The sequence below is a fragment of the Carassius carassius genome, chromosome 3 (genome assembly GCF_963082965.1).
Source record: "Carassius carassius chromosome 3, fCarCar2.1, whole genome shotgun sequence".
Taxonomy (NCBI): Eukaryota; Metazoa; Chordata; class Actinopteri; order Cypriniformes; family Cyprinidae; genus Carassius; species Carassius carassius.
Window position 1 is genome coordinate 9297135 of NC_081757.1, and position 72089 is coordinate 9369223.

The window sequence follows — 72089 nt, forward strand, 5'->3', positions numbered from 1 at the left end:
CTTTCCAGGCCAGGCAAAAATGATTGAGATAAGTGAATCATGTGTGTGTGTGTGTGCTGAGATGTTGAGCGATTCGGACAGCGTCTGGATGCGATTCCTTTGACATTCCAGAGTGTTCGGGTGGATTCTGGGAATTGGGGAGGACAAGGTTGGGTTTGTGAATAGGAATGCTTGGTGGTCTTAATGAATGGCAGAAAAGCCACATATGAGTGACGGATTGCTAGGGAGCGCTGGCGAGGGGAATGTGTGATGAGTTGTTGGGAGTGAGGGTATATTTGTGCAGGCGGGAACAAGGGCAGTCTGGGTGCTTAGTGTGTGTGTTTCTGACCGTGTGTGTGTGGCCACATCTAAAAGCGAGTAGACTGGTGTGTGGTCAATGCTGAGTTAGTCAAATGGTGTGTGGCCTGTGAGTGTGCTTTGTTTTTGTGATGGTGAGACATTAGGACCCCAAGCAGAAGTGAGAATGATGGTGACTCATAGCTGGTTGTCTGGAAGACTTATGAGAACAGAGAGCTGGGGAGTGATCTTACGCTTGGATCTGAGTATTCAATGGTGAATATGCTTCATACACAGGGGCGCAGTAGTCATTATCTGGCAATGTATTCTAAGAGCTTTGTTTATCTTGGCCTTAGTGTAAAGAATAAATTGTGGCTGCCCTTATAAAATGATAGAAATATTTAGCAATGATCAAATGGTAAAGTGGGTTAGTGAGGATCCTATTATAGTTTGTATCCACTTACCTGATTTTTAGCAAATAAGTTATGACTGCTTGGTGAGCATTATATAAGTAATATTCTTGAGACGTGCTGATAAGGTTTTATCGTGATCCCCAACTTTTCAGATCATGTCCTATTCATAAGTAAAATATATAAATGATTGTTTGTTTTTATTCTTTAATAATTGTTTGTTTCTGAGACACTCACTAAGAACATAGATTTATATATATACATTTTTTAAAAATGTTTTCTACTTTAATATATTTTCAAATGTCATGTATTCCTGTGATGGCAAAGCTGAATTTTTTCAGCAGCCATTACTCCAGCCTTCATATTTTTTTGTAATTGTCTTTACTGTCACTTTTGATCAATTAAATGCATCATTGCTTAAGTATTAAAATTAATTACTTTAAATAAAACCTGATATGTATGTATATTCAGATTTTATTTTATTTAAAAAATTTAAAAAAAAAAGAAAATAATAAAACAATAAAAAATGACTACTTAAAAGATTATAAGACAATAGGAGTCAGTGTGAAGTCCCTGCCATGACAGAAAAACAAATGCTTTTTGTGTTTTTGAACATGTCTTTTGTGTAAGAGCACCATGTGTGTTCGTGTGGGTGGGTTAGCTGTGGTATTGGGTGCACAAGTTTGGCAAAAGAAGGAAAAGAAATGCTGTGTAATTCATGATGGAAATTATTGGCATGGGCAAAAATGCACAAGCTAGCAATTAAATGATCAAACTATGAAGGCACTTTAATTGTTGGAAATTACACCTCAGACTTAAGCTTTAAGTACACAGGTCAGACATTGTAAAATTATACAGTAAAGAAGAAGAGTGTGTGAGATATCAGTACATTCTTACCAAGATGGAGACGCAACATTGGTAAACAGTGCATAGCATCTTTCTTTAAATGGAAAAACAGTCCCGCAGTTTGGTGGTCAGAGAATTTAACAATCCCAAAGAAAAAACAAAAACGCTCATTGGAAAAGGAAACACAATAGTCTTTTTGTTTCAGCTGACAGTTCATGTTGCTCACTGGATTTCACTGTGTTCTGCCCCGCTCAAGTTTTTCACAGCAGTCCCGTAAAATCTCGGCAAAGCTCTGAGATTTAAAGTATGCAAACCATCAAATCCATTGTTTCAAAAACCAGTCAAGCATTTAATTAAAAAACACTAACTCACGTATATACGCACCTAACATATATTTGTCATCTGTGTTCACATTGTGGTCCTTTGTGGTTCAGAGGGCAAGTCCTGCTGTAATCCGTCTAGATCTGTTGGAATTTAGACATATTTCTCTTTCCAGGCCACCCCTCACCCCACTACGACCCCCATGTTGTACAGATAGGTACATATTTCAACTTATATACACATGTGCACACTTAACACAAGACCGGAGGGCCGGAGCAGATTGACGGGGATAATGAGCTCGGACAGTGCGAATTGGTAGGATCATCCAGACTCCTTCAGGGAAAAGTTAACCCCCAAAGTGCAAATTCTGTCATTTCCTCACCCTCATTTCATTATAAACCTTATTTCCAGAGTCTGGTGTTGTTTTGGACCCCATTGACTTCACTGTTCACTGTGTAAACAAAAAAACTTCACTGAAATGTTTTTCAAAATGTTCCACAGAAGACAGAAAGTCATACAGGTTTAAAATTTCATTAGTGTGAGAAAATTAGAAAACGTTCATGTTTTCGCCAAGCGGGCGACGTATGAGTTTTCACTGGGCTGCCAAATGATGCGGTTAATGAAGTATAATTGATGAGATCATGTATGACTTCAACACTGATCTAAAACATACTTTGAACCTCCCTTAACATGGTGAAAGTTAAGAGTTTAGATTGGTGGTGGTGGTTTCAGATCAGTGCAAAACAACAACCCAAAGGCACTTTTACACATAAAACCTAGTGGTATCTGACATCACATTCCCTTAGACATAAAAAAGCACCCTGTACAAGGAAATTTTGGCATTATGACACAAGCATTAACCTGCTGAGGAATAACTTTTTTGTCTCCCCTTTCGGATTAAATCAACATACAAGTTTCTTAATCCAGACAAATTGCAGATAAGAGTCAGATGGAATGAAGTTTTGGAACATGTGGTATAACTAACATCATGTCCGTAGCTAAATTTCACAAAGAGTCATGGCTCCCTCGCTCTTGTTGTATAATGTGATTTAAGGCGCTGTCTTGGCAGGGGCCCTTTTAGCTCACTGACTTTATCAGTTAAAAACCGGGGCAGAGTCCAGAGAGAAGAAAACATGCTCGTGGTTTACAATGAAACCCAAGCGAGTGTTTGTGCTCGCTCTCAGAAACACCATTGTGACAGCACTTGATCATTTACAGTGGAAAGTAATCACCCCCACCCTCTCTTCCTTCGGAAAAAAACAGGCTTGTATTGAGCTTCACAGCGCCGTTTCATTTGGAGAACTTCACGGCGTTTACGTTTACAGCGGGAGGCTCATTTTGTGGGATTTTCATGAGAGAACATTACATTCATTTCCAAACCTACAATTATATACACAGGTTGAACCAACCAAGCACATAGAGAAAGAGATGGATGTACCATCTTCCATAGTGTTTTTGTAGGCACTTGGAGTGTGTTTTTGTATGTGTGTGCAGTAAAAACAAAGCATCATATAAGAGACACTTCAACAAACCGTGTAGCGTAGTGTTTATTTAACCTTTCATATGGCCAGCACCACGTGAGCCGGGAAGCACGTGTCTCCCTGACAGCACTTCCTCCTGCACCCCGGACCAGACAGCAGAGGGAGACTTGTAAAAATGATTTGTATCTGAGACTAAATGTATGTGTTTTATCTTATTGCTGTGTTTTGTATGCGTGGAAGCCATTAAATACTCAATAGAATGTGTTTCTTAAATGCAATCTATGCAGGAAGCTGAATTCTTCTGTGTTTATGTGAACTTTTTTAGGTCCTTTTCTTGTCCAGGCATGTTGCTCCGCTGGTCCGATGGGACGGGGAGAATTCCGCAGTCCTGCAACCTGCCAGGATGCTCCTTCGAGGCTGGTAGAGCTGCATACTTGCCCTGTCATCTTTCTTTCCTCCACATTCCCGCTGTCATCATTCTCTTCTCATATGTCTGTTTTTAAAACTGTTTTAGATCCGCTGCACACAAAAATATTCCCCTCCAGCGGATGAGCGCACAAATCAGACCCTATCCTCCATAGGCACAGATTCAGTTTGTGTGAGTTTTTCTCTCTCCTGTTTTGCTACCGTTTCAAAGATTCACATCTTTGATGTGATCTGTAAAAATATACATACATTCCTCTGTCTTTAAAAGAAACAACTGAAATGTCTCTCATTCACACATCCTTCACATATTCAAGAGTCTTAAAGAAAGGAAAGTTGAACGATGAAGTCTTTGGGTCACTGCCCCAAAATGATCCACCCAATGGGTGATGTAGTCCCGGTTTAGCTCCTCTGATATGTTCTTACAGGTCCAGACGGAACGCTCCGAAGTAGCTTGAAGAGTCCTCGCCGTACACCATTGTGGGAGATGAGACGGACACAAAGACCTCGTCGCCTGCTCGCAGCTCAAACAGGCCGCCCTGGTACACCGAGTGAAGGGCGTATTCTGCGTCTGGAGCCCAACATTTAGTCCCCACTCCCTTCAGCAGCTGAATAGGCCTCAGGTAGGAGGTTTTCTTATAGATGCATTGAACCAGCTGGTGGCTAACGCTGTTCTGATCGCCCTCGCTGGGAGAGGGGTAGCGGAAGTACACCTGGGAGTACAGGTAGTAGCGGCCATCCTGGGGTACGCGAAGGCGTCCGTTGGCCAGCGTCATGTTGTGCAGATGGGCGCCGAAGCTCTGGTTGGCCCAAGAACGTACAGGGTGGCGGCAGGACTGGTGCAGGTCTGGTTGAGGAGTGAAGTATTGAGTGCCACCTGAGAAAAAGGGAGAAGTTGGACTTTAGCTTAGAATGAACAGATACTAAAAGAAAAATTTAGGGCATGACTTTTATTCATTGCAAGTGGCTGGATTTTTAATTGATGACTTGCAAATGTTAATTATGACATACAACAATAAGCTGATAACCATTCATGTTTTAAATAATAAATTACTGATATTAAATTCAATAATATTTTGTATAAGTGAAACAAAAAAAGTCAGTAACACTTTACTTCAAGCCTTTATGTATAATGCATTATAAAGGGTTATTAAAGGGTATACAGCATTAGAATAATTCATAATGTGCATTGTAATACATTATACCTTGCTGTTAATAATTATAACTGATTTTAAAATGCATTGATAAGTGTTATAATGTATTAATTGTAGTTACAACTATTAATGATATGCATTATAAGGTGCATCACCATGCATAATGCATTAAATGAATTTTATAAAGGCAACCTGACTGTGGAAATGTGCAAATAATTCGACCCAAAAAATAAATCAATAAATAAATCAATCAATAGCAAAAAGGAAGAAAAAAGAAGAAAGGTTCCAAGACAAGGAGCAGGTGCTGATTAAGGCAAGGCACATAATTCACAAGGTAAAAGGGAGGAATGAAAGATTGGTGGATTGTCTTAAGAGTACAGGAGAGATCAGAACAGGAAGGTATGGCTGCACAGGAGAGGAAGTCACGGACAGAGTGAAAAATCGAAAGACTGGGGAGGAAGGGAGGTGTAGAACACATGGAGGAGCAGGCCGCATGTTCCTCAAACACAATGAGCCACATTCTTCAAAGAAGATCAATAACACGCTAGACCTGCTCTGTGATTTACTGCTTCAAAAAGTTTTAAAAGGGCCATTCTTCTGACAAAAGTTGATAAAGAGAGATACACACATGAGGTACAGATGCGTAGGAAAGCCCACCGCTATCACAGCAGTTAATATAGATGTTCTCATGGATTAAACAGTTTCAGCTTTTTGAAGTTAATGACGTGCAGTTTTCATAGTGTGTACATGTGATCCATCATCAAGTAGCAGGCAGACAGGTTAGTGAATAATGCATGCACGTGTAAAAGATAAAAACACTCCCTTGCAGTTTAGCGGTCAGACTTGCGACTTGTGCTCCAGAAACAAAGCTGGTTTGACTTGGTTTCATTTCCTTCTAGGATGCGTGTCTGAATAAATCTCTTTTTTTTTTCTGGCATGCATGTAGTAAATAGGTCTTTGATCCGAGAGGCTATATTAGAACTTCAAAGCAAAAGACAAGATTTGGGGATATTTAGTGAAATATTTCTACTGTAACTAAATAACTAAACAATTTCAAGCTGTTATATAGTCAGCTGCTTCTTCACAGCTGTGTGCCAGGCTTTTTTGAAATAGGGAAGCTCTGCTTCTGCCTGGCGGGAAGGAGGGATGGATGGATGGATGGAGAGGTCTTATACATGAAAAGCACATAAAGTATGTGCATGTGCGGTACTACTACAGTACTGGCTGGAATACAGTACATGACTTTTATTAAATCTGAAGAGATTTTAAAACACTAGACATCATACACTTGAAACTCTGTAAATGGTTATAGAGGAAAAACTGGGCATTGCATGCTAAATGACAGAAATCTGCAGACTGGCTCTGACTTTCAGCAACTAGAGTCGACTAGTCTAGACTGCAAATCAGGAAAAAATGTGGGCAAAAGTCATGTAGTGTATTGCAGGCTAAAATGTGTTTATTATGAGATGAAAGACTTTTTGTTCTAAAGCTTTGATCTAAATATTACATGAAAAACTTGGCCTTAGCAAATAACTGAAAATTGCTAAAACTGAAATAAATGAAATAGAAAAATAAAAAAACCCAGCATGAACACAAAACAACATTATTAAAACGTTATTAATTAAAACTGAAAATATGAAAATAAAACCTAATTCAAAATCATAATAAATGCTACAATAGTACATAGATACCAAAATAAAAATAACACTGAACACAAGAAAAATGCAGGGCATTTTTAAGAGCTTGAAGACTGATTTAAATGATTAAAAATAAGCTTTACGGTTATATGCTCAAGTTCACAAATTATTTTATAGATTACATTTAATTCATTATTTTTTTTTGTTTGTTTTTCATTTTTCGTTATTTTTTATTTATTTATTTATGCAAAATTTATCCGTGTTGATGACTCTAAAATGTGGGAAATAGTAAAAATAAAGAATAAATAGGTATGTCCAAAGTTTTAGCTGGTACTGTATACACACACACACACACACAGAAACTCACCTGGCATGCTGCTAAGGGTCAAGTGGGCTGATGGTCGCTGTGTCACTGTGGTCATAAACTTTGACCCTGTTGTATTATATGAATGGGGCATGGCTCTTGCTTCTGAGGGAGAGACAGACAGTAGACAATCAGCACATTCAAATACATCATAAAATATTTACTGGTGTTGCGCAAGACATTTTTGTCCTGCTCTTGGAACTGCACTGTGTTCTGGTACGGTCTATTTTTGTTATAGTTCCTGGTGTTTCTGTAGCACTGGGTCATTGTGATTGTGCCAATTACAGAATGACTGATTGTGTACTCACCGTGTAAAGCCTGTTTGGAGATTATACTGTCTGTAACCTGTGGCAAAAACAAAAAAAGTCCCATTAGAACAGTGACATGTGATGACTCTTCAAATCCTAGATTGTTAACAGGAATGTGAAACTAGATGATTCAGTTATATGAGCGCTTCTTTCCCCCTTTTTGGTTTTTGTTTCTTGTCACACAGACAGATAACTGCGGTTAAAGTTTACCTCATGTTACGAAACAGCAACATAAGTAAATTGTCCACTTTATTACAAAAACACTTGAATTTTTTTTATCCTTTGAAGATGGCAGTTTCTAAGCACAGAAATGGTCATGTTGTGTTGAGCTGGAACAGCTAAGAATAGTTTTTAAGGTGACCTTTCTCAAGGGCCGTTTTTCAGTAGTCTGTGACGGCCATATTTCAACCAGTCAAACCCCAGCATCCAGAATTCCAGATCATTAGTCCCACCGGCCGGGTCTTGAACTAAAAACACGCTGATTACTGGCTCATTTCCATCGCCTCAGGCCAGCCTCCGCTCTGGGATTAAGTACGTTCCAAACACCGTCTGATTTACCTAAATGAAATTAATTAAACTCTTGATGATTTGTAAAAAATGTAGTCAGGGACTGAATCGCTGCATTAAAACCATTCAGCAAAAAACACCACGTCAAATAACAGGGAATTTCATCAGCGGTGAAAAAAAAACTAAATCCATATAATCCACAAAGCTGTTCAGATTTAAAAAATCTACTAAGTAACAAGCCAAAGTTAACCCAACTCCCTCAGGCTGGGTTTGACCTCTTCACACATTTTCCTTCCACTCTCTTGAATACTTGTTGGATAACGGTCAAATGCCACTTAAACACCAGAGTTTCAAGAAATATAAAGTTTGGCATGTAAGATTTATAATATGTGTTAGTGTATACAATTTATGGTGTTTTGCCTTTCAGTGTTTCATGGTACATTACGATGTGTTCGGTTGTTGTGTATTACTGTCTGTGTTAAAATATGAACGGCTTTTTAAAGCAAACACTTTAATTTTAGCTTTCTGACATGACTGTGTTGATAAATCAACAAATGACTGTTTTTTCTTCTTCTTAAGGAATAATAGTTTATTCCCTTCTCTCTCTGTCTGTCCCCGCCTCCCCAGTCCCTCTCTGTCTGGCATCATCCAAGAGTGAGAGTGATGGAGGCTCTGTTGTTCTTGGCGCTCTCTCTCTCTCTCTCTCTCCATTCATCAGACAGCCGAGTGCCTGTAGCCTTTATAACGTGACATAATCTCACCCAGGCCACAGCAGAGATGGATTTCTGACCAAGGCTTATACTTTCACCATAACTTCTGGTAAATGATCCTGAAATCAATTCCACGTCTCACATATGGAGCAGATAAAGGGCTGTTTTACTAGCATGTTCTTGTACATGAAGCATGTCATACAAAAAAAGACAGAAGGAAAAAAGAGAGAAATAATTTACATTTTCTTTAAAATTAGTATACCTTTTCCTGCCATGCTGCTTTTTTTGTATTTACTCTTCTATGTAATATTCTACTATGGATGGATAGATAGATAGACAGATATATAGAGAACACAACATCCTATTGGACTGCAAGAATCAATTAAGAATCTAAAGCTTCTGTAGGAATTTTGGTTTATCGAGTAAGATCTTATGGGATTCTTAGTTGATACCATTAGGATTCTTTCAGAATGGTTCCCATTTATGACCGAAATTCCAATAAGAATCCATCACACAGGCTTTTTTCTGGCTAAGGACTCAGTGAGGCCTAGTTAGAGTGAGTGCGCAATCTGTTTTCTGGGAAACACAACATAGTTCAGAAGGTGGAGGGGAAGAGAACAGGCCCATACAAAGACCTCAACAATAACAATAAACACACCCAGTGTTAAACCTTTGGCCTCCTGCACCAGCGTGCCAGAAAAGGCGAAAGGCAAGGGAAAATTTTTCTTTCATTGAAGGAGCAGGAAGCTGGTGAGTGCATGCACACAGCGTGTGAAGAAATCCATTAGCGTCCTCTCTCCAGCTGAGCTCAGTCGAGATTGCAATCCAATACTTTAAAACAGTTTGCTCTGTCACTGAGATTCTGAAGTACAGCGCGTTCCCTTCCTCCAGGAGGATTATTAATAAATAACTGTTGCTTTCCTTGGGGCGTAAAGCACCATGAACAATAAATCTCAGAGCGCTAGACTTTGCTCAGTGTGACTCAGGTAAACGGCTAATAACCCACACAGTACTCATAGACACAAACACACACTGTACTTACTGTACACACACTCTCCACTGGATAAAATCAGTGCACGCCTGTTATGGGCCTTTAAATGAATGGGGTGTGTGTATGCTTACAAGTTGTTTCCTGCCATTCTTGGCTGCCGTCTGAGGTCGGCCCCATTCCTCTGTCCCCCGGCCCCCTTCACCATTCCACTACAGATCACAACTGTCTGACCTTAAACACTATAAGAATTCATCTTCAGCTCCAGCTGTGCGTAAGTTACAACTCAGCTTAGTCGAATCATAAATGAGAACTACATTACAACCACTAAAAATGTGATCACTGGACCATTACACTTAAATCAAAAGTAAGCCTTTGTATGAACTAAATATTTATGAAATCCTCTGACCAGGAGTATGTAATTCAGTTGGTCTGCAGGTAATATGACAGACTGATTTGATTATATCAGTAAGTGTGTAATTTATGTGACATATTGTTTTATAGTTTGGGGTCAGTGAGGATTTTTTAAAATGTTGTTTGAAAGACATCCCTAGTGCTCACAGAGGCTGAATTTATTTGATAAAAAAACACAGTAAAAAATAAATGAAAATAAAAAAACGTGAAATGTTATTACAATATATAGAATAAGTACATTGTGTTTTAATAAAGTAATTTATTCCTTTGAATTTTCAGTTTTCTTCAGAAATCATTTTAATATACGGATTTGGTGCATCAAAAACATTTCTTATTATTATCAGTGTTGAAAACGGTTGTGCTGCTTAATATTTTTTTGGAAACAGTGGCGTTTTTCTTGAATAAATAGAACATTTTAAAAAAGCATTTATTTAAATTTGAAATCTTTTTAAACATTGTTTTTACTATCATTTTTTATTTAATTTAATGCATACTTAACGAAGAAAATAAATTCAATTACTTTAAATCAATTAAATCAATTTATTAAACTGCACACTACTAATGTTGCATTGAAATTAAATTGAGAGTTGAGCTACTAGTGTGACCATTATGTCTGCATTTAGGACTTACAAGCGGCTGGTGCAACCCTACCCTGCATTTTAAAAAACAGCAGTCAGGATTAGTGTTGTTTGTGGCTGTCTTCTTCCTCTTTCTCTCTCTCTTGTCAGGGCTCTCTGCCACAGTGACACTTAATCGGGTGTTGAAGATGTGACGGGCTGTCTTCAGTCTCTCTTTTGGTGTGGAAAATGGGCTTGAAGGCTTCCGAGGCTTTAAACCTGAATCAATCTCTCTCTCTCTCTCTTTTTAGGCGGAAGGTCGTTGCGGAGCACTCGCTGAAATTCGACTCTAAGTAATACCAGCTTTGAGAGCTCGGCGCATATTTGGCAGGAGGCGAGCCATCGTGTAACTCCACGCAGTGCAACCTGAGAACACCGACAGGACCGGCTTTATTACTTTATTAACGTTTTTCTCTTTTTCTTTCTTTTCAACCTTTTTACCCCAGCAAATCCAGTGTTTGCTTGTTATCAAACCCAATCCGCATCCACAAGCTAGCCATTTCCCATAGATTTCTGAAACAAACAATACATTCATCCAGAGAAACCGCATGTATTAAAACCAACCACACCATCGAAAACACAGTCCTTGAGCTATGATCGTGCAGAAGATAAAGGTTAGAGGGCAGACAGAGATGGCCTTTGTGTTTGTTCTGAGGCTGGCAGAAAATCTTGCGGCTGGCAGAATGCCCCGAGTATGATCACTGCTTTCATCGTAAATCTGTTTCAGACGCCGGTGGTGATGCAGCGCTGCGGATGTGAGCCTGAAGACGAGATGCTTCCTCATCTAATGAGTCATTAGGAGAATCTGAGACAAGCGGAGGACGGGGACAAAAACCTATTTAGCTTTGTGGGAAACTGAGGAGGGATTTAGGGATATTGATAGGACTCAAGTGGCTGCTGCGGGGGTCCTGTTCAGGTGCAGGTGTAGCATATAATATTCCTTGGAATGCTGATATTATTTCTGGACTGGATCGAATCCATTCGGGCCGAGCTGTTGTAGTGTCTTTTGATTTGTTGACTTGCGTTAGGGTTTCTGCGTGTGTTTCTCTGTGGACGTGGCCATCTGTTTGGTGAATCAACTGAACTCATACAGTGCTCGACTCTTGTTAGCTGTGCAGTCATTCTGCATTACGTGTTACACCAAAGGCCAAAAAGAGCCACGGAAAGTCAGGGAGCTAGAATGGTCAGCGGTTAGTATACTGCATGTCCATATGCTGAGTCTGGCTAAAGTCGAGAATCTGGAGGACGTCAGACTTTTCTTTTTGCTTTTTTTTTTTTTTTTTAGCCCTTCATAATAACTACCAGGTGTTCTGGCATTCTCTGGATTCTGAAGGCCTTCGCTTCAGAAACATGCATTTCCCTCATCTCTCTTCTCTCACACATTCGCTGCGAACACTCTCTCGATCCTCCTTATCCCTCTTGTTCTTTTTCTGTGTGCTTTACCTCTGTGTTGACATGAAGCTGGAAAAGAGCCCGAAGCGTTGGCGTGTGCCTGTTCAGGCAGTTTCTTTCTCCATATCTTCCTTCTTTATCTAAATCTGAATCTCACCCTATTATTAGTATTGACGCATGAACATGCATGCAGACACATGCAACTATACGTTATTTTTGTGTTTTGAGACTCATGTACTCATCTACCCCTTACATTTTCTTTTTATTTGGCAAAACTCTCCATTATTTGTTTACTTTTTCCACTGACCGATCCCCTAGCATGATCAGGGAATTCTTTAATGCACCATAATTGCATCTCTCAGAAGTGGAGCATGTGTTTTTAATTATGAGGCAAATGCCTCTGTCTCTGAGTGCCAATAAATTGTTTGCAGCCTTACTCAATTAGTAGTGAAAGATTTGACGGTACACACGGGCTGTTGCGCATAGTGGTGGGAGGTAAAGGGGTAGGACTGGGTAGACATGCTTCGTAAAATCTGATAACATATTCCCGGAGCTGAGGGACTGGGGCTAAACAAAGGGGGTGCCATGGAAAATGAATAAAAAAATGGCACTTCCACCATAATGAAAAAAGCCTATAGTCAAAATGAACCCTGTTTACATTCTAAACAAATGTTTCCTGGTTTTATTGTGAATGATTTATTGGTTCGGGTCATTCCAAACAAAGAATTTCTTTCTCCTCTGAAACAACTTTTACTTTTCTGCTGATGCCACTTAGGCTATGTAGCCTATTGGAAAATGTTAACCAATAGCCAAATAGCTATTTATTCAGTCTGACACATATGGTTAAAATTAAGAAGGGATGCACAATATATCTGTAACATATCAGTCATTTTCTAATATTAAAGATTTTTTAATTCATTTAATAGGTGAATTATCATTGTGCATGTTTTAGTTTAACTTATTTCTGCCCTGTATCTGCCCTAACATATAATACTAGTCAAAAGTTTTTGGTCAGTTAAAAAAAAAATGAAATTCATATGTGTATAAAGTGAAGGAGTGACATTACAGACATTTACATTGATACAATTTATATTTTAAGTAAATACTGTTGTTTTGAACTTTGTTAGTCAAATTTTCCTCAAACATATTAAGCAGCACAACTGTTTTCAAGACTGGAGTAATCGCTGCTAAAAAGAATACTGCTTTGCCATCACAGAAATAAATTACATTTAAAAATACATTAAAACAGAAAAGACATTTTAAATTATTATAATATATTACAGTTTTACTTTTTATCCAATAAATGCAGCATTGCTGAGCATTTTGAGCTTCTATCAAAACGTTTAAAAAAGTGTGTATAATGTAAATAAATGCTTGGCTCTTCAAGTCTAATCACACCTTTAGAATGAGACTTATTCAAAAACCAAACCCTAGGCTTCCAAACATGTCAGTTTTATTAATGTAACCACCACTGGAAGGCTGTGGAGGGAAAAGCTGAACACTGAAGGCTAACCAGCCACGCCAGGGGAAAACCAAGCCATTTCCTTCAAATCTAAGCTCTGACTGCTAGACTGGTTCATGATCGGGACAACAGGGTGAGTCACCCTCTACAATGCTACATATAAAAGCATAGATGCTTGAAAAACTCTCCCATGACTCAACCATCCACTTTTCTTCCCTAAGGAGATTGTAATCACTTGCCTGGACACATTTATGGTAATAGCAAGTTGCTTCATGCTGTGAAGAACTTCACTTGAAACTGTTGTCTACAACTGTGCCCACGTATTGAAAAGGCAGATGATGTTTTCAATAGCTGTTATTAAGACACGGCTTGCCTCAACAGATATCCCAACAAATGAATGCAGAATGTTGTGCAACCAGCAGAATCAAAAACCGAACTTACCTTGGAAATATAGGCTTTGATACCCTCCGCTAGCTTGATGCAAGGTTCTCCAAACAGTTGGGCCAGGTCTTCGGGAATGTCCCGGTCTTTATCCAGGGCGTTGAGCAAGCCCAAGCACCGCAGCTCTTCTGTAACCCCCTGATTTTTAACCTGCCAATAGGATAAAAGTTAAATAACAAGCCCAAATCACATGCAATTGGAATCAGTACATTAAAATATGTTTTGAATGCAACGTCATCCCAAGGAAAAATTTAAACGGCACTTTGGTTTAGGAAGCAATCTGGGAAAAAATCAACAGGGAGTTGAAGGCATGGTCAATGAGGAAACAATCTGCTCAAGGCCGGAGCGTAGGCTGAAGATCAAAATGAGGGCATGTATCCCTCTTGACTCTTTCCAGGAAAGTAGATGAGAACATCTGCAATGGGGCTTTCTATGGAAAGCCAATGGGGTACAAGTTCAGCTCCAGACCTGGAGCCAGCTTGAGAGGTATGTCCTACATAATGAGGTACTTTCAAATGACCTTGCTCTGATACCCTTACTCCTTTCTTTCTCTCTCTCTGTCTCTCTCTTTCTGTTTAGAAACCCAGAGCTTCTCCAAGAAATATGTCACCAGTTAAGGATCTCTGTGTGCAATTTTGAAGCCTTGAGTCACGGTCCGCCAAAGTTCTTAATGAGTCTCCAGTCGCCGGTGGAGCGTGGCAGCAGAAGGTGTGTTTCGTTAATTCTCACCATGTTACAGTTTTCAAAGCGAGTCAGGCAGGTAATGTTGAGCAGGGCTGCGCACACAGGAACAGCTCAAGACTGATCCGAGACCAGTTTTGTGATTTCTTGTGTGACCATACAAATGAGGCTGATTCTAGTCCTGGAAGGACTAACGGTATTGGGGCCAGGCTCCTTCATATGTGTTGATCGACACCCCGTTTGTGGTTTTGTCTCATGGGTAACGCTTGGTCTGGTTCTGGATCAGCACATTAAAACGACTTTAGCATAAACAGAAAAATACATTAATAAGGAAGGCTAGTTTGGTAATAGTTTAATTTGTTGACATTATTAACATGTTCATTTTCAACACAATATATCACAAGTTACTGTTCTCTGGCCAGCGTGGATGAGGTTTCATCAAAATTGCAAAAATGATGTGTGATAGTTTTGAAAACATTAGTAAAAATGCATTAAAGCTACAAACCAATTAGTAATGACTTGGATTAAAGTTGCATATTTTCTTTTTTGTAAAGAAATAAAGCTTTAGTGAAAGAAATCTTTAAAGAGAAACATACACTACAGTTTTTTCTTAAGATATTCTTAAGATATTTGAATGTTTTTAAAAGATGTCACTTATGCTCACTATTGCTGTATTTATCTGATTAAGAATGTATTAAAAACAGGAATATTGTGAAATATTACCATTTTAAATAGCTGTTACATATTTTAATATATTTTTAAATGCAATTTATTATGTGATGGCAAAGCTGAGCATGGTCTTCAGTGTCACATGATCCTTCGGATATCATTTGCTGCATTTAACATTTCTTATTATTATCACAGTAGAAAACGTGGTGATGTGTGGTACATATTACTTTTTTTGTATACTGAGATACATTTTTTGTTTCAGAATTCTTTAAATAGAAAGTTCAAAAATAAAGCATTTATTTGTAATATTTTTTGTAGCAATGTAAAGTCTTTACTGTTGCTTTTGATAAATTTAATGCACTCTTCTGTAAAATGTCTTGCTGAGAGCAAACTTATAATAAAAATTATTGTGTTAGACCATCAGAAACCATCCTAATTGGTTATATGGAATAGTAAATGTTAAAATGAATAAATGCTCTAAAATAGTTCATAATGCATAATGTTTATGTTTCTGATGAAGGTTATAATTATCACCTGAGCTATATCTGAGTTTCTATTTTCACCTGGAAAATAAAAATGCCCTCTAACAAGCCACAGTTTGATTCTGAAAACCCTGTTTACCTGATGCGTCATATCTTGAGCTTGCATATACACGTTTGAAACCTTCTTAGCTGTAAACAACTACTTGTCGCGTCAGTGCCTACTTCCGTGTATTTCTCTCTTAGAAATGGGTAAGTCACACGTGCCCTGGATGGAATCTAAAGCACTGTCCAGGGTGTGGAAAAGTGTTAGCCAGAAATTGATCATTTGTCATCATGAGTTACACCAAATAAATTCAACAACTCTGGGTCAATGCTACTACACCCTAATACATGTAAACTCCGACAGTATTGCTATACGTAATGGTTCACACATGGGCCGACTCTGAAAAATCATGTAGCTAAATTAAGTAAGTCAACATAGATGGTGGTATTGAGTCACTAGTGATGCTCCGGAGGGTTTCTGATCCCAGAGAGGGCAGCAGGAAGTGGGGAACAATGCTTCAGTGTTAGCCCTCATTTTTGTAGCTGGGGAAAAGAAGCCACCACTGAACTTTCTGCTTCACTCCACATCCATTGCTTTTTTGGGAAAGGATTAAATAAGAGAAACCAGGCGTGTAACTAAAATCCATGCCAGGGGCTCTCTGTTTCCGTACCTCACTATAACGTCTCACCCGTCCTCTCGCTTCTCTATCTTGTTTCGGCTATTCCTCATCCATTTGTATGTTTTTTCTAGTTCCCCCCTGTTCTCTCAAAGAAAGGAAAGCAGCCTGAAAGTTGGTTGTGATCTAAATGATCTGCGAGGGCTGAAGCGCTGCAACTTCGTACGACTTCCCAGAGGGCAACAGGTTTGTCTAAGCAGCTCTTCAAAGGAAATTCCAGCCACATATTAAATTTGTGCATCTGGCAAAGAACAAACTCTGAGGAGATTGTTCTCTTTCTCTTTGCTTCTCCAGAAGACCACACAGAAGTCAAAATCTGCCTTGGCAATAGAAAGCAACGCTGTGGTGTTTTTATTTAGACTCAGACAATGAAAAGTATGCAAACACATTCAGTAGGTGCTTTCCTCACAATGAAGGGTTTCTCTAAAATTAGCGCATGACTTCAAGTAAACCTTGATGTAGGTGTGTGACACAAACAACAAGTTAAAGTCACTGATACAGTGCATACTCAGCATGCCATCGGGCCTCCAGTATGCACCTGTACGTACAAACATTCGACTTTACAATGACCGGTGCCATTGTGTGTGGCAAAAGCCTCAGTTGTCAAGGATAACAATCCTTTTTTCTTATAATCACCTTTGTCTTGGCTTCTCTCATTGGCTCATAAATCTCTGGTAAATGGCCAATGAAGACAGGCCTTATTAAGAGTCCATTGTGATGCGTTTTTATAGCCCTCTGGGTGTTCTATGAAGTCTCGGGCCATCGCCGTCCCGTTCTGCTCTGTCTGACTGAATGTTACACTTCCAGAATACTAACTATGTGCCTGTCAGTGGACCCCGGTTTCTCTTCCCGATCCAAATTGGGCCCCAACAGTGGTCTTGCCCTGCTAGAATATCTAAGTACTTCTGAGAAACAGTATTTGTTTTTGTTTTTTACCTCCACACGTAATTAATACAGAAATTAAACATGACATGGACAGATTGGAGTAATTATTAACTTATTTTAATTCAAGTTACTTAAATGAATAGCACATTTTAGTCTACTTTTGGGGCAAATCACGTCAGAAAAGTACTTTTTACATTCAATTTGATTATTTTCAAATAAAGGCTAATAAAATGCAACTACGTGGCAGTGGAACATTCAGTCCCCGGAGTTTAATGATGCTAAATGAGGGAGTTGCATTGTTTTTTAGCAGCCCTGTTGGTGTAAACCATGGCTTTGTTTGCCCTTTCAAACTCTGATAATGGGGTAAAATGGAGGTGTTTACTTGTCTTTTAGGACAGCACTGTGAGCATCCCATCTGGTCAGTGCACCTACAGTGATATTTATGTTAGTGCTGAAGAATGTTCATTAGGCAACAGCTGTGTGTGTGTGTGTGTGTGTGTGTGTGTGAAAGAGAGAGAAACCAGTGCATATGTGTATTTATTTTCAGCACATTCTCACTCAATATTTTACAATTCTTTTCTTCTTTTCTTGCTTTTTCAGCATGTCAGTGTGTTGAATTGATGACGGTCCCTTTGGAAAAAAAAATCTTTAATCCTTCAGCAAACACCACTGTGTTGTTTAATCCTTGAAAATATTTTCCTAAGGCTTTTTGTTCAGGTATGACTGAAACTTCATCATAACCAGGGCCTCCAGAATAGGCCAGGAGATATTTCAAACCCTTCTCAGATTTATTAGAAAACTCTGCGTCTTGTGCGTTACACAAGATTTACACAGAGAAGTGAATCATTGCTTGGCCTCGTTTCATTTATTGTGGAACGAGGAAAATAAAAAGCTACTCTGTGCTCCCTAATCAATATAATTGCAGGACAGCAAATTATAAAAAAAAGTCTTAAATATCTCAAAGTCACTTTATATTGGTGAAATTCATCCACAGCTTTGTCTCTTGTCAGTTTTGTATTTAAGGGTGAACCAGTCTGTGTAACACTGGAAACTATCCATGCCTTCTTTGGGCCTGGCAAACATAACGTAACTTGAATCCGCAAAGAATTATCAGAGAAAAGCAGCCACAATTAGCTATAATTATATGTTGTACATAAAAACCATAATATTACAGTGAAAACGAGAGGGTAAGAATAAAGGCTGAACATGAAGGAAAGAGGAAAACAAGAGTGTGAGAGACTGAGACGTTGTGGATCTTGGCAATGGAAAATGTCACAGGAGGTTTGCCATGGGGGGCCCGAGAGGAGACATACATTTGCTTGCAGGGTATTGCTTTACAGTGAATTTCTGGTATTGTTGATGAGCGGCCTGTGTAGAACCACATGTATACCCTGATGGTTCAAGGAAAAGGAGATTGGAGCTGGTCTGAACTGCAAACTGCTTTCCCAAAAGCAGACACCATTTAGTACCATGACCCTGCACCACCTTCCAGTTTCGTCCGATACCTAATCTAAATGGATTTTGTTAATCGTAATAATTTATAAATAGGTCAGCCATAACTCAGTTTAAATCCAATGGTGACCACTTGCGTGGGAACTTCTGCTGTTATCCTCCCTCTTGTGTTTATAGACTCACAGTGTGACTGTGAATTAACCTTACTTTCTTTTTCCTTTCAGAGGTAGAGCATTTATTTGAAACAGAACCTTTTATCAAGTGGTATCATTTTACAGGCTTTGCTGATCGAAGGGCAGTTTTATACGGAGAGTATTACAGCTCTGCTAGTAACTTCATATATATTTTCTTCATATTTTACTTCTTCAAAGTTTATTAATATTTAACCGTGTTTACAGAAGCCAACCTCCCTTCCTAGGTTTTTCAGCATGATTAGCTTTCATAGATATAGGTCAGAGTATGATTAAACGCACTATTTCTTCATAAAAAGACAGAGCATAATAGATATGCACAAACAGTGCTATGTATATTGGTCATTTTCAAAATGATACTTATCCAATAGTTTTAACATTGTGAAGATTATATGTTGTATTTCATGGTCCTGGTGTATTTCATAAGCACCTGTTGTTATCTGTTTATAATGCTGAATCATGACATCCAGACTAGGCAGCAAAGCATGCACTTTTGAAGTGTTTCCAACTTAATACAATGCTGCAAAACAGCAGGACTTCCTTGTCTCAGTCTTTCGGTTGAGTAATCGTGTTTTTTGTTGTGTGCAGTTTTGCTATATTAATTATTTCTGTTAATAATCTTATAGGCTACTTTCCACACTGTCTTTATTTTGGAAATATTTTAGACAATCGTTGTAAAGGACTTTTAATAATAATTTTAAGTGTTTTAAATTAAAAAAGTATACTGTTTTTAGAAAATTATCCACAAGATCATATTAAATGTGATTTGATTCTTCTAACAGTTTGATTGAATTATGATGCTGATATTTTGTGAAAGCCTTTAACGCGTCAATCCCCACAAAACAACAAAAGATCAAATTTAATGACAAGAATTCCCTATTTATCTTGGAATATAAACCGCTAGGCTACTGGATATGCAATATAGTAAACGTTTTCCTCTGCTGTAAACCTTGTCTCAAAATTTAGTCAGCTGCCTAAATTGACAGCCTTTTCCGTCATCAGGGGCACGAGATGAGAAACACAAGTAAACATGCTGTCTAGGCGGTGCGCTTGAACGCGCCTGTGATGCCCAAAAGTAATGGCACGAAGATCGCCAAGTTTAAAATCACGGCCCCTGCGACAAGAAAACAGCGCAACTTACAGAATATCAACTTACCTGCGATAAAGACATGTTTAAGTAGACAAAGAGTCCGGTGGTCGAAGCGATCTGCAGCACGACCACCACGATCACCACCATCGCGATCCATAACTTTGACGGCGAGTCTCGAACGCGGCTGTTCGCCGGAACCATCATGTATGTGGTGGACTCGTTGCTGACCGACCTGAAGTAATCCTGGTTGTTCTGAGTAGCCATGGCATTCCTAAGACTGAGTAGATACGCGGTTAGTGACCAACAAATAGAAATCAGCAACGGGACGGTGAATAAACTTATTCTTGTTGGCGCAGAGCGGCCGTGGGAGGGTAGAGTCTGTCCCACACTCGCATGCAGTCAGTCACTAAAGCTGGAGGACTAGGCTTGTGTGTGTGTGTGTGTGTGTGTTTGCTGAGGGGTTGAGTCACGAGAGTGTCTCAACGTACTGTAGGCTACACTTAAGTAATGAGTTCAATAACGCTTTTCCACATAGTACTACAAGATATGCACGGAGAACATCTGCAATATGAATAAATAATTATTTGTATTTATATAGTTTTATATGATCATTATTTTAAACTACCATAGCCATTTGTCACACTCCATGCTAAAGAAACCCGTTTAAACAAGTGGTTCCCATCATTTTTGAGTCAAGGCCCCTGGTTGCCGATTGCATTATTTAAGACCCTACGATCTTTTCAAGTTGTTTATGAATTAATGGATGAGAATTAAAGAAAGTTTTTTTCTTTTTAAATAGGCCTATTTCTTTACAATTTATTTCATTATTGCCTACAAGCTTTGCAAAATTCTAAATATGCAAGTTCTCAATTGAGCTATACGATTTGATTAATTTACATAGCTAACATTTCAAGGCTTCGAAATCACACTTTTTAAATTTGGCTACCTCATAGGCTACTGCCTATCAGTTTTTTTTTTCTTCTGAATCTTAGGAAATAAATTAAGATAAAAGCCTAATTAGCTATAAGAAGTTTTTAAGAATGTTCCTACAGTTCTGAAGTTCTTTGGGAGTTTTAGATATATTTTGTTAAAACACACCTTTTCCTAAGAAGAAAAAAGGCTTCAGTCTCATCTGATTTATGGCGGATCTCTATGAAGAATCTTCGATCTACTCACCTCGAAGAGAGTCCAACATATTACCGTAAAAACCACTGTAAAAGCGAACACGCACTTGTCGTCAGTTCTGTATGTATGTATGTATTTATTTATTTATTGCACTATGTACTGTGAGCTCTGCTAGTGAACGTGTCTCTCATACACTCCTAAAAATAAAGTGCTTCACTTGCATCTATGGTTTCATGAAGTAAAAGTGTTCTTCAGATTATTAATGAATGAATGAATTAGCCTATTCATGAATTCTGAACCCTTCTGCTCCAAATTTTTTTTTATAAAAAAAAAAAAAAATATATATATATATATATATTGTAATATATATATAATATATATATTGTTGTTGTGTCTTATTTTAAATCATTTTGAGTAGCCCCCTTGTAAGTTTGCTGGGGCCCCCTGGTGGACCTAGACCCCTGGTTAAGAATGCTTGGTTTTAATAAGCCTATGCTGGTGTGCTGTTCAAGCTATTTAATAAACCCCTCTATAACTATAAACCGTATCTGGTTTAAGATGTTATCGTGAAACAGGGCAAGTAAAGCTTTAGTGTATATTTATATAGAAGTTTTAATTTTTATTTACATAGTCTTAAAAATGAATGTTAAACCTGACTAAATTTCTGGTGGGCTATTTGTGTGACTGAGAGACAAGATAACAAATCTGCTTTGATGACCTTTACTTACTTAACAGAGACTTGTTTGTGTAAAGGTAAAATATATTAAGAAGAAAAATAAAAAAAACAAGAAAGATGACCTATAATGATCTATGTACATCTGACTTAAACAACCGAAGATGAATGAATTTGAGTACGTCTAATAAATTATATTTATCTTCTTCCGTTTTGAACATTCCAGTCATCTTGAGATAAACGGTCCACAGTAAAACTAAAGGGACACAAAACATCACTCCTCTCAACACACTGTAAATATATCTGCAGTCTTTCTGTCTGTTTTAGCCATAAACAGCAGGACACGAGCATCGTATGTGAGCTGGAGCATATGTTTGTCTATACTAGCATCTAGTGGAGATGGAAGACAGATGTCTGATGTCAAATGTTTGGTTGGTCGAGGCCCGTGGTCAGCCGGAGAAACCAACCAGACCTCGACCGGAGATTATTGCTGGTCTCTGCTATGGAAGTGCACTGAAAGGGGTGAGCAATAAATAGATACCGTATTTTCCGGACTATAAGTCGGACTTTTTTTCATAGTTTGGCTCGTCCTGCGACTTATAGTCAGGTGCGACTTATTTATCAAAATTAATTTGACATGAACCGAGAGAAATGAACCAAGAGAAAACATTACCGTCTACAGCCGCGAGAGGGCGCTCTAATGCTGCTCAGTGCTCCTGTAGTCTACCTCTGAGCAGCATAGAGCGCCCTCTCGCGGCTGTAGACGGTAATGTTTTCTCTTGGTTCTTGGTTCTAAATGAATGCGACTTATAGTCCAGTGCGACTTATATATGTTTATTTCCTCATCCTGACGTATTTTTGGACTGATGCAACTTATACTCAGGTGCGACTTATAGTCCGAAAAATACGGTATGTGAGACATCTCCTCAGGGCTGGGTCTCTCATGTCTGCTACTGATTGTCTGTCAAATGTTTTCTAGCAGTTGCATTTAGTGCTGTCAACAGGAAAAAAGACCTGGTGCTGGTTGAATTAACTGCTTTATGGTTTTAATATTTCCTCATTACATTTTTTCAAGACTGGTCTTGACTTTGTAAAGTCAGTTACATAAAAGGTAGACTGTTCTCATTTGAATCTGAAAAGTAAGACACATAGTGGTTAAAAACTATGCTATTAAAAATAATAAAAACATTATTAATATAGATAAGAATAAAGCAGAGTTTGGTGTAAGTGCTCAAGTGCATGAGAAAAAAAACTTTTATCTTTAAATTAAAATATGTTTTCTTTCCCTTAGTTATGGGACAAAATGAACTAAAGGGTTTTGTCCATGTAATGAAAGTCAGTGGGATCTCAAAACGGACAGAAACACTTCTGAACAATTTTTGTAGGAAATCATAATTTCTTTTTTTTTTTTTTTGCAGAAAGAGAGCAACTCAAACCAATTTGGAACAACATGAGGGTGGGTAAACGATGATGAGTTTTTGGTTTTTAAGTGAACTATTTCTTTAATATAAACTGACACACACTGTATCACATTACAAACTGCTGATCACATGTTGCTGATGTCATGTTTTACACGCAATGACCTTATAGTCATGATAGATATAGGGCCTACAAAGAGTGAAAACTCCATAAACCTGCACACACATCCCAATTCTCCAGAGCAAACATGTTAAATGTATTGTACTTGTTTTATTTTAATTTATTTCACCTTTTATGCAGTCTCCCTTCTCCGCCAGCTCCTTCATGGCCCGTTTGATCATACAGATACGAAGGATTGCTCACCATCCCTGTTGACTTAAGTCGCGGCGCTTCAGTGCTTCGCTAGACTTGAGCGATACGTATAGAAAATATATGAGTACATTAAGTCTATGAGGCCTGTTCAGTGTAAGGAATTCCTTTACATCTGTCTGGCTCTCATTGTAGAGAATAAATGGAAAAGGGTGGGGGCTGTTGGGAGATTTTCCAGAACTCCTGTGATCCATTTGACTCTATATGTGTGAGCTCAGTTGCAATCACTTCGTCCCTTCTCTCTCTTCCCCTGCTATCTTTTTTCCTTATGCACGTTTTTTCGCCGTCTCTCATTTTTGGCAGGGATGGTTCCTCAGACATTGGAACAAACACTTCTCCAGATGCTTATAACGGGGCTGGACTGAAAGCCATTGTGTCTTCACTGACACTGCAGCTGTGAAGTCAGTCCCCCTTGTGTATGAGAATATGCGCGTGTGTGCGTGAGAGAGAGAAAGTGAAAGAAGGAGCATGTCTGGGAGACTGATATAGCGAGACAGAGGGTCAAAGAATGAGTGTGTGTGATTTTGTGTGCGTGTCCCTGATTTTCAAGCTGTGGTCGCCAAGAGTGGGAGTGAGTGGGATGCAGGTTTTCGCTAAAGCGCATTCCTGCCATGTTAGGTATCAGTGCTTGGGGAGTATTAATGGGATGCAGTAAAATAGTCCTGCTTTTTACACACCCCGCAAAGGCCTGTGCAGCTCCATCATAAAACAGCTTCAACAATACTGCATTCACTGTTTATCATTTTCAGACACACTTTATTATAGATACTTGACATGTTTTTGAAAAAATAACAGCAGGGGAACATACAGAATACAGGATTTATAGTCAAGAATGTGTCAGTGTGTTATGGGTGGTAGTAACTTCCAAAGCTGATTTGTAGTCAGATTTCCGCTTACCTAATAATGGCTGTGGTTTGAGCGCTTGGACAGAGAGAGCGAATCTTATTACGGTATAAACAGACCGCGTGCATGCAGCTGTTCCGTCTTTAAGGGGCTCATTTTCAATGGGTCAGAGTGAAATTGATTATAACTGTTTATGCTTTGTTATGGCTTTGTCTCCTTTTATTAATGTTTGGGATGTGAAAGATGGGATGTGTAGATGAAGATGAATGTCTTTGAACGAATGTTTTATTTCAGGGGGTGTTGCATGGATCACTGATCAGCTCTGCTAGGGTAAAGCTTTAAGATCAATTTAAATGCACATTATCAATCAGGTGCTGCAGATGCTCCAGGAGAGAATCAGAGCTCTTATGGAGCCCTCTGCTGGTCTCTTGATGCACGTCACAAAACTCATGGAGAGAAGCCATCAACGCACCCACCGTCCAGCCATTCAGACGGGCACTCCGAGAGAGTCTGCCAAGCTATGGGAAATTTAAGGAAGAGTAATACAATTATTTTACAATGAAAATGATAGAACACATTGTGAGGATTTTTATATAAAATGATTGGCTCTTTTAAAGCTATTCAGCTTGTATGGGTAGTATAATGAATGGCATCAAATAATTGTAGTGCTTCCTTATACTCTTGTAATAAACTCAAAGCTGTTGTATAAGATGGTAACTAGGATTATTGTAAAATGTGATGAGTTGGTTTATTAAAAAGGATTTACAAGACAGGACAATATCCCTTTCAGAAAGAAAAATCTATTAAATTCATTTCTAGGTTTTAATTTGATTTATGAATACATTTCTGTATTTACTTCTACTGCGACCTCAATGCAAATATTTTTAATTGTTATGCTATTGTTACTGACATGTTTTATTGTATTTATTTAACCATTTTTTTGTGATAAAATGTTTCGTTTTTCTCAAAATTTTGAATTATGATCTTAAAAATTATTGACTGGATGTTGGTATAACATAATACTGAACAAGTAAAATTTGATTTCCAAACTGATGTTAATAAATCCAAAGCTATTGTCTCATTATTTCAGCAACTAATAGTTGCAAAATTGGGTGAGTTGTAACACTATTTTTTATGTATTTATTAAAAAATTGTTTTAGGATTAAAAAAATATTTTTCTTACTATTTTCAACTAAAATGCTAAATATGATTATTAATGAATGATAAAAAAAATCTCGAAATGATTGAGGGTTGTTATAAAAATAAAACTGAACAAATCAAATTTGATTTGCAATATAAATGCATGTGCAAAATTAAAACTGTAGTCCATGACATAGGTAACCTACCCCACCTACTCTTACAACTCACCTCAAAAATACAACGTTAAAGCCTATTCATACTAAAAACCATAACTATAACGATAAGCTTTACATTTTAATAAGCATACTAATTGTATGAGAATAGAGAATTTCACATCATAGCTAAATACCCGTTCTTACCAATAATGATTATATTAACATACACACCAATGGGTGCTAACATAATTTATAAGTCCACGGTAGTTAACTTAGGTCATCTGCTGCTTTAAATGTTTGAGCTCTTTAAAACCGGATAGATTGGCAATCAGTATTTTTATTGTTTGTTTATTTTTATTGTTATAACTATGGTGTGGACTTTACTATTCTCACAGAATTAAAATGATGTTTAAAACTTTATTGTAATAATCATTATAGTTCTTGTCCTTGGTGTAAATGGCCTTAAAGAAAAACGTTATTAGGCTATATAAAAGTCAGTCTGTGAAAACTGTAATATTCTGTACCTTTTGTTGAAGGCTTTTGTCTGGAAGCTCAAACTGAAGTGCTTTAGTCCCTTTGTGAGACACTGCAGCCCAGAGTAGAGCACACTGCAGTTCCTGGACAGGACTTTCCCCAGCACACATTTTGATTAGCCATGGTTCAATGTCTTTCTCTGGGCCAAATTCTGCTCTCTGAGATTGCTTATAGTTAAACAGTAAGCTGGAAGCGTCAAACACAGAATGCTGAAGCACGTCTTCTGCAAAGTCATTGGCAAATGTGTCTACCGATGATTTCACTTTTATGGCGTCATCTGTAATAGGTCTCAGTTCTGATTTATCGCTGCAACATCTCAAGGGTTTGGCTTCGTGGGAGTTGATCGAGTCTTTACAGAGTGTGTTTGAATATCTTCCTTCTTCCCATGGCTGTGGTTCTACAGTTTGGCCTGAAAGATGGGGCTGGGTGCCATGTTTAAACACACCCCGTTCTAGCTTAGCAAAAGCATGAACCATAGCATTAATGATTAGCTCACTAGCTAAAACATTCACCCCGTCTGTTGCAGAGATCTTAGACCTTGTGTTATATGCTGAGTATGATGTTGTTTCTTCCTCCAAAACTTTTCTTTCTCCTCTCGCCATCACCTCTGCTGGAACCGTTGTGACAATTTCACCTGCTAGCTGGTCAGCAATGGCCCACATGCTTTGCACACAACCCTCATCTTTTACTTTGATCTCATTTGTGGTGATAAAATGAAGGATATCTGCAGAAATTTGAGCTGCATAGTCAGTTAGCCTGGCAACATCATTTTGGAGTCCACTATCTTCGACTTCCCCATTCTTGTTTCCTTCCAGACCTCCATTTCGACAGCACTCCAGTGAAAGTGAGCGCATCAGTCTCACCATGAAGTCAGCAGACGCGTCTGGCATTTGGTTCTCTATTAATGGTTGCATGTGGTCTTTGGGGGTCGGAGGAGGGGGTGAAGGAAGGAACTCTTTAGCCAGTCCTCCCTTAAGCTTCCTTGTGAAACTGGCTCGACTCCTGATCATCTCTGGAAGTAAAGGGGTGCTTGGAGGAGCTTCGGGGTACTCAATAGAGCCCAGACTAGCCATGCTTTTCAATGAAGTAGCGTATACAGTGGCAGATGTGCTATCATATTCTTCCATCTTGTTGTCTGTTTCCACTTCAGATGTGTTTTTGTCACAGTTGTACCCTGAGGAGCACAGGGCCGATGCATTTCCATAAGTCCCCTCTTTATCATCCACACTTTTGGAAAATGGATCATCAGAGTAATGATGCCTCTCCATCTCTTCCAATGCTTTGCAACAGACTTGTAAAGTTAACTCTTCAGCCAGCATCTCAACGTCGTCCCCTCTCAGCTTGATGGATTCTCTTGGGTCTCTGATTCTGATGGCTGAATCTATAATAGTTTTGGCAGTCATCTGTGCAAAGTGTTGAATGGGCTCTAAGTTCTGTTCTAATGTTACATCCAGCAAATGACTGTATGTTTCCAGAGTGTGTTGGATTGATGATAGGTTATAAGCAGGTTGTGGGCATGAATCACTGTTAATTACTACCTGCGCAGAGTCCTGAGAAGGTCAAAAAAACAAAAAAAACAAGACTTGACTTTTAGCAGGTCGCTAATACAATTTATACAGTGAACAATTATTCTTTTCAATTTTAGCTGTTTTTCGATGATGTTAAACTAAATTTTTTTTGTAAATTAAATTTAGAAGAGAATAAAAAGTCTTAGAACTGTGTTTTGATTTCATTTACTTTTATACTAATACTGGGCTAACATTTCTGTACTTACATCAGAGTGAGCAGATTCTGAAGTGGTGACTAGATCACATAGCTTTAATGAACTGCACAGCCAATCCTCATTAATCATCTGAAAAAGAGATAGTTATAATATATTTGTATAAAAATACATAAATTAATCACTATATTTATTTATTTATTTACACAAATTTGTTAAAGTTATTGCACAAAACATCTAATTATTTTTGACTAATAATTACTCAGCTTATCACTATTAGTCAATTTTAATATCAGTGCATCCCTAATAATAATAATAATAATATATATTGAGCCATGATGAAGTTTATTTTGTACAACAGACTAACAGGAGTTCATCGATATTGTAGGGTTGCCTAATAATGCTCTTGGAGACATAATCTGCATGATTTTGTTCAAACTCTTTTCTAACACACCTGCCAATGATTTTCAAGTCAAACTGAAGGCTGTAATTCTTTGGAGGTAGATCTTCAAGGGCATGTGTGTTACATGTTATTATTCAATTATCGCTGAGGACAAAAGAAGCCCTGTTTTTTTTACTATCTGTGATGGTGTGTATGGTCGCACCTCATATACACCTTATTTTATCCATAGATAACATTAACTTGTAAAGTGTCTGACTAATACATCATGAGAGCTGAAAATTTGATAATAGCGACAGTAGAGTTCGGGAATGAAGCAAAGAAAGTACATTTAAATGCAAAACATTGGTATATTACCAACTAAACTAATCCAAGGGCAGTGAAAGAAAAGTGAGTCTTAAATGAGCAGAAAAGTAACTGAAAACCGCAAGTGATCAAAGAATTGCTCTTACAGGAAATAGGTCATGTGACTGACAGGAAAGTATGAGGGTAGAAATTTTTCTGCAGAATTTCCCTTAATAATTAAGACTGATATGAAAGATAATTGTTCTAGATCATAAGGCAACCTTTATACCCAACGAAACAAAGGTTGCCATATGAGTGTGAAGAGAAACAGAAAAGAGGCTTGTGAGAGGATGTATGTTACAGCTCTGATAAACATCAGCTCAGACTAACACTTGTAAAGCACTTTGAGTCAGTGGCAGCACCCACATATTTATTTCATTTGGCAATGAACGCTACAACACATGCATAACCTGTTAGCTGCAGTCGGTTCAAGTTAGATTTTGAGTATTTAAAGAGATCTGGAAATAAAAGGTCTCCTGGGTGGTGTTGTGGAGGACATCACCTTGAAAGGTCTTTGGTTTTCTATTGTTTATGTTTTATAATACTTTGACATTTTCAAAGGAAACGTGAAACACTCAAAGCAGACTCTGATAAACCACAGATGATGGAAATTTTAGGCATTAATAAAATGAGTGATCGAACTGGTCCAAGGAAATGTGATGCTCTTTGACATCAAATGCCCCATTAAATAAAAGCTGTAGACCGAGGGATTCCTCATATTTCTTGGTATTGCTAAAAGATATTAAGTAGTAAAAGCATGTACAAAACACTTGCTAAGAGGATGAAAAACATCTGACCAGTAATAGATGCAACCTAATATCAAATGTCACATAAAATGGATTTAAAATGCCTGATAATATGATTTTTCATCCCCATATTTTATGGCATCTGATCTTACACATAATAAATAACTTTCTATTGAGTTCAAAAGCAAGAAGGGAAAATATAATTTAATTCATATATATATATATATATATGTATATATATATATATATATATATATATATATATATATATATATATATATATATATATATATATATATATATATATATGCACACAATTAAATAACAAATTAAAAAATAAGGTAAAATTAATTTTGCAAAATGAAAATAACAAAATATTTTTACAATTTAAATAATATAAGTGATGATAATTAACTAAACTAAATAAATAAATTCACCTCTTCATACACTTGTAAAAAATATTGTTTTTTTCTCTCCATACGATACCTTGTCGAGGGATATCAGTCAAACAAGTTCTTCTTGATAGATTTTAGTCTGTGAATGATGGGCTCAGAGGCAGTTTGAGTTTGCAGACTTGTTGATTTCCTTTGTGAAAGACATGCACTGCGTCAATGTGCGTGTGGGTGGCTGGGAGGTGTGGCTTCACTGTGAAGACAATAATAGAAATACTGTTCACAATAAGCGAAACAATTACGTAACATTATACAAATTATTTTATCTAATAAACAAACCCCTTAGTGGGTGTCATTATGCACATTCCTCTCAACGTCCGCTTACTCAAAAGTCAAAAGAAGGCGAGCTCTATTCCTATTGGTTGCTAGGGTGTTTTTGAAAATTCTATTGTCCCGCCCCTTAACAACGGCATCCTAGCACGACGCTCATTGGCCTACAGCGAGGTACAGTCGGCCAATCAAATCGCTGCGTGTAGTTTTGGATGCACGCAGACCGTAGTGGTGTGTCTGTTTCAGTCTGGATAGCTTTTCGTTCTACTTTTCGTGGATGTTTGCACATATTCTATTTCAAAATATTTTCCTGGTTTAATTGAGGTTGTTCAGCGTATCGTGAAAAAGGGTAAGTTCATATTTGTGCAGTTATGAAATTTGTGGCAAGACTAAACGAAACAGTCGCTCGCGTGTTGTTGTTTAACGACGGACTTAATGCTTCCTGCGCTCAAAACAATTTCTATACCAAGCTTTGTTTGAAAGTTTAGTAATCTTGTGGAGCACAACGAGTGTGTGTGTGTTTTTCTGAACGAAGTGTGCACGGGTGCATAGTGATCTTTAGTTTTTCATTCATTCTTTGTATACTTCACATTTGAAAGAGGATATAAGTTAACTGTGAAGGATCAGAACAACTACAAGATGCCTTTTTCAAGAGGAAAGAAGCCCACCACCAGTAAAATCCCCAAACTTCACCCCAAAGGACTGGAGAACCAGGTTATACAACAGTTATTCAATGAGATTAGATCAGATATGAAAACAAATTATATCTTAGCTGATTTGATTGTTGTTGATCTGATTTTTGTATTCTATTGATGTGTTTAAACAGGATGGCCCTCAAACCAAACGCTCATCTTCTTCTCCCCAAGGGGCCCCTAAGAAAAGAACTGCTTTCGTGGACATCACCAATGTACGGGTGCTATTTAAACTTCTTGTTCATCCATGCTTTTGTGTACATGAACCACAGTTTTATTGCTTTCGTGTTGCCTAACTAGGCTGTCTCTCAGTGTTTTTTGGCCCCTCGGTTTGATTCTGATGATGTCAGACCAGTAAGTGTTAAGCGTCTATCTTATAACCCCACTAACACCAGGCGATTTCTTGAATGATGCAAATCGGCATGAGCTCATTGAAATCCTATTCATGCTCAAAGCAGTAAATTACAGACTGTACACAAAAGCAGGAGATCTCACCTTTTATTAACCCAGATTGGCAATCCTTTGGTGGGTCTGCTTTCCAGGTGAGGTGCTCTCATTTGCAAATTATGGTGCTCTATTCGCCGTTGTCTAACACCTTCTATTCATTCTCATTGATCTCAGATCAAACCAATTTGATTTGATGTTACTCATGCTCATTTTAACAAAATCTCAGCAGATTGTTCTTTAGTGAAAATCCACTCTTTAAAACTCTTAAAATGCACTTTTGTTAAGGCACACAAGATTGAGCTAAGCAACCCCATCAAGAAGAAAGATCCTGTCAAGAAACTGCAGAAGAAGGTCTCAGTACTTTCTAAGAATGATGTCAACTCAAAGTAAGTCATATTTTATTGGCTCTTTATCTTTACCCTACCTTACAATGAGGTGTTTTGCAAGTACTTTGAAATGATTGGCCCAGAATATGCAGATCGTTTCTCTTTTCTTCTCTCAGATCTGTGATCAATTCAGAGGACAAGTTAGAGGAACTCAAGAATGCGGAATTCAAGATTGAGAAACTGGAAGAACCTTCTTCCAAAGCTCCAATTCCTCCACACCTACAGCCTCCAGAGGTAAGGTCTGCAGCACTGGTGCCATACTTATTAAGATCAGGATATTATTAAGGTGTTTAAAAGTTTGGAGCTGTTTACTGCCAAAAAGAAACCCCACAGACATATTGCATTAAAGGGGTCATATGATGCGTTTTTAAAGATCATTATTTTGTGTATTTGGTGTAACAGAATATGTTGACATGCTTTAGTAAAAAAAAATTTTTTAAATACTGTACATTATTGTAGGTACTCTATGCCCTGCCTCTCTCAAACGAGTCATTTTCTACAAAGTCCCTCCTTAAGACAAGAGCAGTCTGCTTTGATTGGCCAACTGACCCATTGCATTATGATTGGCCGAACACCGCAAGCACTTGTCAGAAATGTTACATTACAGTTTTACCATAAGTTGAAGCCCGAAAGGGGAACAGAGTCACGTGACAGACACAGTGATGAAGCTCGTATGTGAATTACCTCCTCTGGGGCGGCAGTGGCTCAGTGGTTCATGTAGGTTGTCTACAAACCGGAAGGTTGGTGGTTCAATCCCCGGCTCCACCTGACCAAGTTGACCCACCTGACCCTAACCCCAGCTGCTCCCGACGAGCTGGATGGCGCCTTGAATGGCTGACACCACAGTCGGTGTATGAATGAGTGTGTGAATGGGTGAATGTGAGGCAACTTGTAAAGCGCTTTGGATGGCCATGTGGTCTGTTGAAAGCGCTATATAAATGCAGTCCATTTACCATTTACCATTCCTCTCCTATGTTCACGAAACAGTCATCCATAAAATGCGTTGCTTTTAAAAATTCCTAAATGCATCTAATTTCGGAAAGCAAAATAAAGTGCTTTTGCTTTCGCCTAGAAACACACAGCATGGCTGCTTCAAAACTGTGGTTTTTCTCAATTACTGAAACCACACCTTCTTTCTTTGCGTGAACATTTGGGCGACATTACGCAAATATTTTCACATAGTGACGTAAACATGTGGGGGCGTGTTTTAGGGGTGTGTGGCAGAGTCTCTTGAATCTCTTTGGATTTGAGACTTTAGTCTTTGCAACTTTACAGATCTTCTTCATGCACCAAGAGCTTTTAACACTCTAAAGAGAAAGGGAAATTTTAAATTGCATAATATGACCCCTTTAAATGTAGAAGAAAATAAAGTAAATTCTAATGAATGCTAATGTAATTAAAGATCACTCATTAAATTCTTCCAGCTGGGCATTGTTTAATATTTTGGGGGTTACCAAGAACTTTAAAAAAAATTTCTTCATGTATACAGATTTCTAAACACAAACAAACTTTGTTTCTAATCTTTCAGATTCCTCCTGAATTTGACATTGATTCAGAGCACCTCAGTGACTCTACACATACAGTGGAGTACGCTAAAGATATTTTTGACTACCTCAAGAGCAGAGAGGTTGGTTTAGTAGTGAGTTCATTAATGAGCTTGCAAATTGACGAACAGACATCAAGCTGAAGTGTTGTATTTCTTTTATTTGCAGGAAACATTTGTCTTACATGACTACATGGCCGATCAGTCAAATCTAAACAGTAATATGAGAGCGATTCTGGTGGACTGGCTGGTGGAGGTCCAGGTAAGTGTCAGTGTTTGGCCTCGTGTCAAATGTGCTGTTTTGATAAGTCTGGTAAAGCGTAGTTGGCCTCTGATGTGGCTTTATTCTTGCTCTTTATTCTGCAGGAGAATTTCGAGCTGAATCATGAGACTCTGTACCTTGCTGTGAAAATGACGGATCATTATCTGGCTGTGAGCCAGGCCAAGCGGGAGTCTTTACAGCTCATTGGTTCCACTGCCATGCTCATTGCTTCTAAGTTTGAGGTAAGACATATGCTTTCTCATGATAGCTGAAAGCCATTCCTTTAGAACCACACTTTTCTGAGCTTAGTTGGAATTACTCAAGGACTTAGTCATTCAGTCATTATCTCGCACACACACACACACACACACACACACACACACACACACACACACACACACACACACACACACACACACACACACACACACACACACGAAACCTGATAGAAATTTAATTTCTCATTAAAAGTGTGCATTTAAAGTCTAAATCCGGGTTCTTTTAAATCCTATAAAAAAATATATTTAATTATCCAGAATAATTTTTTTTTTAGCTTTTTAAAAAAATATACATGTAACAAATTACCACCTAATGCATATTATTTTTCATTATTATATTATAATGATTATAATGAATTTTATATACACATATATATACACTCACCTAAAGGATTATTAGGAACACCTGTTCAATTTCTCATTAATGCAATTATCTAATCAACCAATCACATAGCAGTTGCTTCAATGCATTTAGGGGTGTGGTCCTGGTCAAGACCATCTCCTGAACTCCAGACTGAATGTCAGAATGGGAAAGAAAGGTGATTTAAGCAATTTTGAGCGTGGCATGGTTGTTGGTGCCAGACGGGCCGGTCTGAGTATTTCACAATCTGCTCAGTTAGTGGAATTTTCACGCACAACCATTTCTAGGGCTTACAAAGAATGGTGTGAAAAGGGAAAAACATCCAGTATGCGGTAGTCCTGTGGGCGAAAATGCCTTGTTGATGCTAGAGGTCAGAGGAGAATGGGCCGACTGATTCAAGCTGATAGAAGAGCAACTTTGACTGAAATAACCACTCGTTACAACCGAGGTATGCAGCAAAGCATTTGGGAAGCCACAACACGCACAACCTTGAGGCGGATGGGCTACAACAGCAGAAGACCCCATCGGGTACCACTCATCTCCACTACAAATAGGAAAAAGAGGCTACAATTTGCACGAGCTCACATAAACTGGACAGTTGAAGACTGGAAAAATGTTGCCTGGTCTGATGAGTCTCGATTTCTGTTGAGACATTCTGTAGAGTCAGAATTTGGTGTAAACAGAATGAGAACATGGATCCATCATGCCTTGTTACCACTGTGCAGGCTGCTGGTGGTGGTGTAATGGTGTGGGGGATGTTTTCTTGGCACTCTTTAGGCCCCTTAGTGCAAATTGGGCATCGTTTGAATGCCACGGCCTACCTGAGCATTGTTTCTGACCATGTCCATCCCTTTATGACCACCATGTACCCATCCTCTGATGGCTACTTCCAGCAGGATAATGCACCATGTCACAAACTTGAATCATTTCAAATTGGTTTCTTGAACATGATAATGAGTTCACTGTACTAAAATGGCCCCCACAGTCACCAGATCTCAACCCAATAGAGCATATTTGGGATGTGGTGGAACGGGAGCTTCGTGCCTTGGATGTGCATCGCACAAATCTCCATCAACTGCAAGATGCTATCCTATCAATATGGGCCAACATTTCTAAAGAATGCTTTCAGCACCTTGTTAAATCAATGCCACGTAGAATTAAGGCAGTTCTGAAGGAGAAAGGGGGTCAAACACAGTATTAGTATGGTGTTCCTAATAATAATAATAATCCTTTAGGTGAGTGTATATTATTATACCATTTATTTTTTGAGGTATGTGACACAAGTACTGGCACACACACATTTTTTCTTATTCATTCATATATGTAGATATTATATATATATATACATTTAAAAACCACTGTAGGTTGCTTATCACCATCATGTTACATGTTTGTCATCCATTAATAATTTTAAGAAATTATTGTTTTTTATTTTAATTTAGTTTTTTATTTTGTGCATTGCTATACTATTTTGTGTGAAAATGCCTTTTGCTAGTTCGATCAAGTAGATCTGAATAGGGATATTGAAAATCCCAACCCTCTCACTAGACAAAGGTCAAGTTTTGCATATTATGCACAATATACATATTGCATGCTTTAACAAAACAGTGAGTACTGTATTATTTGTCAGTTGTTACCCATCATCTCTGGTGTATCCCGACAGGAGCGAGCTCCACCTTGCCTGGATGATTTCCTGTATATTTGTGATGATGCCTACAAGCGTTCTCAGCTCATCACCATGGAAATCAGCATCTTGCAGGCGCTGAACTTTGACATCAATATTCCGGTTCCATACCGATTCCTCCGTCGCTACGCCAAGGTGAGAGATAACACATGCATATACCCTCACTGAGGAGACAGGTGCAACTCCTTTGGAGTCAGCTGACACACACCAGGATTAACATCAAGTGTGTGTGTGTATGTCAAAGTCAGAAGAAAAAAAAAGACCATGCAGGGTAGCATGTGTAGAATGTCTTTGTGTTTGTCAGGTGTGTCCTCTTTGTTTCCTCTGTATTCTCTGAGGTGTGTGTATGTGTGTACATGACCAGCTGTCACTGGTCGTTGCTGTTTGCTGTTGTCAGATCTATTCTCATTTTCAGCAGCTGAATCAATTGAGCTTTATTTAAAGCTCTGCGATTTAACAATGTGTCTTTTTTTGTGTGTTTTTATTTGTTGGCAGAATGGCTGGTTTTACTAATTGCTCTTTCTGCAAAGTGCACATTTGACAAATAATACCATTATATTTAATTATAAGAACATTAGTTAAGAGAATAACACAATAAAAATAAAATCCTTTTTAATTGGTGGCTTCTGAAAAAAAAGAAGCAATAACAGCACGCAGATAAAGCAGATCACTTACACTTATTCATGCCAAAGCTTTTATCTAGGGACTTTATACAGCGTTTTTTTTTTTTCAAGTGATTAGGACACAGTAGATAAACTCAGACTTTTTCTTGACTGTGTTTATTGATAAATGGATAGTTTACTTACTTTTTCCCACCTTCATATTGTTCTTCATATTTTGTTTAATTAATACTTTTATTCACCAAGTATGCATTAAATTGATAAAAAGTGACAGTAAAGGCATTTATCATGTCAGAAAAGATTTCTGTTTCAAATAACTTAGTTCATCCAAGAATTAAGAAAAAAATGTATCGTGGTTTCCACAAAAATAATAAGTCCGTAAAAATGTCAAGTGCATTATTCATTGTTTTCAATATTTATAATAAGAAGAAATGTTTCTTGAGCATTAAATCAACCTACCAGAATGATTTCTGAAGGATCATGTGACTCTGAAGACTGGAGGAATGTCTTTGCATCACTGGAATGTGTAACATTCTAAAATACTTTAAAACAGAAAACTGTTCATTTTAAATCATGATAATAATAATTCACAATTTTACTATTTTAATGTATTTATGTATAAAAGTCTTGTTTCAAAAACATTACAAATCTTACCGATTCCAAATTTCATAATGGTAGGTTATATTAAAAGACATTTTGAAGAATGTTTGTGCAGTTTTTTCCAAAGTTCCTAATGTCCATTGCAGTTAAGCACACTGTATTTTTTCTATCTATTAATTCATGTTTTTGTTTTTCTTTAATGGTTTTTTTTTTTTTAGCTAAACAGCAATGGTCACTATGAATTGGTTTATGTATAAGATCTGCCGGAAGATTCTTCAAAAATGATTTTGTTTGGATGAACTATTGAAAAATCAAGCTAGTTAAATTTTACATTTCACATGTTTACCTTTAAATGCTTTCATGCTATGGCTCACCCAAGCACCTCTTTTAGTAACTGTACACAGAATGAAAAGTGCAGAATGTTGGATGAGCTTTCTATATTTTTTTTCTGCGTGGCCTGAAGGTACTGGCGATGCTACTGTCTCTCTGTGTTTGTGTGTGTGTGTGAGAATAAAACTTTACTTCACCTCTGTGCAGTTTGTCAGTGTATGGATGCTCATTGTGGTGTGTGATGATTAACGGTCTCTCGTCTCCCGGCAGTGTGTGAATGCAGGTATGGACACACTGACTCTTGCACGCTTTGTTTGTGAGCTGAGTTTGCTGGAGATGGAGTTTGTGCCCGTGAGAGCATCTTTGCTCGCCTCTGCCTGTGTGCTCATCGCTCTGGTTACTAAGGATCTTGGAGGATGGGTATGTGTTTACCTTTATGCTTTTAAAATGTATGCACAAGGACAGAGCTCATGAATTATACAGTTTATTTTCACAAAATGCCACCGTTCCTTGGTGATACACACTTTCACAGTGAGTTCCGTGTGTGCTGTGATTTGGTTATGCTGTGCTCTTCTGATAGCACTAAATGAGCTTACGCTGACGACAGCTCTGTGATGGCCTGGTACCTGCTCATTACGGATGTTAATTTCTGTCCTTACGCACACACACACACACACACACACACACATTCACACTCTAAGTAGTGGGTTGATTTATCCTTTAAGACTGTGACACATGTAATTTGGTTAATGGGAGTGAAGCTGGACTTTGTTGACCAACGTTTGAGTAATTGGTTTGCGTCCTGTGTCAGTCTACGGAGAAGTTCAATTACCTTAAAAAAAACACAGCACACACACTTCTGAATTCATTTACTTTCTCTCCGGATGTTGTTGCCATCATATCCTCAAATTATTGACGGCTCAGGGGCATTTTCTTCTCACATGAAATGTTTGGCAGCAGTCTTAAAGTCTCACATCCATTATGTAACAGTCATTAGACTCCTCCGAGCTTCCCAGATATCTGGCTTCACAATTACACTTCAGTGTTTGTGTAGGTTTTGACTGATGTGCCACTTCTGTTTCCAGACAAAGTGTTTGGAGTTTCACTCCGGATACAGTTTGGAGGATCTGGCACCCGTGGTCAGAAAACTTCATGAAATGCTCATCAGCCCGCCGGACAGTAAACTCGCAGTCGTCAGGAGCAAGTATGCACACAAGTAAGTCATCAATGCAGTTTAAACTGTGCACTTTGAACCAGAATCATAGGTTTTTTGTGTCTACTTTTACTCCCTAAATATAAAAATGCTAAATGTTTTGATTTATTTTTTTTTACTTTTTTTAAATCTCCTTAATTCAAATACACGTTTGACTTGAAGGTTCCTTGCTGTGAGTGTTTATGCTCTGAACAGTTTTAGTTTGTTTGCTGTCTCTAAAGTTTTCTCTCTTTTTTCAACTTTATTAGATTTTTTCTTTTCTTTTCAATTGCCTCAAAATGCTGTACAACAATGTTCAAAGATATAGCTTATCTCAGCCATTCAAATACTTAAAGAATTCTTGCTCGGTCTGTTTATGTATAAACATTTCTGAATTGTTTGCTGTTTTGAATGTTTTCTTTTTATTTATTTTTTTATATACATAAATCATGTGCTTTTTCATCATGCTAAGTTTGCTGGCAAGTCTTGCAAAGAAAGCATTTGGGACAAATTTGACTTCAGTTGAGAAGTTTAGATGGATGAAGTTTAGTGGTAATTCATGTTTAGAAAATTTAGATTCTGTTTGCTTATCTGAGTCTCTGTTGTTTTGAAGCTCTTCCCAAACCTGATTGGCATTTTGATGTGATATTTAATGTTACGCCTCCCTACAGCAGATGTTGACTTCTTAAAAGCATTTGACTAATGAAGCAGTTTGTTCATATTTAAATACTCCAGATTGTGACATTTGATTATTCGAAGTTATTTATTTAAACTTTTTTTTTTTTACAGGGTTTTCTTTGAAGTTGCATTGATCCCCACAGTGAGTCTGGAAACATTGGAGAGGTTTTTGAAATGACCCGAAAGAATAGGTGTAATGTTTCGAACGTTGTAAATAATTATATTTAATGTTATATTTTAATCTTTTGAAATAAAGTGTTTGTGTGTAAATTTACATGTATATGCATGTTCTCCATTGTACGTTTGGCTGTTCAGTTGTTTTTACAAACCATGTTATTCTTGAGAAAAACACACAGCAGTGACCCTATAAGTGTTTCAAAACTGATAAAGTACAAACCGTTTCAATGGTTCATTATATTAGGTCATTAGATTTATTGAATGTTGTTACTAAAATGGCATTTTAATGCTTAATCTTGTACATATATTTTTGTCTTTGTTGTACCTCTTTGTATAGTTCGCCATGTCTGTATGTTTTCTTAATTAGTTTAATAAGTGTTTTTTTTTTTAAACACTGGTTGATTAAAAAAAAGTATTTTGAATATTTGCCTGATTCGTGCATGTACTTTATGTGAAATAAATGTATTTACAAAAATTTAATATCTCAGTTCAACCAGTAGGAGGCAGTGTAAACCCAGATCCTCCATCACCACATCCATAATGTGTGTCTACATTCAACTTCCATGCACTGCGTGTCTTTTCACTCAATCATTGCACCTATAGAAAAATAAATATCCTCCATCACATATCAGCCCCAGTGATAACTGAATGTAGGAAACCACTCCTGTTTATCAGAAGAGATTGTCTGGGGTTCTGATGTCCAAACAGTCTCTGACGTCTATTGGTTGTTTTTGGATGCAGCCTGAGTCACAGCTGTGAGCCGGTCCAATCCATCATGGCCAAAAGCGAACAACAAATGTCTCGGAGCTGTTTCTGGCGTTTGCACTTTTTGCTGTGTTCTCTTAGGTTCTCCTGTGTGGTTTAGATGTGGACTGAAAGAGGAAAAGACAGGCTTTGATTAGTGTTTTTGAGAAGTCTTGTGGACCTGCTCATTAGGGTGGAAGAAGTCTGATTGCTCGTCCTCCGGGCTTTAAAGTTTGCTGTTGTTTCTAATCCTTATTATATTCAACTCATTGAGGTTTGTGTGTTCCGTCCCAGGCGGTGTGTTAGACGGACAGCACCCTCTGATCACTGACCGATTGGATCCTGGGCCTTGTTTATGTGCTGTGAATCCCGAAGTTTGACTGCAGAATTGACATGCAAATCTTGATTGCTCATTAGCAGTGGCACGGAATTTGTTTACTGCTAGAGGATGCCATTTATAATCAGATTGCTTAAACATTTGTGGATAAGTGTGTGGCGACTCCATTAATTGGGATAAGGAGGCCAACACATCAATATCTGGCGGAGTAAAAATGGAAGAGCCATCTGTTGAATAATACTTCATCTTTATGCCATATTCTGTCAGAGTAATGCCAGTTCATAAATGTCCTAAACCACATTTCAGTGAAATCAAGAGACAAAGATACGGAGGCTTGTTTCTGCCACAGGATAATAAAAATAAAAAGGGTAATTGTGACTTAATTTCACAGTTTCTTTTTTTATTATTTTTAGAATTGCAAGATTTAAACTCAGAATTGTGAGATTTTAATTCAGAATTGCAAGTTTCAAGCATTAGTAGGAAAGTTGGAATTGTGAGATTTAAACTCGCAATAGACCTTAGTCAGATTATATACCATAATGAATTTACTATGGATGAAAACAAGGCTGCATGCGAGGGATAGACCTGCAGTCTTTACAATGGAATGGTCCTAGATCATATCAAACTTTCAAAAATGTTTTCTGGAGTTTTTCTTTTTCACTGAAAGTCTTTTGGAAAGATGCATCAGCTGAACAATCCACACGTTGTTAAATAACAGTACAGTCTATTGCACACTCTGTACTTGTTTATCAATAATCAAATATGGTGCTACCCTGATTAAGGTCTATTGTGGAAAAAAAGAATATATGCATGTATTTTTTACTTCTCTAGCAGAAAAAAAACAAAAACAGATTTGTTAGATGCTAAATGCTTGTATGAATGAATTCATACAAAAAGAACTGCAGTATGTAAAGATATAAAATCGCAAGTGTATCTATCTTGACGTTTTCAGAATATTTGTTTCTCAGAACTGAGTTTATATCTCAAAATTCTGACTTTTTCAGAATCGCTAGGAAAAAAGTCTTAATTGTGTGATAAAATGTCTCAATTAGGTTTTTTATAGATTGTTTATTCCATGCCAGAAATGGGCTTCTATATAAAGATTCGTATCTGTGTTCTTGAGGAGTATCTCGAGCAGCTTTGCTAAATAAAAAACAATTAACCATGGTTAATTACAGACATTTTCCTTATATCCTAATGCATTCTGTGAGAATAGCAGAGCAAAAGGCTACTTGTTTAAAACAGCGGATATCAAGTAATTGTAATTTCAGTGATGCAAAATTATACATAACCTCCAGCTTTTTAGCTTGTTTTGAACAAATTACTCTCGTATGGCACATCACTTTTCACCTCTTCCATATTCTGTGTGTGACCTCTTGTCTATCTTTGCTTAAACAGATTTGCGTTGTTTGACTATCGTTTACGAACAATTTTCCTGTCATTTTCTCGGAACCCCGAGGCAACTGGGTTGTATCCATGATAATTTCCACCCAAAAACAAATGCACGAGTGTGGAGCCAGATATGCTATTTGGGCCACAAACGATTCATGGAGCAAATTCCCTCAAAGACAGAAGTGTTTACCTTAGCCAGCTAACAACATCTGAAAATTCATTACAATCGAGTTGGCTACGCTCAGCTGCGAACACATGCAGCTCTGATGGGACACATAAACATGGCAGTTACATAATAGCCTGCAGCAGCTGTGTTAGTGAGAGGTGAAAAAGATCAAGCTAAGGGCATGATGACACTGTGACAAGCTGTGCAGCTTACTAATGCGTGTATTATACATGCATGAATCTGTCTAATGGACATGGAAAATACATGAAAGAGGTCAATGATGTGTACCCAACATCATCTGGTCTGCACATCTGTCTCCAAGACAATAATTACCAGAGTCAACGCCCGGGCTATAGAAGATGCTATAGTGATGCATCTGTCTCAGGACTTATAGCCTAATAGTTTCATTCATCCTTTCATTTTCTCAACTGAAAAAAAAAAAACTTAAGAAATAGCCTACATGAAGACGGAGGAACTTGAAGAGACCGAAAAGTAACAGGACTAAAAATTATCATGAGCATCCAGCATTTGAGCTGACAGTTTAAACGTTGGGTGGACTGACTTTAATGTTTTCTTTCTTTCAGCTGAGACTTTTAGTTATAGCTAGTTACTGTTGTAGTTAGTTTAATTAATTGTCAAAAATCGTCAAAAAAATCAATGATTAATCATCATCGTCATTGCCACTGACTGACTTTAGTTTCCTATTTTTAGTTTTCAGTACTTGTGGATGTCGGTGGCAACTGTCTGTTCGGTTGCCAACTTTCTTCAAATTACCTTCTTTTGTGCTTAACAGAAGAAAGAAACCCTTACAGGTTTGGAACAACTTGAGGGTGAATACACGAGAGATGAATATTCACTTAGTGGTGAACTAGAAAGGGAAACTCCAGCCAAAGATGAAAATTATCTTATTTCCTCAACCTCATGCTTACCCAAATGTTTATGACTGTCCTTTTTCAGATAAACTCAAGTGAAGTTTTTTTAGAAAAACACTCCATCTCTGTGTTGTTTAGTAATTAAAGTGGTTAGTAACCTAGAAGTTGACACTTCAAAAACCACACAAACGATAACTGTGGTAACACATATGACCCCAGTGAAATGTCTTCTGAAGTGAATAAATAGTGTTTATAAGAATAATATTAATAATGACAGTTGGCCATGTGATAGTTTATACTTTAAAAAGTTAAACATATTAAGGTTCTTTTATACAAATAGCTGTCTTTTCTCCTCAGAAGGCACTGATTCATCTACTGGGATAGAAGTATTGGGTGAAGTATTTCTCTGAGCCTGAGAAAGTTCTAGAATGATGAATGTCCATCACTTTTTTAAGTCTTTCTTTCTTTCTTTCTTTCTTTCTTTCTTTCTTTCTTTCTTTCTTTCTTTCTTTCTTTCTTTCTTTCAGAATCAGTCATACATACATCCACTGAATATGGTGATCAGTGATATCTGAGGATGTGCAGTTGAAATATGAATTCTGCTGTAACAGACGAGGTACTGTCAGATCCTCCCCCAGTCTCACTGGCTGACTCTGGCTCCCGCTCTGATTTTCTGAGTTTCCTTTGGAGAAGAGGGTGGTATGAACACTGACCTTGATGATTAAGGAGAGATGGAGTGGAATTGTGGAGTGTTTTGCTCTGCTCCAGGCTTTGGAGATTAAGAGGATTGAGATGAGAGCTGAGATTAACCTCTTCATTCATCTGCGACCGAAGCGCCAGCTCAACGTACACAGGACACATACACAGTTCATCTAAAACAAAAACAAAGGTCGTATAAAAAGCTCCTCTATCTTTTTTTATTGATCATATGTATTAAAAGGACTAATAGACATTCAGAACCTAAGCATTTTGTGCTCATTATGCATTCAGAAGCTTGATAACGGCTGAGTTGGGTCTAATCTCAGGGCGATGTTTACTTGCTGCTGGTGTCATGCTGCCATTCGTATGAAACTGATTACTTGGCAGACTGTGCGAACCGTGCATTCAGGGTGACTGTTAATCAGTACATGCTCACTGTCTCTCGGGAATGGGTGACCAACTGAAAAATCAACGAAACAACCAAAAGGATGTTATGCTGGAATGTAAACTGCTAGAGTTTCAGTTTCATAATCACTTCCTGCTGCTCTACACGGAAAAGAGCTGATGGGCAATTGTCTTTTAGAGGAGTACGCTTGAGTTTGTTTTGTTGAAAATTGGTAGCGCCAATTGAAGTGCATAATATAGTGTTATTTAAAAACACGTGCTTATTTCACTAGAAAATCTCCCTAAAGGGATGTTATTTATTTTCCTAAAACACCATGTAACCTTCTGAGACTCCGTTCCTTGGAGATAAGGGATAATTATTTTCTTTACTGTTGTCGTTCTGTCTCTCTCTCACTTCCACTATTGGGAATGGAAAGACAAAATGACAAATAAACAAAGTTATAATTACTGTGCCGGTGCAACCTTTCGAAGCAACTACTAAGGCAGACTCACATAGAAGTAAAACCGATTCTTATGGCCTCCTTGCTGAATTCCTGACAGACTTAACATTCTAACCTGCCTCTGTCTTTCTGTCTGATAAAGAAGCAATTTGCCCCCCCCCCCCCCCCCAAAATCCTTCCATTTTTCCTCTTTATTCCTCTCTCCTCACACACAGTGGGCTTGTCTCATGATTGCATCAGTTCTCATTTGCTTCCCCCCCACCATAAACGCTCAGAGCTCCTCTGAGCTTGTCATCCACGTATGGATGCAATCTGTTATCAAGACTGCCAGGGGAAGCCGCCGAGCTACTAGTGTGACCGCCTACGGTCTGTGCCCAAACCACCAGCTGAGGATATTATGCATTATGGCATAGTTCATCCAAAAATAAACATTTATTGAACATTATTATTAATACATTAATATTTGTGTCCTTCCAAACCAGTGTGAAACACAAACAGGGGCTGTCAGGTTAAAGAAGCACCAAAGAAGTAGTCAAAGTCTTCTGAAGCCATATGATAGACTTGTGAGGGAATAGACCAAAAAGTTGTTATTCTTTGAGAAATTTGATTGACAGACCATGGTTGCAATTCCCTTTCATTGTATACAGTTGAGCAGTGCAGAAGAAAGCAAGTCATATAGGTTTGGAACGACATGCGAGTAAATAAATGATGACAGATATTCCACTTTTTGATGAACTATCCGCTAAAAAGAGACTTAACAGCATCCAAGTTTTGATGCAATCGTTGCTAAAAGCAGAATCAGATGCCTGATGGCATCTAAAGAACTTTGTAACTTTATACCACTCATACTGAATGACACCTGTTTGAACTGATTTGGGACAGGCTGTCCATTTCTAAGATTTCTCTGTGGATAGTGTAAGCGACGAGACATTTTAGATCTGTGTAAAAGGCTTCTACTGACACTGTCGCAGTCTGTTTTAGCATGCTGTCACTCATGCTGATAAAATCTCTTGAAGCAACTTTTCTAGTTGATGTCTTTCACTGTATCCCAAAATTCCCAACAAATCTTGCCCAAGAAAACATCTATCTATCTATCTATCTATCTATCTATCTATCTATCTATCTATCTATCTATCTATCTATCTATCTATCTATCTATCTGTCTATCTGTCTGTCTGTCTGTCTGTCTGTCTGTCTGTCTGTCTGTCTGTCTATCTGTCTATCTATCTATCTATCTATCTATCTCAGTTTTTCTGTACTTCTAATATTTGGGATTTTCTGAATTGCCCTTTTCACGGTGGGTAGTTCGGTTCTACTGTGTGACAGGGAAAGTGTCTCTCTTTATTACAGACATTCACTCCTCATCAGTCCAGGACAGAAGTGGAGGGATTTGCCACCTAGAGCGAGTGACCTCCCTCACATTTACAGAAGGAAGGAGTGAAAGGAGGATTACTGAGGTAAAATGGAATGTAAGAGAGAGTAAGTGATAAGGGGAGAGGATGAATGCAGAGTGGATTGGTGATGAGAGAAAACGGAAAGATGGAACTGATGATTACAAGGGATAAAATAGAACTGGACCCGGCAAAGAAAGAAAAAAGTACTTTTTTTGTTTAGTATTTAATCTTTAGACTAGAGCATGACATCATATCATGTTGTTCTTATTCAGGGTCCAAAATGATTTTGCATGGTTAAAATCTTTAGACTGGCCCTTTAGACTAATGGACTTTTTAAATTTTTGAGAGGATCATCAGTGTTATTGGTATTTTGAATCCCATTCGTTGTATTACTTTTGTTAGTTTCCAAGTAATAGTTATGGACTGCACTTCAAAACTTAGAAACTGAGATGAACTTAAGATAAACTTAAAAAGACTTGAGATAAACAGAGGCCTTTAAGAGATTAAGAGATTCTGCCTGTACTCAAACACACATACTCACTCACGCTCCACATTTGAGGCTTTACTTCTGGGACAACAAAGGATGCGCATCAGCTCTCCTGTAGAAATTGTGTCTCTCTAATAGGCTTTGAGAATGTTTGAACTCCATGCCATTTCAACAGCAACAATCAATAGATCTTCATGGGCCAGGGCTCAAATGTTCAACAGAAGCTTATTATGATCTCTAAAAGCAAGTTTAGAGTTAACATAAATATATATATATGTGTGTGTTAAGTGTAAACTTGCTTTTAGAAATAAAATATACACATTCTTCAAAAATATTTGCTGCTATATTTCTTTCAATGGAAACCAAAATAATATTTTTACTGCCGAAACATACATTTACAGTTTTACAATGACATGAGGGTAAATAATGACAGAATTTTCATTTATTAGTGAACTTTTCTTTTAACACACTTTATTCTCTTTTACAGCGCCGACACATTGAGGACAAATTGAGGACAAATAAGGTGAAGGAGAGAATGAATGACTGCATCTCTGAATGCCCACTAGTCACTAAGGACATGATTTGCTTTGAAAGCTCCGTAATTCTTCAAAATGATTGTGTGTGTGTTGAATAACATAACTACTCCACACAGGTGGTGTGATGTATATGTGAGCATTTGCCTTGAGGTCTTGCCACAGGCAAAGACAGATGGACCAACCAGTTGGCCAGACTACTTTCACGGGACATGAGATGGGAAAAAAACAGCATTTCTTTATTTACTTACAGGTTACCTGAGGGAATGTCAGGTGGAAATGTTGTAACTGACCTTGCTAGCTTTCCAAAAAACTTTGGCAAATCCAAACCACTGACCCTGAAACCAGTTTTTCTAAAAAGTGACAGTATTCGTCAGATTTTTTTCCGCTCAGTATTTGGAGACATGTCTACTTTTAGAAATGTTATTGTACCTTTTCCTTTTCTCTTCAGTGATTCGGCTCTGACTTCTGCACCGTTTTGGCAGCTCTTAGGGCTGATATGTCACTTTGTGTCTTGCCCCCTTTGCTTCCTTCCAGTAACCTCCCACACTTCAGACTGTCCGGCATCCGATTTCTTTCTCAACTGTTTACTTTCACTCAGGTCCGTCACTAGTGGGGTGAAAGGTGGTGACGATTATAAGGGCCCACGGCTGAGGGGGACCCCCAGCGATCTCAATCGTCTAGCTGAGGCCAGCCTAAAAAGATGATCAGGACAGTTGACGGGCCACTGCTGTGTGTTGTCACTAAAGCTTATAATTTTCACGTGTTTTTTAAACCTTGCCAATTGAATAATTCGAAAGAGTTTAAAGCATTCAAACACAAGACGCAGTAAAGCTCAACTGAGTAGGCTACTTGCGTGCTATGCAAACATAAGGAATTATTATCATCATTAAATTAGGCACGGTCACTTTAAGAGACAATACATCCAATATAATGATACACATTCGATTTCTTGGGAAATTGGTTGAATCGCCAGGGGGGCCCCCTAAGCCGTGGGCCCCTATAATCGTCACCACCTTTCACCTCACTAGCGACTGACCTGCCCCTAACCACAGCCGCCTGCAAGCTTTATTGTAAATATTGCGTCAAAATCAAATCTATTTGAGTGCAATTTAAACCTGGATGATTGTAACAACTCTAAGTTCGTCTGCCTTGGAAAAGCTAGCATGTCTCCGACAAAGTGATAACACTCATTTCCTTCTCTAGTGGAGCTCAACCAGGTCTCATCCCAATTGTCGGTATTTGTGATTTCACAAATCCCGGAAAATATGAGTTGTATATTTGTATGAGTTGTAGTCCAAACGAGCCTTTCATTTTTTATTATTATTATTTTTATTATTATTTTTATTTATTTCATTAAATGCCCCTATATTTTTTTAAAGGATATATTTACGATTTAGTTTTAATCCAAATGCATGCGCTAATGGAGTGAACAGCAATGAAGATCATGCAACAGAAGTGTGCGCTCACTCTCTCTCTCTCGCTGTCCTTACTGTCTTTAGTACTTTAGTAACTTGTGCATTGTTTTACTTACTTGCTTTTGACATATCCGACCAAACCACAAATCTTTTACGCCGCGCGCTCAATCCACTCAGATTCTGCTTATCAGCTCGCACGCATCCACAATACAGGCGTTTATATTGAATGTTTAACATTATATTAATTACTTACATGTACTTCATCATTAATCTCTAATAACTCCATTCTACTCTCTGTTGTCAGTGTTTCTTTTTCTGGACACAGCTATTCACACACTGTGTGGTATCAGGGCATTTTTACGAGTACTTGTAAAGTACAGGAGCACCTAAGCTGCTTTTGGTGAAGACTGAAGAATGTTGCATCTGAGACAGGGTGTCAGTATAGACTCCCCTCATCTCTGTCTATGTATTATTCAGTGTGTGTGTGCACCGAGGCTGCAGTGAATTTGAAGGCTCATTACAGTGAGGTCAGAAAATTGTTTGGCCCCTGCAGTTCGTCAGAAATAGTGCTCACATCAATTCAACAAAACAGAACCCATATGATATCACAAATCAAAAATTTTGAGATGGGCTTCTTTCTTATTAAGATGAAATTGATGTCTCATTGCATCACCTTGTCCATGCACCACAGATTTTTTATTATTTTATACCATTTGTTCCAAACAATGCTAATGTATTTCTTTTATTTTAATTAATGCACAAAAGAAGACAATTTTTACCTCGCTGCAAGCATGGTGTTCACTGATGTGTGAGAATGGAATGTACTGATTTAGCTAAGACACATCTGCCTATTCATAGCATCTTGCCATTTCCCTGAGAAATCTGTGGCGTTGCATTACTCTTATAAATTAGTGCAAGAGCAAAGTAGAAGGTGATAAGCAAATACCAGCTGTTCCACTGGCATTCATACCCTTTCTCAAAAACCCTTCTGAGACTAAATTTTGGATGAAGGGAAATTAAAATATAACAAATTGGACTGATTGAGAAGTGTATACAGAGTTCTTAATTGAATATTAAAAGGTGATATTCTGAAATAATATTACAATTTAATATTTAATACTTAATATATCTTAACCTTAAATGTATTAATGTGCTGGCAAAGTTAAATTTTCAGCGTAATTTCTACAGTTTTCAGTGTTATATGATCCTTCAGAAACCACTATAATATGCTGATTTGTTATATCAATTTTGTACACAGTTGTGTTGCCATTTATTTGAATTTTTCTTGTAACAATGTCAAATCTTTTGCATCACTTTTTATCAATTTAACACATCCCTGCTGAGCTGGTTTTTCTTATATTCCTCAGTTGAACCTAAAAATAGATTTTCTTGTCGTAGTTGACCATTCGAGTGACCTTCTAATTGGACGTTACATTCATACATTTAACATTGATTACCATAATTGATTTGCTCAAAGCTGTTTAATATAGGTTGGAGTGTCAAGTACATGAATATTAATACAGAGACAAAGCCTTGTGATGGCACAGCTATAAAAAAGTTAATAGTGAAAATAAAATGTTAATGGTGCTTTACAGAAAATAATTGATGTATTGAAGCTCTGGTCATCCACATGGGGCTCCTCAACCAAGTCAAATACTAGCTAAATGTAGTCCATTATAGTAGGAGTAATACAGTGCAGTATTTGCAATACCCAAAACCAATTAAGTATTGATATTTTAATGGCATCAGTAAGAGCATGTAAATCAGAGACGTAATGCCCATTCAAAGTGAGAGGGCACGTGCACCCTCAGGTTTTTGAGCCAAGTGGATTTTGAATACAGCTTCCAAGCGAACAAAAATAGCCAATTAATATTTTCTATATTTAATACAATCACACCAGATTAGAACGTTTAGTGCGTCATGTCGTCAGCTGCTAAATTCAGATCTTTGTTCGCTGGCTGGCTAGACAGACACGTTTTCACAGCTGTGCATTATAACCAATCACACACGTTGCTGTTGAGCTTATGAATGCAACAACCAATCAGAGGTGTTTAGATGAGTCATCGCTGAAATGCCTGTGTCTTTTTCACTCGCTCGCTGACTTTTAATAACTCTTTCTGGCGAATTATCTCGTCAGAAACAAAGTGCAAATGTGTGTACGGATCTGTAAGATATTAATTTTATAGTGTAAATGGCTTCAGTGATTTTAATGGGCGTTTTTGAGAGTGCTCGAACTAGACTGTCAGTGAAAATGTTCTTTGATAATGTAAATGAAAGTGTTATATTAGTAGCCTAACTTGCAATGTTTTTATTCACATTAACTTTCAATGTCAAATTCACATTAAATATAAACTATACATATAAAATTTTATGACATGATACCCATGTCTGTTAATTAAGTTAACAGACAGTTTTTTAATGCACAGTTAATAGATTATATTATTAGATTACTTTGACCACCGCCTACTATAGATCAACATAATCTATGTTGAGCTTAACTAAGGTGAGAAGCAAGATATTTCATGATATTTCAGTTAATGTGTTTGGGAATGTTTCGAATAAAAAGGAAAAAATAAATAAAACACAAGTGCTGTTGTGGCTGCTGTGTGTCACATGGCGCCCCTGGTGTAAATTAAAAAGTTTAGCCCTAGCAGTGTTTTCAAATCTTAGATGTTCAATAGTCAATCACTCTGCATTTAACCAAGAAAACTATGAGCACTTTTGTATAACCTGTGTGATGAGGAGATTTTTTCCGTTTTCAGGAGGGATAATCAAATCAGCAGAGAGTGCAGATGTTCTCCACAGCTGGCCAGATGCCTAGAGGTAAAACCTAGAGACTGTGAATCATTTCTCTTTTAGTTGTATTATTCAAAGTAGATGGTCCTGATCTATAAACAACAACCACTATGAAAAAATCATTATGCAAACTGATGTCATATTAACAGCAAAGCTAATAAAATGTTCTGCTCACCATGTTTCTGATCTCTGAAAGAAAATGTCTGTTTTGTAATGGGTTCATCATAACTTTAGTGTGAACTTGTAGTTTCACATATCGCGTGCAATTTGAATAAAGGATAAATAGATTGACAAAATAAATGTCTTACATTTTCAGTTTTTCAATTAATGCTGAATGGCCTCATTTTTGAGCCATGGGCATTCAAATGGTTTTAGTATAACGGCTTTCCATTCATGAGTAAAGGAAGGCCTGTGGTTAACTTACTGGAAGAGACCTAACATTTTCTTATACAACATAAATTACATACTCATGCCACAATGTGAAATTTGAAACTGCTGTTTGCTTTAAAATCTATTATAGAACATATTTTAAGTGCAGTACCTACCACAAGGATGTGTTGTACATAATGCACAGCAAGTAATGTAAAGGCAAGTAATGTAACTTCATGTTTGAAGTATCACTGTATGTTGTAGAAGTCTCCTTCCACTATTTTGAAAACCTATTAGAAATTCCATAGGGATTGCATGGTGAATTAGCCCTCTGGGTCAGCCAGCAAATTGATGACATGACTGAACAGCTCTATTCTGTCAAAAGGCATCTCTCATTTGACGTGTAGAACAACCAGCCACACCTTTTGTAAGTGGCAAAGACAAAATGAGGAAAATGTTTCTTGTTCAGTTGATACAAACAGCCTCTAATAAAATCCTAATATATTTTAAAGATTCAGTCCCATGAGGCATGCAAACTTTGACAAGTGCAGTAACTAGTTCTTTCCTCATGCTGGCAGTGATGATAACAACGGCACATTTTACTGTCAGTACTGAAGTGTGCTGTGCTGTTGTGAACTTTCACTTACACTTATGGTATTATTTTGAGTATTCTGCAAGCTTCTGATAAAGTATACACTGTCACAGGCAGACTGAACAAGTTGTGTTTCTACAGTATGAGATGAAATTAAAAACTATAATAAATTACTTAATTACAAAATTAAAAATATATATGACAAAGTTAAAGGTAAAGAGTCCGTTTCTTGTCAGTATTCCAATATTTTCTGATTTGATAGATATTTGATGGTTAGTGATTGGGTTTGGATGTTTCAGGATGTTGGTCAAAAATGAGGGGTGATGGGATGGGATCTCCTTGAGATGAATATGATGATTGAAATGAATGCCCACTGGTCTGCATCATTAAACTGCCTGATCTGCTGATGTGATCAAACTCCATGGACAAAGACAGCTATGGGAGAGAGAGAGTGTGCCCTTAAAATGCTGCTTGAACTTATGGAAAAAATTAATAAATGTATTTAAAATGCTGTTTTTATTGAAACTATTCTTCATCAAAGGATAATGAATAAAGGTATCAGATTCCACAAAAATATTACGCAGCACAACTGTTTTTCCCCAACGTTGATGATAATAAGAAATATTTCTTGCAAGTTAGAATAATTTCTATGTTCTATGTTAAACTGAAGACTGAAGTAATGGGTGCTGAAAATTCAGCTTTGCCATTACATTAAATTACATTTCTAAATGTATTACAGTTGAAAACATCTATTTTTAATTGTTACGTCACAATATTAGCGATTAAATTTGGTTTTGATCAAATAAATGTAGCCATAAAAATGCTAGTGTATAAATTCTCAAATGTGCAAATATAATAAAATGTATAAAAAGCATGAAATGCACTTCGGCACATGTTTTCTCCTGTCTGCTTCCTTTCCCAGCACACCATACTCATTAGTGAAAGGTTTGCAGGTTTGTGCGTCTCATGGTGCCATCAACCAATCAGCATTGACATGCCGTCATTTTCCTCTGTTCCAGAGCGATCGTTGCACGACATTTATGACTCAGGTGACTATCTCAGAAAAGAACTGTCAATTTGTGTCAAAGCAACTTCAGTTGAGATGAATGGGAATGCTAATGATCACCTCTCCCAAGTTTTATTGATTGATTTGCTGATTTAGTTGTGTTTAATTAGGACCAGAAACTGAATTCTGCATAAAGAAGAGTAATCTTTCTCACTTAAATGTCAGTCCTATAGCAAGCCATGCCAAACCACTTTGCAGCTTTTCAATATCGCAAATCAAATGCTAGCTCTGCTCTTAAGTGCTCACTCACATCCTGTCTCTGTCCAACATGTGTAACAAGTCTGGAGTATAAACATATGGCTCAGTTACTCTTTATATTCCCATGAGGTGTCTGAGAGGTTTTGTTGCCACTGTGTATTCCACATTTGATGCCCCCTTCCCTGTTTGATATCCGTTGACTGGCAGATTGAGTTAAGCTGCTCTAATGGCATTTCAGAGCCGAGTGTCCAGCGAGCACCATGATGGATTCTGCTCCCGCCCATCTGAACTCAATTTGGAGGCAATCCAAAAACACTGGGTTTGTTTATATAGGTGATGATGTTCTATCGGACCTTTGCCTCTGTGTGCCACTCGCTGAATTTGATAGCCCTAACGTGGAAAATGAGCTTTCCTCTCTCGTCATCTTCTTGTCAGCAGAGGCCGTTTTGTGGCGTTAATGGTCCTGATTAGATGTCCCTTACTATCTCTCCCGCAGGCTGGTCACACCCATCCGGTTTACCTGATAGAACGGGACGGAATCCACATATGGATTCTCTCGTGAGAAATATCAGTCATAAGTATCACTTATGTTGGGGATGAGGAGGAATTTGCGTCATAGATTCCCAGAGGTTTTTCACTGCCACTGACTTGATTGCGTTTGATTGTCTCTGAGGGCTCCTCCTGCCACTCTGATTGAGGTGAAAGTTGCCAATGCTGTAAAGTATCATCTGGCTTTTTATCTTTTTTTTTTGTGTCTGCACACTAGGGCAGGACAAATGTATTTAAAATGCTGTTTTTATTGAAACTATTCTTCATCAAAGGATAATGAATAAAGGTATCAGATTCCACAAAAATATTAAGCAGCACAACTGTCAAATACGGTGCACAATTAGTCTTGTTTCCATTGTTTCCAAGTTGTGAATGATACCATGATAGCGAACCGTACTGTAGCGTACCAATGTTTTGGGACCCTTCGGTTGGGGTACCTATCACAGAAGACCAGTACCTAAAGGGTGGAGCTAGACTCACTGTTGAACGTTTATTGGTTAACAGTGGATTGTCACTTGTGTGCATGAAGCATCTACACTTGTTCAGAGTGGACAAACAAAATATATAAAAGTGCCTTTTATAATTGTATATTTTCACGTAACTGGGTTCTTCTCTTTCCTCCCAAAAAACTATTTCATCATGCAATTATTAGAGTATGCATTTTTCCCCCAGTGACAAGGAAAGGATGTTTCTGCACCAACACATGATCTACCGTCTCAGGGACGATTGCTCGACTTATTTATTTTCCTGGTGTTATTGTGAGAGCATCAATAATGGTGATGCATCGAAGCGTTTTTGAATTGCAATTTGTTACCACCCCTCCCACCGGCTTTTCAATTAAGACATGTGATAAAATATGACAGGTGCTGAGTGTGTTGATTTGTGCAGTTGGACTCCATTGTGAAATGAACATCTTTATGTCCATATGTGGGTGGGTGGGTTATCAAAATCAAAGCACGTATAGCACTGGCCCACAAATCCCTAAATGGCATCATAATGAGTCTTCATTTGAATAACAGCCTTGAGAAGATGAGGAGATGCATGCGCTCCAACAAAGGCTGGTAATCAAGCACACCATTAAGTGGTGGATGTGGATTTAAACAAAGTCTTGGTTGAACACCTAACCTACTTATTTCATCCCTGATGGATTAGAAGAGTTTAGCCAACGTGCAATGATTTTCTTCGGCAGCTTTTCTGTCTGATTTTCACACTTTGGTTTTGGACATATAATATTTTTTAATGGTGACTAGTACGTCATATTCTATATTCAGAGAACTCTCCTGACACAGACAAGCAGAGGTCTTGCCAGAAAATGCCAAGTGTTTCAATTTAGTAATTTAGAAGGAAAGTTTTCTGCTCAATTTCCATAAAAGTCTCCTTTGTGCGACATAGGTGTCATGTTTGTTAGTGAAGTTTTGTTCCCAAGTGTATTATTAGCATTCTTTGTCTGTAGTGCTGTGTTTGTGTGTGCATTATTCATCTAATGACTCTTTACAGACCTTCAACCTGATGACTTGAATGTTTGTGTAACTTCTTACCTTCCTTAATTGATTTCTCAGTTTGACAGCTCTGCTAAAGACCATGGACTAATTGATGAACACATCATTTACGGGACGTTTGGCACAAGCTGTAACCCGGCACTGCAGAGACGAGTCTTGACACAGGGGTGGACAGGAGAGGATGATGGCTTTGGGAGGAACAGTGGCCGGTGGTACACGTTCAGCTGTCAATGTGGCAGATTCAGTCAAGGTGCAAATTCACTAAATGCTGCGCTACTCCAGTGGAAAATCCTGCATACTATCCATAATCCAGTTTAACCAGCCACATTGTGTGCTCAAAGACCCTAGGCATGATAAGACCAGAATATTTTGATATAAGATGCGATTGGGTTGGGGTAAAGTTTTAAGTAACAAAAAAAAAAAAATTATAATAATAATAAACATTCTGCTTGTTTAATTAACTTGATTTTATCAAGCTAATACAAAACAATTCTTGTCACAACTCATTTTTTATTTAATGTTTAATCCCCTTAAATTTGTTAAACAGAATAAAAGAAAATATAAAAAAAGTATAATACAAGAAAGTTTATTAAATCCATTTAGTGTTGGAAATACATAATTGCCTGCTGGAATTAACAGAAATGGGACAGGGGATACTTTCCAGCATGCTTTGTGTGGGACTGAACAGAGCAAGAAAATGTTTGAAATAAGATGTAATTTGATGTGTTATTGAGCAAGATGAGAAAAGAGGAATACTTGTTAGTGTTTAATGTACTGGTATTTTGAGGTGCTTCACTTATTCTGTAGTTTAAGGGGGTTTCCATTGAGTGGGGCTTGTGCTGAAGTGCAGCAACTGTTTTAACCCTGTTCTGGATCACAGTTTCATAACCCAGGGTTAAAAGCAGATTAATTTCTTTCAACACTACAGGAGCAGAACATTGCTTTTTCTTAGCATGACGTTTAAAATGGTACTAACCTCAGGTGTAAAGTGTTTTTTGTATCACTTAGAAAAAGCACTTAGAAATGTTTTGTGAAATATTTTTACAATGTGTTTACATTTTTTGTATGTGTTTGTGTGTGTGTGTGTGTGTATGTATGTATGTATGTATTTATTTATTTTCAGCAGTCATCACTTCAATTCAGTGTCACATAACCCTTCAGAAATTATTCTAATATGCTAATTTGGTAAAGTAACATTTCTTATAATCACAGTTTCAGGTTTCTTCGATGAACAGAAAGTTCAAAAGAACAGCATTTATTTGAAATCAAAATATTTTGTACATTTCTAAGTGTTTTTACTGTCATTTTCATAATTTAGTGGTTTGTTGAAAAAAGTATTTGTCAAAAAAAGGAATAAATAAATAAAATAAAAATAATAGGAAAAAATGTAAACAATAGGTTGTGTGTGTGCGTATATATATATATATATATATATATATATATATATATATATATATATATATACACACTCACCTAAAGGATTATTAGGAACACCATACTAATACTGTGTTTGACCCCCTTTCTCCTTCAGAACTGCCTTAATTCTACGTGGCATTGATTTAACAAGGTGCTGAAAGCATTCTTTAGAAATGTTGGCCCATATTGATAGGATAGCATCTTGCAGTTGATGGAGATTTGTGGGATGCACATCCAGGGCACGAAGCTCCTGTTCCACCACATCCCAAAGATGCTATATTGGGTTGAGTTCTGGTGACTGTGGGGGCCATTTTAGTACAGTGAACTCATTGTCATGTTCAAGAAACCAATTTGAAATGTGGCGTTGCATTATCCTGCTGGAAGTAGCCATCAGAGGATGGGTAGCCTACATGGTGGTCATAAAGGGATGGACATGGTCAGAAACAATGCTCAGGTAGGCCGTGGCATTTAAACGATGCCCAAATTGGCACTAATGGGCCTAAAGTGGGCCAAGAAAACATCCCCCACACCATTACACCACCACCAGCAGCCTGCACAGTGGTAACAAGGCATGATGGATCCATGTTCTCATTCTGTTTATGCCAAATTCTGACTCTATAGAATGTCTCAACAGAAATCGAGACTCATCAGACCAGGCAACATTTTTCCAGTCTTCAACTGTCCAGTTTAGGTGAGCTCGTGCAAATTGTAGCCTCTTTTTCCTATTTGTAGTGGAGATGAGTGGTACCCGGTGGGGTCTTCTGCTGTTGTAGCCCATCCGCCTCAAGGTTGTGCGTGTTGTGGCTTCACATACTGGATGTTTTTCCCTTTTCACACCATTCTTTGTAAACCCTAGAAATGGTTGTGCGTGAAAATCCCAGTAACTGAGCAGATTGTGAAATACTCAGACTGGCCCGTCTGGCACCAACAACCATGCCACGCTCAAAATTGCTTAAATCACCTTTCTTTCCCATTCTGACATTCAGTCTGGAGTTCAGGAGATTGTCTTGACCAGGACCACACCCCTAAATGCATTGAAGCAACTGCCATGTGATTGGTTGATTAGATAATTGCATTAATGAGAAATTGAACAGGTGTATATATATATATATATATATACAGTACATACATGCATACATACATTATGTAAAATCTCCTTGCACTCCATGCAAAATATATGAATGTCTTTTCTATTCTTGCAACAGCTATTTCTTTTATGTTTATTCTAGACTGTACTCCTCTGGACAGTTTTTATAGTATAGCGCCTTTTATGTTATTTCCTCCTTTGAATGAATCACTTTGTTGTCTCATAAGAATCCTTTTTTAATTCTTTCTACATTTATCATTATATTTGCGCGCTTATGTGATCTTGCCTCAATTTGTAGGCTACATTTAGCAAGTGGAAATTGTGATTAGATTGCACAAGCATCTCCAAATTTGCTGGTATGTTTGTGCCCTTGATTTGCGTAGTTTCTTTAGTGAATTTGATGCTTAACACATAGTGTGTGCAAACAAACAATGCTATCAATGGTCGCAGATAATGCTCAGTGAACCAAACATCCCTGTTCCTTGTCAGGATTTGCTATCAGGCTGTCTATCTGTGATCATCTCGTCTGGACTGGTTCTCTTTTGAGCAACATGGGAGTGCTGTTGTTGAGCAGCTGAGGCCTGAATGACAGAAAGGACAAATGGTGATCCCTCTGGCTCAAGCCCCACATGCTCTCTCTAACTGGCACAGTCAATTAGATATATTTCAAAGCAGTACGCTGAACAGTCTCTCTCTTTTTGTCCACCTCTCCCCAGCAGCTTTAACAGTTTGTCTTTCCCAGAGGTACATGTCTGTTCATTAACTACAGTCCAGGCCTTAATTAAAAACATATTAGAATTCGCTGAAAGGGCTAGTGCAGAAAAATGGCACATTATGAAAATATTGCTTCAGAGAACATGTAGAGAAAGCATAACCCCATTCTAGACAGCTGTCACTGACAGTGCATTTCATTATATTCTTTATTTGATCATTGGGATCTATATTTATTTATGTAACACACTGATGCAAATATATTGAACTATACAAAATGTGAATGTATTATGACATGACACAGTTCTTCCTTGGCTTGTGAGTGTTTGTTTTGGGTATGATTTATCAGATGTGATTATACAGGTATGTGACAGCTCTTGTTATTTATGTGTTCATATAAAACAAATGCTTGACCATATGAGAGATGACAAGTAGTGAAACATACATAAGTACTTATGTACTGGGTTGTTGGTTTTTACTTCAAACCGAGTTCTGGATTGAGCTTTCAGAATCCAAAATCGTCTGGAAAACAATGACTCTAATAAAAATGAAATGTGTTGGGTGGTAGAACAACTATGTTGTAAAATCCTTGTTTTTGTGTTAGGTCTAGATAACATTGTATCCTATGCACTTGATAAAACTGATGTATTTTCACAGCACTGCAAACACTTTATGATGTTGTTTGCACATCTCTTCGCAGCTTTTTAGCCTTGTCGTTACGTCCAAACATCAAAATGTTTTGGCCTTGAACATCTCTCAAAGTATTTACCAGTAGCATACAGTACAATGAATAGAATAAGTGCGAGATCTTTTTATATTTCTTAATAATTATTATTATCATATCTGTTGGGCTCTATCAAAAAGTGTTTTCCATTTAGAATTTGAAATAATACAAATAATCACATTTTTCTTGATATGTTTGACAATGCAGACAATTTGAACCTGTTAATGTACCAGAAATTTAATTTTTATAATGTTTTCAAAAGTCTTTTTAAATAATAAATAATGAAATAACCATTTATGTCATTCTAAAAAGAAGACGGAAGGAGGTTTGTTTATTGATCACCTTAATTGATTTGAACTGATAAAGTAGCTGGATCTTTCTTCATGTTTATGCACATCATATCTAAACTGAAATTGTGGCTGTTATTATCTTGTACAGTGAACGTGGACATATTTCCAGTCTGTTGTTTCATCCGTTTCTTCTGACTGAGGTGAGACTGACGAATCACCAAATGTTTTTCCACCAGTGATGTGCTAATAAATTCATCCATGCGTTGTGGTTCTTTTTATCAATCCCAGGAACACAAACACTCTGCCTCATTCGCTTTGCAGAGAGGTGACTCAGTTGTGCCGACGTGTGAAGAGGATCTGTAATTGATGTTAACCACGCTGAGCTCTCAGCCAGAGCATTCCACCCAGATGCCCACAGGTGATTGGCCACTGTGACTTGGCAGCTCGGATCCAACCAAAGGGGATGCTGTGAGTGACCTTGGCAGATGGTCAGAGCTGCAGCTGTATCAGCTGCCTCGAGGCGATTTTTAACGCATTTCCCCATTTATTCACTCCTTCGTTTTCTGTGTCACTCCCTCCTATTCTCTATCATCCTCCATCTTTCTGTTCCCCTGTTTGGTGATGTATTTAAAGAGATTATATTGTTTCTGACTGTTAAATCCTCTGAGGGAGAAAGTGTTTTTTTAAGGACTTATAAAATATTATTAAATATAAACCCTTATTCAACCCCTTCATAAAACTGAAAAAACATGTTTTTTTATGCATGTATGTGCTTGAAAGAAAATGAATATTCTTTTTTCATTTATTCAGATTTATTTTAACATTAAAAAATTATTTTGCTGCTTGCTCAATTTATTAAAATGAGCTAATGCAACAATGCTTGTCTGTTTTTTTAATGTACAATTACAATTACAAAAAATTTACAATTACAAAAACGGATGTTTACTAAATCTATTTGTATTGGGACTACAAAAATATTTGCCATTACTTTATACTGGCAAGGGATTTTTTGTTCACAGCATGTTTTGCATGGCATATATATGATGAAATTAAGTGTTATTTAATGTGTTTTTGAGCAATATGAGAAAAGGGGGAGATTTGTTAGTGTTTAATGTTCTGTCATGTTGTGATTTAGACTAATTTTGTTATGTTTGGTGGTTTGAGGGTTTCCGCTGTGGTGAAGAATGGAGCTTATGCTCTGGTTGAGGAAGGGTTCATTATGTTGTTTTACTGAGAAGCAATTAATATGCAAATTCTATTGAGGAGGCCAGATTTCTCTTCCTTGCCAACACCATACATTACATAAGGTAAACAATAATTTTGGGATGCTAATATGTGCTGAATAGAGATTTAGTAAGGTTACTTTAAATGTATTTTTAGTTATTTAGAGTTTAATGTAAAGAAACCCCATTTACAGTGTGTTACACTGAATTATTATTAAATAAATATTTTTGTGAAAGTTCAAAGAACCTGCAATCATTCTTAGATTTTGTTAATGATATGTTCTTCCATAATGCTAATGATCTTCAACTGAACACCATTATGGTCTCATGTGGAACGTGTGTCATGACAACACATAATCATAACCATTTAGCTCAAAGAAACAAAGTGTTAATTAAATTCATATCATATCATGAAAGCGAAAAGGAAAAAGAGAAAATTACAGATAAACACCAAAAAAGACATACCATTTAAAATGCTGATGAAAAGCAGATGACAGACTAAATGCTAATTGACATCCATCAGGGCGTCTAGCGGTCCAAATGGCCGTCCATTACCCAAATGAATGTGAGTCTGTGACGATAAGAGAGAGACAAATGGAGCCAGTACCCAATGGAGCTTTGCTATTAAACTAAGCAAAAGCTCCATCATAGCAGCCACACACACAAATGGACACACACTGTAATTACTGTCCAGATAGAGGTGTGTTTGTTGTGATGCTGGAGGTTGAGTTTGTATGAGGTAAGCTGGAAAGCATCAAAGCGCTGTGTGCAATTATTTTTGTCCTGCGGATTCCTGTCTCATCTGAGGAGTGAGAAGAGAGCAGCAGTTAAACCTGTGAAGTAACAATTACGTGCCTGACAGCAAGAGAAGCTCAGAGGTGCATTTGAGTGAATCTTAATCGGAAAAATATTCTTTCATTGCCTTTCACTCTGTTCTTTAGCTCCTCTCTAATCACTTTAGTTTCAGATGCTTCAATATATTACTCATCCACCTGCCCTCTCAACTTCTGCCATTGTAGTTTATCTGTCCTTCTGTCCTCTCCCTACACTTGAACTTTCTCTCTGCCTTGCTCTCACACAATGTTCTTGAAGACTTTTCTAGACATGTAATATAATACCAGTAGAAATGATGGAAGGAAATACAGGACAAGATTTGGATGGCAGCATTGTCGCAGTTATATTTAAACAATATAAGCCTGTTTCAGCAATAGAAGACACATTTACAAAGGCAATCTTGACAGTAGTGTAATCAGCAGTTTTCCCATAAATGCAGATAGCAGGAGTATTCTATATCGGAAGACTTCAACCCTGCTCCTGGGGATCCACCGTCCTGCAGAGTTCAGCTCCAGCCCTAATCAAAGACACCTGAACTAGCTAATTAGCCTTTCAGGATCCCTTGCAAATACACAGGCAGGTGTGCTGAAGCAGATTTGAAATAATCTTTGCAGGACAGTAGGTCCCGCAAGAGTGGGGTTTAAGAACCTCTGTTCCATGGCTATAGTAATGCATTCTGTGTTCAGCTCTTCAATGTGGTAACAGATATTAGACCTAATAGTTAACATGTTCTCACACAAAATCATAGTAACTCTGGCTGCGTCCAAAAGCTCTAAAAATGCTGCCTTCAGAAGCAGCATTCCAATGCAGGAAGGCATATCAAGGCACGTCCGAATCCAAATTCTGCTTTACTTCCTGTCTCCGGATCGAGGTACCTTCTTCTGATCTCATTTTGAAGGTTACCTAGGTTTTTAGACGCAGCCTATAAAACCATCTCCAATCCACCTTTTCCCTAACAAGCTCATTATATTTAAATTATGGGAGGCACTTCCGGTTTGGGAAAGTTTCACTCAAAAAGACAGAAAGAAATAATTTCAAATCATAAAGTTGCGCTACACACAATACTGACTTAAAGGGTTAGTTCACCCAGATATCAAAATTATGTAATTAATAACTTACCCTCATGTTGTTCCAAACCCATAAGACCTCCGTTTATCTTTGGAACACAGTTTAAGATATTTTAGATTTAGTCCGAGAGCTTTCAGTCCCTCCATTGAAGCTGTGTCTACGGTATACTGTCCATGTCCAGAAAGTTAAGAAAAACATCATCAAAGTAGTCCATGTGACATCAGAGGGTTGGTTAGAATTTTTTGAAGCATACAAATACATTTTGGTCCAAAAATAGCAAAAACGACGACTTAATTCAGCATTGTCTTCTCTTCCGTGTCTGTTGTGAGAGAGAGTTCAAAACAAAGCAGTCTGGATATCCGGTTCGCGAACAAATCATTCAGTTCACCAAATCGAACTGAATCGTTTTAAACTGTTCATCTCTAATACACATTAATCCACAAATGACTTAAGATGTTAACTTTTTTAATGTGGCTGACACTCCCTCTCCCTCCCTCTGTGTTCAAATAAACCAATATCCCGGAGTAATGCATGCACTCAAACAGTACACTGACTGAACTGCTGTGAAGAGAGAACTGAAGATGAACACCGAGCCGAGCCAGATAACGAACAACGGACTGACTCGTTCTCGAGTTACTCCGGGATATTGGTTTGTTTGAACTCAGATGGAGTGTCAGCCACATTAAAAAAGTTAACAGCTTAAGTCATTTGTGGATTAATGCGTATTAGAGATGTAAAATGGAGAGTGACTGTAGTGACGCAAGTAGCTTTGCAACAGAGCATTCATTTGAAGTAGAGGACTTTTCTCCCCCACCTTCACCTGAAGTGGAGGATATCGAGGTGTCTGTGGCTTGAGCCATATCAATTTGAGCCGCTGGCTCAAACTGCGGTCTAAACTCCCGCACCGCGTCGCTTTGGCTAGGCGGGAACTCGCGGCCTTCCAGGCCAAGTGCATGCAACCACTGGCGCCTAATTGTCAAGTCTGCTGGAAAACTATGCACTCCAGCAGTGCTGTTGCAACCAGCAACACTACACCTATGTACCATCCTGACCACTGGAAATAAATCTACGCTAACTTGAAGCTATCCTAACTGATGCAATACTATGCTACTAACTAACTATGCTTCTAACAATACTTATGTTACACTAATTTAAAAAAAACTACATAAGCTACACAAAATAATCTAAATAACTATATAAATGCTATGCTAAATAGATGCTATAATAGTCTATCCTGGTCGTTTTCAATACTTGCAATTCCATCTCTCCTGACACGTAGTCATTTTGACGGAACAAGATGGTTTTATACTGCCAAGGGCGTGGTAGCTCGTACCAAGGGGCGTGGTGAGCTGTAAAACTGCTTACGTCACCTGCTACCACATACGTCACTTGTCACCGCAACATCCAATAGGAAAAATCAACTGCAGTAGCCACCGTTCAACCTGAAGAGGGCAGCACTCAGACGTTTTTACACCATATATTGAAAAAGTTACTTGAATCAATGAACAGCACTAATAAAGCCCCATTCTTACAGATCATTAACTAAAAAAAGTTGGTTTAGGGTTTAGTTACTCTTTAATTACATAATTTTGCTATCTGGGTGAACTAACCCTTTAATGTGCTGTAAATATTCCTTCATGTTCTATTTTCAGACATAAAGAGAATAACATAATGCCTGGTAATTTAATGTGACATGGTATGACAAGAATATCTATGACAAGAGCTCTATTCAGTCATCTGCGATTTTTATTTTATTTTTCCCTTTGTGTTCCGCTGTAGGCTAAAGAAAACATATACTTTACATTTGTGGTCTGCTTTGCCGATTTTTAATTCGGTAGAGCATATCACATAGTCAGATGAAAGTGATTTTTTAATATTTTTTACACTTAAATTTCCTTTTAATGTTCCATGGTTGAAGTGTGAGTAGAATAATGTCACCACGCCATATCAAGTTTTTGAAAACGCTTATTTTTGCGTTCATAGAGTAAACCCTTCGCGGACTGCCTACAATTTAACAGAAGAGACTCGGTCAAAGTGTTATGGTTTGTAGTAAAAAGGTGGAGATCGCCACAGGACCTGTGTATGCGCATTCCGAACGCACATTCGCACAATAATGCGCTTGAGCCTCGCATTCAAAACGGTTTGATTAGAAAAGTTATTTTGTGAGCGTGCATCATCCACTTTAGCGGTTAACAGCTTGTTGTGTTATATTTAAATGCCAACCTTTTTTATCAGTCATCTGCAGTATTTTGACAGTCACCCGGGACTCACAAGCAAGTAAGTTAGGCAAGAATGATCAACTGCCTCGAGAAAAAAAGTCCTTTACACGAGACCTTAAATAAGCATCGGTTTTCGGGTGACTGCTCGACAAATTTGGCCCATCCCTATTATAATTAGAGAACTCACTATGAGCTCAAAGGTCCCATCAGGAATAATTAATTTACTGAAGATAACTGAAGTGGAAAAAATCGGAAGTGGAAGAATCTGGGAAGAGTAAGGTAAGCAGTCGCTTTTACAGTATATTATTGTGAGGTGACTGACAGGATTAACTCCTCTCTGGTATAAAAGGCACTGCCTTCACGTTTCTCTCTCTTTCTCGGTGACTCACTCGGTATTTGATGTGACTGTGATGAAGACCGAATATGAAATGTAACAGATTAAAAAAGGGACATGTATGCAAGTGAAAATCAAAGACATACCAGCAGCGTCTGCCATCTATTTTCTTTGAACCAGATGCGTGCCAAAGGCAATAGAGCATCACAGACCCGCCCACAGCCCGAGAGAGCTTTGACTTTAACTTTCGGAAAAATCCGTATCTAAAGAGTTTTAGAGCATGTCTGAGGATAACCAGCTACGGCTGAACTCATAAGCATACAACATATCATTTCGAGTGAAAAAAGTAAGAGAAAATCCAGAAAAAGTCAAAGGTACAAGACTGTGTACACATTTTCATTTCGAGCGAAGGAACTACTCATCCCATAAACCACCGCGCCTCACTGAATTCGACTGAAGCCCACGGATAACCTGATTTTACCAAGTGAGACATGTTCCTGGGACAACATCTTTGTTGTCCCTGGAACAACATTGTGATTAACCAATCAGATTTGAAGAACCAGTTTATAGATTTTGTGAAGTTTATGCTTAAAATCATTGTTTGGTGCTTGTACATCAGTGTCATTCATCTATCATTTCCTCTGATTTTAGGGATTACTCATGGTTAAGGTTAGGTGTAGGGATATGGTTAAGAATACATTTTTGGAGTAAAATGTTGTTCCAGGGTCAACAAAATATGTTGACCCTGGAACACATCTAACTCAGCAAAATCAGGACGTGCGAAGCCCACAGCCGCGAACGAGCCTTTTGAGCGACTTCCAAATCTAACGACGGCAGCGCAAACTTTTTCCTCCAGTGAATTGTATTTTATATAGTGAATGTGCAGTAATAGCAGTTCTTTCAGTATTAATCGTGTAAATAAATAGTGTTTTATATAGGTATTGTGTATTTTATATATTGTGTGCGTGTTTGAAAGCGGTTAACGATAACGTCAGCAACAAGGTGCAGTGTTGTACCTGACTGAAATCACCGCTCCGTAGTCAACACATGTCGTTGCCATTACACAAATGTTCAGTAAATGCACAAAAAGGTATGCCTAGGCTAAATATTGTTTTGAAAGTGGCATCATAAAATGCTTGATATGACTCATACCATATGAAGGCTACAGTAGCCTAGCTAAAGTGGACGATAATGCTAACTAACGTTACCAACCTCCCTGCAAAACTCACCAAAACTTTGTAGGTCTTGTCCCTCATGCTGGCCCTTACTAAACCCACAAGCTGACCCTCGGACACGCTACACTCAACTAACGTTACATGACCCTATCTAAAGTGTTTTTCACCCCTTTGAACACTTGTTTTCCTCCTTGAAAAAAGCCATCATGGCAGCCAAGGAGCTCATGATTGCACTGATAATTCTATCGTGCAAAAACGCAACACAGGTTTTTATTTTATTTTATTTTTTATTAATGATCTTCAGTCTTCACGGACCTTCGCGGGGTTTATCCAGACAGTTACACGAGTTCCACCAATCAGATGCATCACTGTGGGATTGTGGGATTGTTCAGGATTGTGGGTAATTAAGTACTTATCCAAGACATCGCGAATAAAAGGCATTTATCTCAAAACAAGGTTAGTGCCCCATGAACTTTTGGCGTTTATATGAGCATATACTATCGCTTAGTACAGCCGTAGCTGGTTTTAAGTCTACCATGTATGGTTACGTTTTAATGGCTTATTTCCCAAATGTCGATGCAGAAATTGTATTGAATTTTTACTTCCGGCACCGGCTGTGGGCGGGACTGTGATGCTCTATATGAGACAAAATAACCAAAAAGGAAGAAAACGATTTTAGCTACTTAGTAGTTCATTATGTAAGCCTAAAACATGCTAGTGGTAATTTTGTTAATAATGGTAAATAATGTAGTGCATCAGGGTTACATACATGTCTATGTGTAGTGAATATTTTGTGGTTTTTATGTCATTTTGTTGACCAACCCATTAAAAAAAAAAAAACTAATTGACCAAATAAAAAAAAATAAATTAAAACCTTTTTTTTTCTTTTTTGAAAACAGCCAAAAGTAAAAGAAAAAAGCAAAATCCAATAAAAAATTACACAACATTCACATGACTTAAGTGTCACCATAACTAAGCTGCCGACAACTCTTTCAATCTTTATTTAAATCTACAAGATGAAAAGTTACAAGAGTATGAGTATAAACACTCTATAGATTGTTTTATGTATAAAGCAGCTGCAGAAGATGTGACTTGATTGGACTGACCATATTTAGACAAGGAATTTAGTTCCTGTTCCAGCATTGTAGATAAGCAGTGTTTTAAGCTGAAAAAAAATGCAACATACCTATCAAAATTTTCTTTTCTGCAAATTGTTCTCAAGAATCTATTATTAGGGGGTTTGATGAGACTGGCAGACACCAAAGGAAGTGATGTCACATAGTTCACATAGTTTGACTTTGTTTTTGTCTTTGTCATTTGATGTTATGGATCTATAATTGTTTAGTAATGTCTGTACAGGGTCTAATAAAACAAAGACAGGCTGCATGATTTAGAAAGATTATTGTAATTATACAACTAACCGTGGGTATGATTTTGAAAACACACAATTATGGTTTAGACAATTGATCATTATGCAAAATACATTTAGTCCGTTAATGAAGGGAGAAAAGAATGGAAACCCACCCCCAAATGAGGCAGATATATGCTACTCCCATAATTGGATGATTGTTGTGCATTATTTAGTAGGCTACATTATGCAAACTCACTCTCAGAGTGGCTCTCTTTTTCTCCATGCTTCCTTCTCTATTTCCATTTGCACATTTGTTGACAAGGGTGGTGAGGTCGTTCATTTACTTGGCAGTTTCAGTGGATCGCTGTCTTTCTGATACAAGTAAACATGAGATGAAAATTAGATTGTGTGTGTGTCTGTGTGTGTGCAGTCCTCAGAGGAGATGGCAGCGGTTTTGTTTTGAGCACTTAAGCAGGTTTAATTTGCTGGGTGGAGAATAATGCAAATATTAAATATTAAATATAATAAATATAAAATACTTATCTTCCAGAAGACTTGTTGTGTCGTACATGGAAGATCCAGAGCTGGTGAAAGCAGCTGGAGAGGCTAATGCTGTTGTCACTGTTTAGGAAGTAATTTCTCTATCTTTGCAAGCAACTTATAGTCTAGTAGATGTTTTACCAAGCCTAATTATTTTTGACATGCCCTTGAAAACGTGAAATGCACTTTAAATATGTTAACAGTATTTATGGAGCTAGATTCAAAGCATCAATTTTTCTTTTGGAATAAGCAAGATGTCAGCAAGTCAGAACTCAAATGAAAAGCTATACTAGTCAAAGACTTCGAATGACACTGGACTCAAGGTCAGATCTCTCGGCCTTAATTTGTCAGAGTGGAGTCATCGCCCCCCCCCCCCCCCCCCCACACACACACACACGTACGTACATACGCACAGGGCAGGGCAGTCTTGATTAGCCCTGGTCTCCATTCCCCATTTTCAAAACGCTTTCATTAATGCATTTCTCAGGTGGCCTTAAATAAAAGCAAGGGTTTCTAAAATCCTTCACTCTGGGGAATGGGAGAGCATGTAGGCAAAAGAAGGCTCTGGTAAAGTTTTACCACAGGAATGAAGGTAGGCCACATGGTGGTATTCTGCATGTTTCTTTTGTTAAAGGTGACATAAATGGATATACAAAAATACTTCATTCTTTTCCTCAATCTCAAATGCTCTAGCTTCAGGGTTCAGTTGTCATATAGAGTTTTAGGATTAAAGGTATGATGATGGAGACACTGATGTACTTTGAAGGAGAGTATAGGGTGATGCTTTAGCACCTTAATCTATACTGTGACAAAATATGAGTGTCAAAAGCAACATCACAGGTTCCCCATCTGTGGACTCTACCATTCTTTTAGATATTAGAGTAATAATTGGCTCCTCATATACACTATAATAGGATATTTATATCAAGATTCTTTTAAGCCATGATTTTTGTATTTAAAAAATGTATTTTAAAAGATTCCATTTGCCCCCCAGCCCCCCCCCCCCCCCCCAAGTATGTTCTTTTTAAAATCAATTTTAGAGAAATATTTTCTGCATCAATTCGGTGATTGTATTGCTAAGCAGAACAATTAACCTTCGACTTCAAACTTCAGATAAATTAAGTCAGAGTGAAATTGGATATCCACGGATGCATGTCCTCACTTCCTGTTAGTTCAAAGTCAATCAAAAGACTTCAATAGGAAATTCATCCACTCTCTTCTGTAGGACTTTTGATATGTCCTTTTAAATTATTACTATTTCTCCTTTCCTCCTTCTTACATTGATTCAGTAAAAATCCCCAGTGGTAAAACTGTGTCTGTATGATGGTCATGTATTGTGGCGGATGTGCAGAATGTTATCAAGCAATATAAGAGGTCGTAGAGGTTGCAGTACATTCGTTACACCAAACAGATATTCAGATTATAGTATTCAGACAAAAATAAGCCTCATCAAAAAGTGTACTACTGCTCCAAAATGGCGCTGTGGTGATGCAGAAGAGACAAATTGTTGAATAAAAAGGTGTTATTTTCACATACAAAAAATATTCTCGTCGCTTCATGGCGTTGCGGTTGAACCACTGATGGCAGATGGACTATTCTGACAATTGTTTTCATACTTTTCTGGACCATGACAGTGTGACTCACTTGGCAGTCAATGGGACAGTCACAAGCCTCCTGGTTTTCATCCAGAATATCTTAAATTGTGTTCTGAAGACGAATGAAGCTTTTACGGGTTTGGAACAACATGGAGGTAAGTGATTAATGACAAAATGTTCTTTTTGGGGTGGAGTAACATTTAAATACCTCAAATGTGAATTTACTCGATGTTTGTCAACTAATGTTAAGTATTAATTTCGACATGTATCGACATGGTATACCTCTTCTTAATTGCATTTTCAATGGAAAAAATATAGATATTTTATGCTATATAATTAAACTTAGACATTACAGTAAATGTACAACGTATGTATTTGGTAGATCATCATGGGGGGAAAACTGGGGGTTTTACTTTTAAAACCTTGTTGGCAATATCTGTAGCCTTTGGTTGATCATAAAAATATTAATTTGACTTGTCCCTCTTTTGGTAAAACAACAGAAAATGTTTATAATGAATGCTTTTATATTGAAAGCCTGCATGTTACATATAGGCAAAGATGTGAAACTTGCGTTTTTGTTAAAGCACTTTCATAAATTTTGCAGTTTATTTCAGATGAATTTTAGTTATGCAACTCCTTTGGGTGGTACTTTAGGAATAGTAATGTCCCAACATGTCCTTGCCTGGTATCTTCTTGGACAGACGAAGCAGTCAATCAGATTTATTTTTTAGAGTAATTGAAAGATGCTTCCCAATTGGCATAGTATCTAAATGTATTATGTAAGACTATAAAAAGATTAGAATCAGTATCACAAACTGTATTTTTTATTATTATTATAATTTTCAAAAATGTATGCACTTTCCATCAACCTTAAATCATTCTTTTACTACATAGTATGGTAGTTGTTTAACAATTTCACACAACAGTTAGTAATGACTTTAAATTGTGATTGAAAAAGTTTGCTTTACTGTGTGCATGAGGATAAGTCTATTTCTAAATCTAAGAAAAGTATTTACTTATAAATGCTTAATTTGGATACATTTGTAGTGACACAAAAAGTTAAGTTCAGAAGTTTTGGTTAGATAATTTGACTTTAACTTTTAACCACCCATACTAAAACTTAAGTAAATTTTTTTCTGTAGTTTTTACACCCCCATTGCTTTTGTAACCACTGAATTTATTAATCCTTTCCTCACAATATGTTTTCTCAAGCAGTTTTTGATTGTTTGAATAAAATACAGCATGAATGTTGAATCCATGCCTGCATGCATATGGCTCATTATCTCTGCAGGTCTCTTACATTTGAGTTTTCTTTTTGTTTCTGCTCTTCCTCTACAAAGAGCTTGAGGAAGCTTACTATAGCAATACAAGTTTTGCTTTATCTCATCAGGTTTGCACACAACAGAAATGGTGTCCTCATGGCTATTGATATTGAAAGGCATTCTTCAACTGTTTTGAAATATGCTAATGAAACAGAGATTTCAGTATAATTACATTAGATTTTTCTAGGTTTCTGTTTTTCCCAATTTAAACAGATAGAAGCTCTACTTACTGTACATGGCTAGAAATATAATTGCCCAGGGGTGTTATGAATACTGACTGAACTGACTTGCCTTAAAGGGTTTTACTAATAGCAAATATCAGTTTGATTTTACTTCAGTTGTTAACATTTTGAGAACTTTAACTTTGAATTGGAGAAATGTGTGTGTATTGTGTCAATTAATTAGAAGTAATTTGTATGGAATCATGAACAAGTCAAACCATTTACAATAATTAGAAAGTGTTCAGATGACGGTCTTAATTGCTTTTGGTACAATGCACTTACAGTTTGGAAAAATGTTAAATCAGTTAAGGGACAAAACATTATTTTCTATTAACAGCATTCATTTTTACTCTCATAGGAATAAACTAATGAGCAAATGCGCTCAATGAGAAAATTAAACCATCTCGAATTACAATTTTAAATATTTTGCTCTTTCCACTGTTGATTAAAATAGAAAGTAAAGGTTACTTACTGACACACGAATGCTCTCTCAGTAGATCACATAAGCATAAGCCTATAAAAGTGTCAGAAAAAGAGCAGTTATAATTTAAAGGGAAATTCCTGTTATTAAAGTGGTGTGTAGCAAGGCCAGGGACACTCAGAGCAAACTATAACTATAATAAAATGGGCAGCCTTTATACATTAACCTACTAGATTACACA

At 37.6% G+C, this 72089-nt stretch overlaps 3 protein-coding genes and 2 long non-coding RNA genes across 8 annotated transcripts in view; 3 read left to right on the forward strand and 2 right to left on the reverse strand.

Annotated features, from left to right (window-relative positions):
* Positions 1-2334: 2334 nt before the first annotated feature.
* LOC132118126 (tumor necrosis factor ligand superfamily member 10-like) lies at positions 2335-20343 on the reverse strand. Its single transcript, XM_059527690.1, has 5 exons — positions 19987-20343; positions 13752-13901; positions 7221-7257; positions 6916-7017; positions 2335-4634 (listed from the first exon to the last, which is right to left on the reverse strand). The coding sequence occupies exons 1-5, from the start codon at positions 20182-20184 to the stop codon at positions 4180-4182; spliced, it is 942 nt and encodes a 313-aa protein (XP_059383673.1). The 5' UTR covers positions 20185-20343; the 3' UTR covers positions 2335-4179.
* A 2399-nt stretch (positions 20344-22742) lies between these two features.
* LOC132118134 (uncharacterized) lies at positions 22743-30164 on the reverse strand. Its single transcript, XM_059527703.1, has 4 exons — positions 29876-30164; positions 27953-28030; positions 26169-27728; positions 22743-24867 (listed from the first exon to the last, which is right to left on the reverse strand). Exons 2-4 carry the CDS (start codon positions 28028-28030, stop codon positions 24694-24696), a joined length of 1812 nt encoding a protein of 603 aa, XP_059383686.1. The 5' UTR covers positions 29876-30164; the 3' UTR covers positions 22743-24693.
* A 136-nt stretch (positions 30165-30300) lies between these two features.
* Positions 30301-40097, forward strand: LOC132118140 (G2/mitotic-specific cyclin-B3-like). 3 transcript variants are annotated; one of them, XM_059527718.1, is made up of 13 exons: positions 30301-30474; positions 30733-30825; positions 30938-31018; positions 31104-31157; positions 31536-31636; positions 31753-31870; positions 33165-33263; positions 33349-33441; positions 33546-33683; positions 35744-35899; positions 37585-37734; positions 38400-38530; positions 39296-40097. In XM_059527718.1, exons 2-13 carry the CDS (start codon positions 30751-30753, stop codon positions 39360-39362), a joined length of 1263 nt encoding a protein of 420 aa, XP_059383701.1. In that variant the 5' UTR covers positions 30301-30474; positions 30733-30750; the 3' UTR covers positions 39363-40097. The 3 variants fall into 3 exon arrangements, with proteins under 3 accessions (XP_059383701.1, XP_059383710.1, XP_059383719.1); XM_059527727.1 differs by having other exon boundaries at positions 30301-30460; positions 30721-30825; XM_059527736.1 differs by lacking the exon at positions 31104-31157 and having other exon boundaries at positions 30302-30474.
* Positions 40098-43420: 3323 nt separating this feature from the next.
* LOC132113976 (uncharacterized) lies at positions 43421-51070 on the forward strand. The gene is made up of 3 exons (XR_009425234.1): positions 43421-43761; positions 45767-45873; positions 51011-51070. It is a non-coding gene; the product is annotated as an uncharacterized LOC132113976 (long non-coding RNA).
* An 18814-nt stretch (positions 51071-69884) lies between these two features.
* The window catches only part of LOC132113984 (uncharacterized), a 20859-nt gene continuing 18654 nt past the window's right edge, over positions 69885-72089 (forward strand). Inside the window, exon 1 of one of the 2 annotated variants that reach the window (XR_009425239.1) lies at positions 69885-70039. This is a non-coding gene — a long non-coding RNA (uncharacterized LOC132113984). The remainder of the gene's footprint in view (positions 70040-72089) is intronic. The other variant, XR_009425237.1, reaches the window with a different exon arrangement.

What these genes read in the sequence shown, in the direction of transcription:
- LOC132118134 (XM_059527703.1), bottom strand. Translation starts at nt 28,030, where the DNA reads ATGATTAATGAGGATTGGCTGTGCAGTTCATTAAAGCTATGTGATCTA. An exon ending in CAGAATCTGCTCACTCTGAT is followed by an intron (nt 27,729 to 27,952) that starts GTAAGTACAGAA and finishes TGACCTTCTCAG; the next exon opens with GACTCTGCGCAGGTAGTAAT. An exon ending in ACAAAAGCCTTCAACAAAAG is followed by an intron (nt 24,868 to 26,168) that starts GTACAGAATATT and finishes AATTTCCCATAG; the next exon opens with CTTGGCAGACTCTCTCGGAG.
- LOC132118126 (XM_059527690.1), bottom strand. Translation starts at nt 20,184, where the DNA reads ATGGCTACTCAGAACAACCAGGATTACTTCAGGTCGGTCAGCAACGAG. An exon ending in TCAAAGCCTATATTTCCAAG is followed by an intron (nt 7,258 to 13,751) that starts GTAAGTTCGGTT and finishes TTTTTGCCACAG; the next exon opens with GTTACAGACAGTATAATCTC. An exon ending in CTCCAAACAGGCTTTACACG is followed by an intron (nt 7,018 to 7,220) that starts GTGAGTACACAA and finishes TCTCTCCCTCAG; the next exon opens with AAGCAAGAGCCATGCCCCAT.
- LOC132118140 (XM_059527718.1), top strand. Translation starts at nt 30,751, where the DNA reads ATGCCTTTTTCAAGAGGAAAGAAGCCCACCACCAGTAAAATCCCCAAA. An exon ending in TCATTGCTTCTAAGTTTGAG is followed by an intron (nt 33,684 to 35,743) that starts GTAAGACATATG and finishes GTATCCCGACAG; the next exon opens with GAGCGAGCTCCACCTTGCCT. An exon ending in AGGAGCAAGTATGCACACAA is followed by an intron (nt 38,531 to 39,295) that starts GTAAGTCATCAA and finishes TTTTTTTTACAG; the next exon opens with GGTTTTCTTTGAAGTTGCAT.